Here is a 65,175-nt window from a genome sequence, read left to right on the forward strand (position 1 = left end):
TTTGAGATAGACAAGCCTTGCTTTTCCTTACCACTTGCATTCTTAATCATCTATCAATTTTCTTTGTCCTCTAGCTTCTCCTAGTTAGCTCTTCTTGCTATGGGCTATGGATTGTTTCTAAAAATGCCATCCCATGTTAATCTAGTTGAGAATGGCTTTAAAGTTTGAGACTCATTGCATTCATTTTAGGACATAGCCTACAATCATAACATGCGCTTGTAAGCTTGCTCCATATAAGCTTAAAAAGAATTGCTTTAAAGAGACTTGGAAGCAATTTTCTTGTAAATAATGCATGATTAAGTATATTAGATGCCAAGATATTACATAATCACACAACATATTTTAGTAGCTTGGAAGCTACCATGAAGGTGGGGTCCTTTGTGCTAAGCTTAGCCAGAATGGTAGTAGCCTCATTTACAATCATGCACACAACTAGCTCAATAGGACTAGACCTAATTCTAGAGCATCTGATAGGCAAAGTATAACTCCTAAACAACCAAATTCTCCTTGTCCCAACAGTTGTAACTAGGTCCCAAACCTTTTTTAATTCATTGTCATATTGCCTTCATCTCTAACAATAAACTTCTTTCCACATTACATAGTCATGAAAGCCATGAAGCTTCATAATCTTCATGATCCTTGCCCATAAGGGCTTAATCTCTTTGCAACTCCATAAAGCATATTGAATGTCCTCCTTCTCTACTTTGTGTTAAACTTATCATGTTTCTTCTAAGTTTTGGTGTGAATGCTCCCTTATCCACGAGCACTTTTAGCATCAATTTTGGGATATGATGCACACATATCGTTCACTTGTTCACTATGAGTGTGTGCATGCTAATGAACCCTAACCTTTCAATCATTGCTGCCAAGAGTCACCATTGAACCTTGCATTTGGTTGCTCTTCTCCTTACTCATCATCAACGCTTGGCTGCTTGCTTTGTTCTCTGACCTATGGATATGTGCTCATCTGTCGAGTATTGTGTGTCCATAGTTCACCTCAGTAACACCAAGTTGGGCCTGCATCGACAATCCATCTCATAATGCACAACAGGTCTACGATAGTCTTATGATGATCCCCAAGAGCCATGATAGCTCTGACTATGCCCACATACCTCGACACATCAAACACACCAGTACATAGCATGATAAGACTGTCATCACAGCATGCCTAATAATACATTGCGAGTTGTTTGATAGCTCTCGTCACCAATGCATTGCATACCACACAATCACATCTATTGCCCCAACAATTTCTTGCCAAATCACACTTGCCATTTAATGCCACGATAGCTTGCATGTTGTTAAATTTGTATCGATAGCCCTATTTTTACATTGTCGAGACTCGATAGCCTTCGCAAATCTAACACTTGACATTTGTCACCTCTAAACATTAAAAGATTGCCCCTCTAAGCCTTAATCAACATTGAGCCACTTAAAATCATTCATGTTCATGCACAATGCCCCTAACAAGCACAAATTTTGGGGATTTCACAGCAGACATCAATTTCTTTCAAATTCCTTTAAGAATTTTTGGGGCTTTTGCAAGAAAGTCACAAACCTCACCAAAACTTTAGGGATTTTGCATTTGGTCCTTAGAAATTACTCACTTTGTGTCAAAATTTGGGGCTTTTCACATTCGAGCTCAAATTTCACTAATTAATTTTGGGGCTTTTGTGGAATTTTTCCAAATTCATAGACATCGAGTCTAATTACACCATCTACATTAAGATTCGCGCACATCGAAGCCCTTTCAGCTGTAGATTCTTCATCAATGCCATCAATTTTTTAAACAATTATAAGTTTTTTGTCTTCACTTTGCTTTATCTTTGTGTTGCCTCCGCATTTGTCCTTTGGAGAGCTACTAGTCCAAATACTAGCACATGATACAATGTGATTTTGTGGATGCATACATTACACATGTCTCAAGGAAATCACAAACCAACTTGCTAATATTGATAAAATAATTCCTAGTGCCTCTCTTGTATCTATAGTCTTGGCTAGTCTATCTGACACTTATGAGAGTTTTACCACTACACTTCATTTACTTGCATAGGAGATGCTAATGCATAACATTTGATGCGTTGATATCATTATTGTTGCAAGAAGGTCAATCAAGGTTGAATCTCTCTAACATAGGTATGGACAATCTAGCATTTGTAGCCAATCATTGCAATAAAGGAAAGCCATGGTAGCCTCAAACTCAAAGGGTAAAGTTAAAGCATCTTCTTCTACAGAGTCTTTATGCATGAAGGATGATGGTACTAAGAAAAAGAGATGCAATTATGGTAGATAAAAGGGGCATGTCATTAAAGAATGCATAAAGAGGATGGCAAATGAAAAGAAGACATTAGGGGAGATTTGAGGTCAATTTTTGGCCTTGTAATAAATTGAGGAGAGATAAAGTGCTATGCAATTTATAAAATACACTATTGGAAAAACAAAATCACAATCCAGGGGAAAATTATCCCTTGGTGGGTGAAAGTATAGTTTGGTGGTACAATAAAAGGACCACTTTTGTCTGTGCTCGATTGGTGCTTCCATTAATTCTTGATTTGGATTTTGGAGGGGAATCCGTATATAAGAAAAATTACATTTGTATAGAATTTTGAGCACATTGTCGGTTCAAATGATTGCGTATGGATGGAGTTCAATTGAGTAGACTCGAGTTTGAACTACTACGAAATGTCCTATCCCCCCACAAACAAAAAATCTCACCACCATCATCTAATCGACGAGGCATAGGATAATGCTAAAGCTCGCTACCCCAAATATAGCATGAGCACCCTCTAGCCATTAAGCTTTCAAAGCAACCCCTAGGGCTCTTTGTTGTACTGCTCAAACTCTCTTCTTGGTGCTTTGCACCCAGTTTGCATGTTTATGTGTTGCCATGTGGACTCCATCAAGGAAGGGGCCCCTTAAAACCACCCCAATGAAGCCCCCAATGATGAAGTGCAATGAGGGGATGAAATCCCCTCACAACATCAACAAGATATTGTGGCCTATGCTAGAGGAGACATGGACCCCAACCCCACTAATGTACTATGCTAGAGGAGATATGGACCCCAACCCCATGGATGTAAGCAATGATAGCTGCTCCATGGAGCAATCTGAGAAAACATTAGTCCGGTTTAATGATGAAGACAAATCCTCAATGAAACCTAGAGGTGAGCTTTCATGGTATTACTTTGTTTGGGATTCACTTCGTTTGTTCTATGTTTTTCCACATTTAGCTAGGACATCATGCAGTTTGCTAGCCATATTGACACATATGGTCGATCTCACTGTTTCAATTCTTAAGAGCTTGTTGCTCGGTCATGACCCTCGCATGGTTTAAACCAATACTGGGTCACTACAAAGCAAGAAAGGCCCCTCTCAAGGGTGAAGAGTACCATATTGCTTTGGTGGTGACCCTTTTGTGCAGTGAACCTCATATGGGTTAGCACCAAGTGAGAGATCCCCATTTCAATGGGCGGAGGACCCTCATATCACATGGTTGCGATCCTCGTATGTGGTAAGAGTAAGAATTGTGTTCAAGAAGTGAGAAATGCCTATAGATTAAAGAGTGAACCAATGTTGAAAATTACAACCTTGCTTGCCCTTCCTTTGTCTATAGCCCTTCATATGCATGGCAATCAATTTGCAACTCTTCCCAATGCAGGTCAAGTTGCCCACGAGGCTTAGGAGAATAGCTTTTGATTGTATCCTTGAGATAGATAAAATTTTTGGTTTAGCCTACATTTGCATTGCAAATATTTATGTAGCAACTCGAATGTAAGAGAGATTGAAGTCATGCAAGTTGCAAATAAGGCTTGAAAGAAGCCATTATGTCGTTGGTGGATTGATGCCAAAGGAAACACGCAATTGTTTTTAGTCTCTGACAAAAAGCACTCGCAAAGCAAGTACATTTATGAGAAGCTACAAGATCTTATAGGAAAGATGTCATGGAGAGGTTATTCTTCGAGCTTGGGTCTAGTTTCGCAAAACGTATATAAAGACATGAAGGATGTGCTCTATGGGCACAACAAGAAGTTAGTGGACTTTCCAAAGCAATTTGCAACTCTCTGGTTTGCAATTGCCTGTGCCTTGATCAACACACTAGAAGGGTCAACTATAATTGTTGTTATGAATATCCTAGTCCGTAATGATTGGTGTAGGGCTACATCACTCATATCTTAGATAGAGAAGAAAAAAAATTTAAGGTCAGAGATGCTAACTGTGTTCATATATTTGAACACGGAAAACGTTAATGTAAGAACTGAGTAGTGCAAGGTCCACTTTCGGAAGATTAGGGAATTGTAGCAAGGTTGGTATAGTGCACATCAAAATTTGTTCCTTGAGATTCAAAGCAAATCAATTCATCATTAGAAAGTCTTTTAATTAAGAATATAGCAGTGCCATGTGACTGCTTGCAAAACTTCTTGCAAATGGACCAATGTTGAGTTTGCTAATTTGCATCTTGGATTTTCAAAAAGTTGTATTGATCAAATAGAAGATCCATATTTATTTTATAAATGTTTATTTGTTATTATTAACTCTTTATTTTTGTTCTGTATTTTGGTCATTTTGCTACTTTAAATTATCTTGTAGAGAGTGGGTGGTGTTATAACCAACACTACAAATAATGGTGTCATAAGCATTTGTTCACAAATTGTAGAAAAGTTTTAAGAATATAATGTTCTCTAGACACTTGATTGTAGATAGTGGAAACTAGAGTTAACTAGGCTAGTTGTCATCTTTACCAAATTTTGATAAAGAAAATGAGCTATAGTTGATAATAATGCCAGGGAGGTGTATCTAATATCATCCCAAATTTCATATACATTAAGTATTGTTTTATTTTCAAAAGAGGGCCATGGTATGTCTAACCCCGAGTATCAATTGACATCTCTCAGGAAAAAATAAAATGGAAGAGTACCCACATCTAAGCCAATTTTGCGATGTGGTAGAGGAGCTGCACCAAGAGTATGGCCTAAGTCTAGAAGGGGTGCTTCCAAAGGACTTAGGCAAAGATGCCCTCCGTGAAGACTAGTGGTTGACTATCTTCAAGCGCAAGCACAAAAAATATGCAAAGGTCTACCCAAGCCACATGCACTTGTACTTGGTAGAAGATTGCAAGTTACTTTTTCACAAGGTGTATCAAGCACCTCCACCTTGTGGTGAGATCACAGTGAGGTTTGCATAGTGCTATACATTTGAGCGATGCCATGATGGGATGGAAGACCTCGTAGGCCACAAAGTGCCATGGGCTAGGTTTGGGAAAAGTCTATTGATTCAAATGTGCAAGAGCAGGCCGAGGGTGTTGGAAAAGAAGATTGAGACACGGAGAAGGGTGAATGGTGCCTCTTAGGCCTGTGTCCCTCTCCTAGACAAGAAGCATCACTTCATAAAGTCTACAAGTGAGATTTGTACAGAGCCAAGGCCTAGGTATGCATGGTTGGTCTGTGATTGAATTGCTAACTTGGAGTCATTGTTGGAGAGGATGCTTAGCAAGACCAAGAGTACACTAAATAGGTTGTCAGAGTTGAAGGCTTTGATCCAACAAAAGAAGGAGGTGTTGCTTAGGTACAAGGGGTCGAATACTGTGGTTGAGTGCATAAAGGACAACATTAAATTGTATGAAGTGTTCCTCCAAGAGCTCCAGTAGCAAATTATGTGTAATGATGGAGAGGTAAAGGAGGTGGAGGTTGACCTACAAGCAAGCCAATGAATGTTGCAACGTCTCATGGTCAATAAGAACATAACATGACTAGGATAAGAGTTTGAGCTTAAGCAGGTATACTCAATGCACTTTGTCTTAGTTTATCCCTACTACTGCCTCTTAATCTTGTGGGACCACTTGCCAGTTTTGGATACATTTGGTACTCTTGAAATCCTTTCAGTACCATTTGGTGCTCCTTGAAAATCTTTGGTTGATCTCCTTACTCTTGTACAAACTTTGACTTTTTTGGTATATTTTGGTGTTTAGTACATTTGGTCTTGTTAGATACATTTGGTTCTCTTTGGTGCATTAGATTTAGGGGTTGTATTTGATACACATGAAAATGTAGGGTGCATTTGGTGGTTTTTGGTATTCTGAGATTATTGAACCTTTGGTGGAATTGGTGCTTTATTTCTTCTTAATCATTTTAGAGCACTTGGTTGTTTTGGATACATTTTGTACTCTTGAAACCCTTTTAGTACCATTTGGCATTTCTTATGGCATACTTTCTTTGGTTGTTCTCATCCACTAACAAGATTATTGGTATTTCCTCATGCTCTTTTTGGGATATTTTGGTGATTCTTGCACTCTTTGGTATATTTTAGGCTCTTTGGTACTTGCAGCATTGGGTAGAACTTGGTACATTCTTTTTGAACCTTTGGTGCAATTGGTGCTTTTTGGTGGCTTTTAGAACCTTTGGTGCAGTTGGTGCTTTTTGGTACTTCTCTTAATCTTTCTATAGCATTTTGTATTTTTGGATACATTTGTTACTTTTGAAACAGTTTCAATGCCATCTAGAGCTTCTAAGTACTCTCTCGCTATTTTCATTACTAAAAAACTAATTTACACTGCCTCGGTCCCTTTTAGGTATATTTTGGTGGTTTTTGTACTCAATATACTTAAAGCCAATGTATTGATAAATCTTCGATAATACCCCAATGATGACAGAAAGTTGTGCACCTATTTTGGAGTATGCGGCGGGCTCATAAAGATTATAACCTTTATTGGGTCAGTCGCAATACCAACTGAACTAACCGCATGGCCAAGTAACAACCCATAGGGCACTCCAAATACACACTTTCTAGGGTTAAGAGCAATGGAGAACTATCTACAACACTCAAAACATTTTCTTAGGATAATCAATTGTTGCTCCCTTGAGGTGGCTGCTCCCAGATCATCAATAGAGACTTTTAACTCCTCTGGGGAGATATCACCAACAAATTTGGTACCTTTTGGTTCCTGTGGTACTAAATGTTTTCTTGCACTCTTTGGTACCTTTAGTATTTATTGGTACTTCCTCGTGCTATTATTTGTATAAAGGTCCCTTTGGTGTTATTTATAGCTATTATTGGTGTCGTTTGGGGGACATTTAGTGCTTTTTGGTACATTTGATAAACTGGCAATCATTGCGATAATGGTTTGTAATGGTATAATGGTCGAAAGTTTTGGTACTTGTTGCTACTTGGTTCATGTGATGTTTTGTTTTTGTAAGTTTAATCCTCTTTATTTCTTTCACTTGGTAGTCACAATAGGACAAGCTAGAGGCCTCTTGCAAGGAAGGGAAGGTCCACATGGACTTTGTTAACCAAATGATCAATAATGTGAAGAAGGGTAAGAGGTTCACCCTCTTCCCCAAGCCACATATTACAGACAAACATAGGAACATCCATGTGTTTGGCATTTGTGTTGCGTGCAGAGAGTCGCTGGAAGCGGCACGTGTTGTGAGCAACTTCATGCTTGAGTGCCAACATCAATACCACCCCCTTTGCTTCATTGAAGTTCTACATAGCGGTGGGTTTTTGTGAAAGAAGGGTGCAGTGTGTTCATGTGTTTGAGATTGCCCATGGTTACTGTGCAGACGAGGAACATGTGGCTGAGGTCATCAAAGATGGAAAGACTATAAGACAATCTGAAATATGACCGCTAGCTAGGGTCGGCAAAATCTACTGCCAGAGGAGTTGTACAGCACAGAGAAGGTAAGAGATATCCCACTGGATCTGGACTCGAGAATTTATGCTGTTGAACCTAAGAATATGGCAGATGATGTGCCAAACGTGGAGCATAGTAGGGCTGAGAAAGATTCTTCTATTGATGAGGCGGTCCCACATACCATTGGGGTCGAGGAGGGTGATATGGATGCTATTGATATCAAAATTGGGGAGGGGGTTGTTGATGGGGGGCTGACAAGAAGGAAAAAGATGCCATAGAGGTCATGGTTCCTAATAAATATTCATAGAAAGCTGGTGGATGAGATTGTTGGGCCAGAGGTCTGTGAAGAGATTGTTAAGGGAGCAAGTACAGATATAGGGATAGTCGAGGGTGCAGTTGATAGCCTAGATGGTGATACTAAAGGAGTTGCCAAGGCTCATGCTAATCTAGAGACAGTACTGGCAAAATCTCTAGGTGATTGCACCTTTTCGGAGCTATTTTCTGAGGTAGGAAGTGTCCTCGTGGTCATTATAACAAGCCATGTGCTTACAAAATGCAACTAGTGCAGCAATGCTATCATTGATATAATGCACATGAGCTTTTTTTGTCTCCTTCCATCACCTTCTATTTTGCAACATAGACATTGTACCCTATTTTCCTTGTGTACTCTTCTTGATCCCGAAATAAACATTCCTTTTTAGAATATAATACCAAACCTATGTTGGGTTCTATAACAGATGGCTACTATCTAATACCAACATGAAATGCTGTTATAACCACACTTGACATTGTGTGGTTCTCACACTAGCCATCCACGAGGGTCACAGCCAAGTGATAGGAGAGCGAACTTCACCACTGGGATGGGGCTCTCTCACTTGGTGGTGACCTATGTGGGGTTCATACCATATGCAGGATACCACCAAGTGATAAGAGGTCACAACTCCCTTAGGAGGTGCCTTCTTCGTGTGGTGGTGATCCATTTGGAGCCCTTTGTACACGATGGTGACCTCCTCAATGTGATTTCCCAAGATACCATAGTCAACGTTGACATTTTTAAAAGCTCAAAGATCAACACCTATCGCCACCCGAAACATTGTATCACACTTGGCACTTCTGGCTCTCACCCTCGCTACACATGAGGGTCACCACCAAGCGGTAGGAGGGGACTCCACTGCTGTGATGGAGCTCCCTTGCTTGTGGTGAGCCATGGGGGTTTCATAGCACACAAAGGTCATCACCAAGTGATAGAGAGCCATATCAACATGATGGTCACCTCCTCAACATAATTCCCCAAGAAAACATAGTCATCAAAATTGACATTTTTAAAAGCCCAGAGATCACCACATATAGCCACTTGCAACATTGTATCATTCTTGGCACTCGTGGTTCTCATCCTTGCCATCCACAATGGTCACCACCAAGCGGTAGGAGGGAACTCCATTGTTGTGATGGAGCTCTCTTGCTTGATGATGACCCATAGGGGGATTCACAGCACACAAAGGTCACCACCAACAAGCGATAATGGGCCATACCAACACAATGGTCACCTCCTCAATATAATTCCCCAAGATACCATAGTCAACATTGATATTTTAGGAAGAACTTGGTGGAATGGGATTTTGCCTTACGAGTATAGGAGTTGATGTGCTGCACTCCCCTTCATCTCCCATTCTCTTTGAACCAAGTTCAATGCAAGTCTGCCTTAGTTTGAGTGATCATGTGAGAAGTAAGAACTCAAAATACTAATGCTAGCTAATTGATAGGCGAGTTGACTACTATTAGGAACTCAAATTCAGGTCAATCCTTGTGGGAATGACCGAAAACTTCCACTATAGGGTAGACTGAAGAGGACCTAGATAGTAAACTCCGAGGTTTTTCATAGAGTCCCAAACTGCATTGTGTAGGATATCTCTTGAACAATTTAGTGCATATATGGAGAGTGAGGCTTTTTGGTTCTTTGATTATCTCGTGTTGTTTGATAGGTCTTGTAGTGCATATTACAATACCATAATCAACATTGACATTTATAAGAGTTCGAAGATCACCACGTATCGCACCCACAATCACCACATAACTTGCAAGAAGTTGAGGTTATGAGAAAAAAGAACTAAACTAACCATGCCCAAATCATAGATCATATGGTTTAGCTAGATAATAAAAAGGTAAGGATACCAACTCATCACACTAAGCATAGATGAATGTAGGAGAGTGGTAATGAAACATAGGAGGTGGTATTGGTACTTGCAGGCTAGCATGAAAGAATCCACCACATAGGCAAAGTCTAAAGACTCCCCACAGGTAGTGTAAGTCCCTAAATCATGGATTGTATTGCCTTCATCCCACAACTTGGGGTCTAGGAAACAATGTGAACCTTTTGACTTCCTCCAATTCTGCAATAAGCATTTTAAGAAAATTGCTTTGGGTGTGAGTCTCAACTCCTCATGACCAGGAGTGAATCACATTCCATCTACAAGACAAACATGAAAATGTCATCAATAGAGTACCAAATAGTGCCAATATTATCAAAAAGCACCAAAAGGTAAATCACAATGTACCAAAATGCACAAAAAAATACCAAAATGTTTTAAAAGGTATCAAAATACACAAATAGTTAGGTGCAAAATGCACTATAATGTGTACAATAAAAGAGTACAAAAGTACAAAATAGTACCACATAGTATCATACAATATTTGATATTCAAAAATAAAAAGAACCAAATTGTACCAAAAATACCGAAAACTACCAAGAGATGGGGGCCTCTAGTAAAGTTCATATAAGGGTCACCACCAATCGATGGGGGGGCCTTAACAAGGGATGGGGGCTTGCCAAGTGATGGGGAGTGCCAAATAATATTTTATATTCAAAAATAAAAAGTGCCAAATAGCACAAAAAATACCGTAAAAGTACTAAGCGATAGGGGATCCTCCTCCACATGACAGGGGATCCTTTGAAAAAATTCTCATGAGGGTCATCACTAAGCGATGGAGGCCCTCCGCCAAGCGATGGGGAGTACTAAACAATATTTTATATTCAAAAATAAAAAAGTACCAAAGAGCACCAAAAATACCTTAAAGGTACCAAGGCTCAAGCTATGGGGGATCTTCCAAGCAATGGGGGATCCTTCGAAAAACTTTACATGGCAACTGGGAAGAAGGGGGCTTCACTGTAATGAGGATTCCCCCTCGCTTCAGAAGAGGTGACAAATGCCATATCGACGTGGATAAATTTCTTGGGCTCTAGTTTGTTGCTTCTGCTGGAAGATCGAAAGTTAGTTGGTTTCGAGGGGGGTGTTCATATAATTACAAATCGAAATGGAGAAGATTTGTTTTTTGTTTAATACAAATCGAAACGAAAAAATTTTCATTGATTCATGGTATACCATATTAATTGTATCATGGCATCATGTAGAGTAGGTTGTGGGTTCACTCTCTCCCTTGGAAGAGTTGCTTAATTTCATATTTAGGTTATAGTTCATATTACATTTTAATTTTTGCAAAATTTTCCCTTTAAGACAAACTAGTGATGTTGACCGGTGCCTCCTCTTTGCCTTGCGAATACGACAAGCTTTACCCTAAGGAATTTATCCTCACCCATGCCATATGAGATCATGAGGAGACCATGGAAGAAGTTTGTTAATGAGTTGAATCGAGACAAGCTGTAGAGAACGGATCACAAGTGGTGGAGAGGGGACCATAGAGATTGGAAACTCTTTGGCGTGATATGGAGAAAGCATGTCAACCCTCCCAGCTCCAACCACAACCTCCCCCCCATCCCAAACGACAATCCCAAGGACACCCCCATTGCCCTTGCAGTGGACAACCTAGTTGCACTCACGACCAAGCTTGCTCTCCAAGATTCAGCCCCTACCCTTGAGGAGACCCCGGCCTCTGCATTGTAATTTATCAATGCTCATTCACCACTTTGTAAATGGAATAGAAATGCAATAAGAAGAAAAAAGGAAAGGCTATCATAGTGTTGCTATCCTTGTTGACAGTTATTTGATGGTATGGTCTTTCTTGAGTTAAAAAGCCCTATGAAACATTTACCTTTCTTTTGAGGAAATAGATTGTGTTTATAATTGTGAAAAGGATAATTATAGTTGGGTTGATTGGGTGAACTCCATGAGGGTCACCACCAAGTGAAGGAGGCCCTTTCCCTAGGCTAAAAGGTCCCACTTCGCTTGGTGTTGACCCTCATGTGCATTGAACACCGTATGGGTCACACCGAGTAAGAGAGGCACCTCCGTGAGGTGATGTCCCTCATATTGCTTAATCATGACTCTCCTAGTGTAGGCTGTTCAAATTTGGTGCCATTCTCAATTATAGTTAGCTCTTATGTGATTTGCTTATGGTCCAAAGTATAGTAGTACTACACACTGATATGAGAGATCACTCAAATGAAAGTACCAAAAACTACCAATTTTGGTATCTTGGGACGACAAAGAAAACCACCAATAAAGATAGTCCTAGGTAGAAGTATGGAATGATTCCAAATACAAAATAAGTGTTGAGAGCTAGGGAATGTGCTATCCAAATGCAGATTCTGATGCTTAAAACTCAAGTCTATTCTATTTTATGTTTGTACAACTTTTGTTCTATTTCAATGTTCTCACTCTCTACCTCTGTCTATCTCCATCACTATCATTGCAATAGTTGTATCTCTTTATAGGAGTGAGACTAGCTTCATTATGTGATTTCTAAGTGTAGATGGGCTTTTTAGGCAATGATTGGCCTCTTTTTACTTGAAGTTAATTTTCCACCTTGCTTGAATGGATTTGATTAGTTGGCACTAAGTGCATGGGACAAAGAGGAGAAAAATGCATGTGACTCATGGAGATAGGTCTAACCATGGCAAGCCAAACCTCTCATCTCATCTCTATTCTAAGCCTTCTCCACTCCATATAAAGCCTTATTTTGCTACTCACACCACCACACACATAACCATTGCCTCGATCTCCTCTATTAGTCTTGTGCGACAATCCCTTTTCCAGTCCAAGCCTTGATTTTAGATGTATCTCCTTGAATCTTGCAAGTAGGCGCATGTTGTCCTGTAACTGTGTAGTCCTCGTAGGCACCTCTGCCGGGCTACTAATGGCAATGTAGATGCACATCATTATTTGCTATCTCTTTACATGCAAAACTCTTTTCTTTCCTTATTGGGACCTGGAAAACATTGAGAGAGTAGTTAAAGATAAAGTGATGCAAACAATTCCTTTGATAATGTGAATGCAAAGCAAGATAAACAATGCAAATAGCAATGCATCTTTTTATCATTGACATAGAAGCTAAATGAAGTAGGAAGTTGGATGTCTTCATTGTGCAAGTCCATCCTTAATTGTCACAATGTGCACATTGACCCTACCTTCATAATGATAAAAAGTTCACTATCCAGCCAAACATCAATATCTTGTAATGAATTTTCAGAAAACCCCCTCATGTCTTGGTCTAGTGGCACCAGTTTTCCACAAACACGGTGCCATATTCTATGCAAAAATGTCATGATGAAGTTTTGAGTGGGAATCATGTACTTGTAGACAATAGAATTTAGTTGCACCTTGTAGGCCATTTCATCGTATACCTTTGTATCCCAGCCTACATTGGAAAACTCTAGGATACTATTTGCATTTGGGTGCTTCACTAGAAACATGGTTCTTGAGGTTGGGACTTTAGTGCTAGAGAAGAAGTCTATAAAAAAATGGCTATAGCCATAAAAGTGGATCTTTTGCTTTGACTACTTGAAATGTTGGGCATTTATGCACCTCATGAAATATTTTGCACATGTAACTCTCACTTATTCTAGAATTTGGTAACGACCACTCCATGCTTTTGAAATCTAGAAGGGGAAGGCTGGACAAGGTTCCCCATTGCCCACTGGAGAAAGGTGGTATATAAAAATAGTCATAAAAATGTAGCCTCTCTTAGCAAGTGCCGCTTTGGTCCTCCCCTTATAAAGCTCTTCGTTGCCACTAGAGCCATGGATGACATCTAGAACATCTACCACACATTCTACTAGCTGCCACACTCCTAGATGCTTGATGGATACATGTCTTGTTAGTTACAAGGTGAAAAGAAACACAAACCTTCATTCAAACAAGAAAATAGATGTAATCAATAGTTGGATCTATGGAGAGGGAGATTAGAGGCTGTGGGCTCAAGACGAAGCTCCTTATGCATGAAAACATACTGCATGTGCACTTCTTTGATTGCCTTCTTGGAGCCACCAAGCCTAAAATCCGTTACCCTATCCTTCTAGCATGATAAAAAAGGGTTGACTGATCGAAGATGTCTTTCAAACAAGGAGAGGCTTCTATCACCTTTTTTCCTCTCGGGTAAGAGAAACAACTGAAATATGATAGCAAAATATTACTATTGGAAAATGGCAGTACTCTACTTTACTACTAGAAAGCGACAATTACTCTACTCATTTCAATAAAACTAGCAATATCAAAAATTCCAATTTTATTTTTTGAGAATACGAAAATGATTTTAAGAAAAAAAGTTCCATGATGGAAGCCATCTCCTCGTTGGTGGAGTGCACACTATCTCTAAATGCTAAAAGGCCAAAAAGTGATCTTAAACTCTTGCTAATCATAATTGGGCATGAGTGTTGCTAAAAAATCAGCAAATGTGAAGGATGCAACCCCACATTTGGCAAGCTTGGACATTGATTAGTCTTATGCTTTTGTTGTGCATTGTTCATATGGTTCCTCCTCACATGACAAGGTCTTTTACTTGTTGAAAATTGTAGCACATGGTGTTTTGACAGTCAAGCTTCCAAGCATATAACATCCTTTCATGACTTGTTTTAAATTGTATCATATGCGATTGTAGAAAAAGGGAGAATCCATTGTGTTTTTGCAAACAATGATTTGTATCAATTCAAGGCATTGGTCAGATTCCCATTATTACAATGCATGGGAAAACTATCATGCTTGAAAAGGTCTCACATGTGCTAGGCATAAATAAAAATTTACTTTTAGTTTTAGCCATTACATGTGTTGGTTTGATGGTTAAATTCCACATGGATCGATGTAGTCTATAATTGTAGTGATGGGGATGGCCTCACTGTCACATGTATATTGTACAATGGACTCTATCAACTTGATTTATATGAGAGGAGAGCATCAGAGGATGCATTATAGGTTGATGTCACGATTGTGGATGATAGTGACTCATGGCATGCTCTGTTTGGCCATCTTAATCATAGTAATTTGCTTTGCCTAAAAAGCAAAAATATGGTGCTTGATCTCCCTCCATCAAAACCACCTACTCACAATGAATGTGGAAGATGTGTACTTGGTGAAATGCATCATGCTTCATTTCCCAAAGGTGGATCTATGCATCTTGATTAGAAATTATAGCTTGTGCATAGTGATGTTTATGGGCCCATGCATGTTAAATCCATCAAAGGATAATTGTACTTTGTTACCTTCATTCTTGATAACATGACTTCTCATTGTTGGGCATGTGCTTTGAGGCACAAATAAGAAGTTTTTGGATGCTTTAAAAACTTTTTGGCCTTAGCTAAACTAGTGGATGCAAACCGATTACACTACGTACTAATTGAGGAGGAAAATATATATCACAGGAGCTCAACTTTTTTTTGCTAAAAGGGGCATTATCCATTAGCGTACTATGCCTTACACACCTCAACAAAATGGTGTGGCTAAAAGTAAAGCTAAGAGAAACCTCATGTCCAGAGTATCTTTAGTCATTAATCAAATCTCCTTCTTGAGGACTCCTTTCTTGGACCCCCCACCATTATAAGGGGTGAGTACCTTGCACCACCATTGCAAGGAGTGAGTGCCTTTGCTGTGTGGTACATTTCACCATTGTCAATCATTCTCATGAAATTTTAGTTACAGTTATAATTGACTTGATCATGGCTTAAGTCATATTTTCTTATTCATTTTAAGTGTTTCTTGGATATGAGTAATTGGCTCTTTTACATTGGTATCAGAGCATGGATTTTGATTCTATCAGAAGTACATTTTCATGTTTGCATTTAGTCACAATCAATTCAAGGTAGGGAAATATAATTGGATTTTAATTGTAAGGTGTGGTCACATCATATGTGTGGGCTAGACAAGCTTTACCACTCTTAACCAAGGTCATTTTGGAGAACACTAACATGGTTATGGAAGAAATGATGATTAGGATGCTATTTTAGTAGATCTTGACCTTTTTGAAGACCAATTTTGGAGCAACTTGGACAAAATGATACTCAGAGAGTTTGGAAAAGACTAAAACCTTGGTTACTTTTGTAGGGAACATTGACTTTCCTCTTTCTCTTTAATATCTTTCAACCTCCATGGATCCACAAGCCTCATATCTCCCAATCTTGAACATTTCTATGTTAAAGACCATCCTAAGCTTCTTCTTCACATAATTTGCAATAGATTGAGTAGTAATTAGGAGAGCTTTTATTAGTAGATTTATGCAAGGCCTGGCTTACAAGGACCAATGCCTTGGCCAGACCTTTCCTTGCTACACTTTCTCTCATTTCTGAATGTCTTTCAAAAATTGAAGGCACTAAAGCTAAAGGTTTCAACTATGGCATCAATACAACTCTTATTGCTTCTAACCTATCTATAGTTGTACATCGCTACTTCTTGGAGTCTATTGCAAATAAGTTAAAGGACGAGGACTGGTAGAGAGGATGGCACAAGGAGAGCGCATAACTACAACAAAGGTGCGAGCTAGAAGAAGAAGAATCTTTTGAGAAGTTTATAAATAGTTTTATGTTAACGAATGAAGCCTTTGCCATGTATCTTGTAGAGATGCTTGCTGATGCAATATTGCATTCTTGAGGTTCCAACACTCATTGCATCCATGCAACTCCTCTCATCATAATAGAAATGGAGGTGTGCTATGTCCACTATAGTGTGCATTAATGGAACAACTCTCTTTTCTATCGATTATGAAGACATTGGAGGGAAAGATGAAGAGTTTTCGCAAGAAGATCTTAAGCCAACAGCTTACTTATCTAGGGCTATTTCTTCATTACTTCTTGACATTCTATCATTCATCACAATCCCTAAAGAGAAGCAGGATAGTAAGGAAAAATATTTGCCTATGATCTATGCTACTCAATAAAGGTTGTAGGCATTCATATGTAAGATAGCAACAATGATAGCAACATAGCACGAATAGCATGGTTAATTGAAGTGGCATTAGAATGTGTGCAAAAGCTTGATGTGGTATACTAGCTTCAACTCTAAAATTTCATAGGACACAGAATCACTAATGGGGCTTGGAACAATTGTGCTTGTATTCACAATTTGATGTTCCCAATTACTTTGGCTACTTAGAATTAGAGGCTTTTCCTCTTGGAGAAGAGAGGGATCTAGACCTCATTTGCTGAACATTCATGACTATGTGGCTTGGATTGGTGAAGGAAACCTTCATGTAGAGGTCTTTAGGACTATAAGCTAGGAAAGCTTGCTGGAAGGACATAAGCTAGATAGGAAGCTAGCATTGTCATCCACTTGAATCAATCATACTAGCATTCATGAAGATGACTTTGTTCATGGTGATTGTCAAAAGGCTTTAGACTACATTCTTCTCACAGATAGGAATGGTGGTCTTATGCACTCATGGTTATTCCCACTCTAGCACAACAAGGCATCTATAAACTTGGTTGTTGATAAAGGTATTGAGATCATTCCGAATCCTGAACACATCACTTTCCCTTTCACTATACTTGAAAGAGATGTGAGTGCTTGCCTTTAATCTCAAGCCTCTTTAGTTTACAATCTTGCAATTAGCCATTGAGAAATTTAAGCTATTCTAAGGCTATCCTTTTTGGCCTAGCACTTTGTGTTTGTGGATGGCACATAACATGCTGAAGTTATTCATGAGGAATAATTTTATGCATTTAAGCAATCATCTCTTCCCATTCAACATTTGAGAGCTTCTAATGCTTATCAAAGAAATCGTTGTAGGAAGAGTAAGAGAGGAAATTGGTGACAATGATTTTATAAGTACTTTTGGGCATGAATAGTAAGAACTGATGCAATCAAATATTTCAGTAGCACAAGTGAAGGGAAAGTAGAGCGAATTGGAGTGAATTAAATTGATGGAAAAGGAATGATGCACAGTGATTTGGCTATTGTTTCCATTGTTGTTATGTTCTAGATATCTTGCTACATACTTAGGAGCATCAACCACATTTTCATTGGCTAGCATTTTATATCAAATCTACAATTTGACAAACTAGGTAGCTTTGGTCCTATATAATGTTATAAGAGAGATTTCTTTATTTATGCAATACAAGCTTGTATTTTATCTTTGGTTAATGCATCAATAATGATGGTTTTTATTATTGGTGATAGTCACCTTGTGTGCTAGACCCAACTACTCTTCTAGGGTATTTCAAGTTTCAAACTCATATAGAGTATCATCAAGCTCTATCTCTTTCTTTGGAGCTATGCATATCAGTGTTGTGTGCTTGGATTTAAAGTTGTGTGGGGTATAGTGATTGGAACTACATCAATATCCCTTGTGTTAATCATGTTGTTGTTACACTATTTGTACTTTTGGAAATAGCAATTATATAAGTGAGAAAGATGCATGGACTATTGAAGGGAGTTTTAGCCACATATGCAACATAATATAGCAATTGACCTAGGTGGTTTCCTGACAAAAAACCAACGGTTGGTCACCAATTACGATCCACAAACCCGGATAGACTACCATGATAGGACGTCCAAGGATATCATAGCAAACCTCGAAGAGGAGAGGAGACTAGCGCAGGAAGCTTTGTAGGGCATAGTAACCTACAATCAAGAACAGCAAGCCAGAAGCTTGCGGCAAAGCATAGAAATGCGCAAGATCCAGCGATGCTAGCCCTAGCAAGCAAAATAGGACAAGCCCTAATGCAAATAGGGAAAGAGCTCTAAAAGGTGATCTCACATTGAGCGAGCTTATTACGAAGTGACTGCTACATAACTCATTAGCAGAGCAGAGCACCACTGCAACGACAACCTCATTGCTTGTAGGATTAGGAGTTAAGCAGGGCTCTAAGAGCCAATCAAAAATCCATGTTGTGGCTAAGCAATTAGACAAGTACCAGCCAAAGGATGACCCATATAGTTTCATAGAACAGTTTGAGCAAGTCTGCAAGGCCAATGGCCTCACTAATCTTACTTAGCTCTCACAAGCTTTCGGTCTATGCTTAGGAGATAAGGGTAGGACTCGGTACACGAGTCTAGATGATGCTGAGTGGACTGACTTCAATTACCTTAAGAGTCTCTTCATTAAGATTCTTTGAGCCTGGGTACTCCGATAACCTTCTAGTGTGACTGATGAACGCCAAGTAGAAAGACAAGGAGGACATAAGAGACTACATCACCCATGTGCAGAGTCTTTTCAAGAGGATCCCAATTGGTGAGCAACCCACCGAAAGAGCGGTCTCCACAGTCTTTGTCAATGGGATACATAGTGAGAAACTCTACATGGCTTTGGCAAGCAATTCAAGCTTGCAGTGAGACATGCTAGCTAGGGTCTTTGACGAGGTGATTAGAGTGGACAACCAGCTCAAAGAGAGAAGCTCCAATAGCTCAACACGAGAGGAGACAAATGCTAGAAACACTGAGAGAGTTTCAACATCAACAAGCCCAAGCACTCTGGATAAAAGGAAGGGTACGGATGCAAGTCAGGGGCTAGCAAAGATGAAGACGAAGCTAGCCAAATTGCAAGAAATGATGAGACGACCAACACGCCCTCACGTCCAATGCATGTATTGTGGCAGAAACCACCTGCAAACAGTCGAGTGTCAGGACCCGAGGTCCCGATCTTGCGCCAATTGCGATAGGTTCGATCACGATACCTTGCATTGCAAGCTACCAACAAGGAGACTCCCGTACTGACAACCAAACAGACAACCCGACCTAGCCAATAGGCCACAACACTTTTTTGGGAGGGGAACCCCATTGGCTTTCCCAGCACCTAATGATGCCAAACTATCCATTCCTAGGATGGAGATAAACCCCATAGGCATACCTAGACCACCTGGATCCTACATGACCCATCCACTAAGCAGTCCACTATGTGGAGGAGTTGAATGATGAAAAGCCTTATGTGCACTCTTACGTGTCATATGATGAAGAGGGCAATGCAATCCTTATGGATTATTGACCGTACCAGTGATGGCATTAGGTAGGGATAGAGGCGGAGGCTTTGGAGGGCAAACCCAAGAATCAATCTCGTGTTGGACTTGCGGTCATCCAAGACATATCTCCTCACGCTGCCCCAAACGGGAGCAAGCTAATGGAAAAAAGGCCAATCTTAAATGCCTAGATGTGGAATCACTCACCTGTTTGCCAAAAGCCCTGGATGAAGGCCACCCTCAAGTGTGGCAAACAAGTCATCTATACCATTGGGGCTGTTTGGAGTCGAGACATTTATCAGAGAGGACACACCCATCTCATTGCACATCATGACCCATGCGCAGGCTGGCATATCATTGCCTAGACCCAGCAACTTAGATTCAACCTCAATCAGAAAGAAAAGTCGTAGGCAAAGGATAAAGAAAGCTGATGCAAAGATGACGCTAAAATCAGAGAGTGCTACGATGCTACCTACTGGGAAAATGTGACAAACACATAGGCAAAAATGTCAGCTCCAAAGATGGCCAAGAAGGGGAGTGCAAAGGTCAGGAACTACCCCAACACAAAGCACCAACTCGAGGCCATCAAAAAGGTCAAGGAGTGGATGAAAGAAGCCCAAGAGCACTTAAAGGATGTTGAGCCCATATTAGAAGATGAGATCGATGATCTCTCAAGCGTAAGCACACCATCTCGCCTCCATGACTAAAGTCGAGAGACGCAACTGTGACACAAGCAATGCTGCTTCAACAGAGTCTACATGCAATGGACTAACAAACCAATTGGGACTATTGGCTAAGAAACGTAGAGTTAGATGAGAGACAAGTAGTCAACCACCTCCTCACCATGCTAGTGACCACCATGGTGACTCTAAGCCTAGGAGATCTGCTTAGGTAGCATTTGATGTTATGGCAAGAGCTGAAGTAGTGGGTTGAAGGACCGATGGAGCAAGGGACAACTGATCTACATGATCATGATGCGGTAACTCAGATACCCAGTCTAACGTTGCACTCAGTGCCCAAGTCCTTGCATGTCAATGCTTTTTGAAAAGGCACCGAAAGGCATGCAATCTTACCATTCCTAGCTCTAGGCAACACCATGAGAAAGGGAATTGTAGATACGGGAGCAAGAGTTAGTGTGCTGAGCCTTGCAATACTCCGCGACTGGGGTAACCCACCTGCTATTAAGAGTGCTAGGTTCAATGTCATGCTAGCTAATGGAATGAAGATAAGGCCATTGGGAGTGCTAAAAAACTGGCCCTTGAAGATCGTAGGAGTCCAATTCTTGGGATAATGGTCTAATCTTCTTAGGCAATAGAACAAAAGTAGTGAGGGTAGAAATGGACACTTGGAAGACAACACCAATTGACCTAGATGCCATCTCACCCATGCTAAAGGGTGACACCTAGATTAGAAAATCTTACAAGGCCATTGACTAAGTATATCCCTTGTCCAGAAGATGAGCGAGATTGGATGCATGTACTTGCTACAATTGATTTGCCATTCTCAAAAGAGGAAGAGGAGTACAAGTAAGCTGCAAAGAAAGAGAGAGTGCCCAAGAAGGATCCTATAGTGCCACTATGCATGATGACCAAGAGCCCTTGCAGCCAATCCAAACCTATCACGTTCCATGTCCCTAGCAATAGGCCAAAACTCCAAGAGGTCTTGGAGTACTTGATGGGCAAGTTAGCTGACAAAACTACCACTAACTTGAAACCTCTCAACAATCTCTTAGATGAACCCAAGTGGCGGTGGACTAAGGTACACAACTTGAACTTTATTAACAATCGGGCCTTAGTCACCGATAAAAAGGAAATGCCACGTCAAGACTTAGGAGATGATGAGCAATCGAATGAGGATAGTTCTCATGACGAATACAAGGACTACTACTCCTTCAGTGATGAGAACAAATATGAGGACTACTACTCCTTCTGCACCGCAAGGACTACTACCCACTACACAAGCCTCCATTGCTAGAATCCCTTGTCAAGGTATAAGTGGCCACTATCATGGAAATTGAAGATGAAGATGAGGAAGTTGTAGCTCCGGCTTACCTGCGCATGACTGTCACTACCAAGCAAACACACATTTGATGCGTTGATCGATGAGGGTGCTGACTTTAACATCTTGACTCACGATCATTGGGTTCAAATTGGCAGACCACAGTTATAGCCCACCAATGCCAAACTCAGCCCATTTGGGGGTCAATCATATACATTTTTGGGAAAGTGCAAGGTTACAATCGCTATCGAGTCTGAAAGCATACCTAGGCTAACATTTTATGTGTTGTTGAATGTGAAGGATGCAAGTACAAAATCATTGTTAGGACGTACGTTTAAAAGGCAAACACCCTACAACGTCAACTATGACTCACAACATATTTACCTTGCTATCGACAACGTATGAATAATCACCACTTTCAACCAGGGCAACACAACTCCATCAAAGCTTGTGATGCCACCAGTAGAGAAACCCACCACCAAGGCTAAGGAGGGGGGGTCGTGACTTCTCACAACCCACCAAACTCCAAAGCCAGCAAATCATTGAAATCAAAGCCAAGGCCCATGCACCACAGTTCAAATGGATACCGAAACATCCGAGACCAGGTGGCCTAGGAGCACCCAATCACAACTTCACAAGGCTAGGAACTCGTCTTCAAAACCTAGAAGATAGAGAAGGAATTATAGGCATTGACGAACAGTCAAACAACGATGGGTCTGCAAGACCACCGCCTGGGAGCACCCAATCATGACTTCACAAGGCTAGGAACTCATATTCAAAACCTAGAAGGCAAAGAAGGAACTATGGGCATCGACGAACAGTCAAACAATGATCCCCAAGATTTTGTTGCAGGCACAAGGTTATTACAAGGGTAACACCTAGATATGGGTGCCTAAAGCCACAAAACTGTCAAGGGTACTACTTAAGTACCAGCCTCAAACCCATCCACGCGAGATCAACAATAGTTAAGGAAACAAGACCCCAAGAGACCCTTATACCCAAGCCTACAAAGCCCAAAGCTACTAAGCCCATGAGCCCAAGATCACTAAGCCGTCAGCGTTGCAGTAAGTCCACGGACCAAAATTGCAACCAACTCCCATTGACTCGACCACCCCCAAAAAACCTAGTGACCCAACTACTTCTCAAGCCGAGTGTAGCACATTCTCTGTGTCACATGCCCAACCCATGGTCCCTCAAGATGCCATTACTCCTAAGGACCCACCTGAGGATTGGCTGCTAGAAGCTCCCTTGTCTAGCCTCCATCTCAAACTACCCATTGCCAATAGGTCTTAAACCATCCTACGAATAACGATCAATTCTCATGTTGGCTAAAGACCTAGCTGAAAACACAAGAGATGACGTGGTCACATGTATCAAGCACTTAGATGCCACTTTCACTCTACTTGCTAAGAGCTATGAGCACTTAGACCTAGGTCTACTTGACCCATCCTTAACGTTGGAAATCCACGCCATGCCATGCACCTGGGAGGAATACAAATTCGTGAGAATGAAAACACCCACGGTCATAGAGAAATTGATCGACAATGCTGAGATATCTCGAGATCAAGCCCTCAAACAAAGGTTGATCACCCCCTACAACAAGAACATAGTCACTGCCACATGGGCCAAAGTTTGAACTCCGCAAGCTAGCTGATAATGACTCATCTATCTTGAGGAAGTGGTATGCTCTCAAACTCTACCATGTTGATAAAAGCATGGTTGAGCAAGAAGAGAGAGAGAGGTTATGGTGGAAAAAAGGTGAACAAAAAAGAACTCATGTTGACATAAAAGAGAGTTGATTGATTTGATGGTTGCAAGTACATTATTTTATAGCTTTCTAGCTTGGACATGCATCTCACTCTTTGCTTATGGGATTTAGTTACATATGCCTCTAGCACTTCTCTCTCTAGCACCACACATATTTTAACACATTGCAAGTAGAAAGAATAGTGGTAAAGCTTAGAATTTCTCCATGACAAGTCTAATAGATTATGCTCACAACAATTGAGCAAAATTAGCAATGATCAACCCTAGATGATTCTTATCCGGCATTGGATCGAAAACACACAATCCAATTTTGTGCACGTATTATTGGTTTGAGTATAGTAATTGATGATTGCAAATTCATGGCCCATGGAAAGTAACAAAAATGGTGACCCCTCGCTTTGTAGGAGTGTATGGCTCAATGCTTTTGCTTATGAGCCACAAAGCACCCCAGCTTTGAGAGAGCACAAAATGGCATATATGCTCTGTATCCAAGGGATTAACATCTAGCTTATATCCTCTATGTCCGAGGGAGTAAAGTCTAACTCAACATCTAGGATGAACAGCATTACTCTCTTTATGATATTGATTGTCCCTAGAAGAAGGCTCCCTACTTGGAAAAAATACATTGAGAAAGTGTGCTTGATGCATTTAGGAGGACTCTTTTACTTAATGGGCTCCCAATGAGGAAGAATCTACAAAAAAGTGGAGGAGAATTAAAAATCTAGTTTGCTTCCACATAAGACTAATATGGAGAAGAATCAAACGCTCGCTAAATGAGGCTAACCTCAAGGGCCACATGAATGCATCTAATAACATTTTTGCAAACTTAGGATATCTTGATAAAGCCACATGAAAGCCACATGAATGCGTCTAATAACATTTTTGCAAACTTAGGATATCTTGATAAAGCCACATGAAAGTTGGTTTCCACGCTATGTGCTTTCATACTTAAGTTCATTGGGGGTAAAAGAAATGATCGCATATTTGGTAGAGTACCCAAGAGACCTCTCAATGAGTGTTTAGATGTATTGTTTTCTAAAATTAGAACTATGTTAGAACAACTTAGGAGCTCTCACTAGATTTACGTGCTTTTCTTCAAAAAGCTTGGTTGGCGTAATACCACTATTCTAAAAACCTTTACTTCTTTACACAAAACTACCAAAAAAATTTTGAATAATCATTATTCTAAAGACCTTTACATCTTTACACAGCACTACCAAAAAAAAAAAGTTTTGAATAATTTTTATCGCTCAAAAGAGGACATGTTACAAAACAAAGTCCGTTTGTAGAATACTATTTCTTATAATCAAGGGTATGAGTTAACCTCGGACATTAGATCAATACCGCAGTACCAATTCCTGTATGATGTCGATTAGCTTACGGAGAGCAAAGTACCGTCAATACGATTATTAGAATCGAGGTCCGCCGCCCGGGCCCCCAGGACCGCCTCCGCCAGGCCCACCAAAGCCGCCACGAGGACCACCAAAACCGCCACCCGGACCACCGTGGGGGCCAGCTGGGCCGCCGAAACCACCTCCAGAGGGGCCAAAACCGCCACCCCAGCCGCCTCCGAACAGAGGGCCGCAAAGACAGCTAAGGAGGGCTTGCAAGCAGAAACACGGACAGCATAAGCAATCGATTAGCGAATTACCGCCTCCGGGCCCACCTCCAGGTCCAGGCATAACTACGATCACCACTGATGATTATTAATACACAACAGTCTGAGATCTGTGAAACCAGAGAGACAGTAACAGAGCGACAGAACTGACGATGGATACAACTAATCTGAGAGAGAGAGAGAGAGAGAGAGAGAGAGAGAGAGAGGGGTGTGTTTCTGATCGGTCTCTTCCTTCTCTATCTGATACGTTAGGTTTGCATATTTCAGGGTAAATCAACGCTTTGAAGCGCTCAGAATCTGTTCGGAGGGTACATTTAATATATCCCCTCACGTTGCTATCGTGTCAACCACATCCGTTAACGTGTTACAATTACGCGCGTCGCGCACGCCTCTCAGACCCCACTATCCAGTGTGCCTTCCTTTTCTTCCTGACACACGTATCACTCCTCGATAGGTATTCCTGCTTCGGCCAGCGCACCTCTCTCTGGTCTGTGTGCTGTTTGCTCTCCACGCGTTAGTGCAACGAGGCTGAGTGTTCCCCAAGCATGTTCCACGTTTACGTGCTCAACGACTCCTGAGCACCTTCACACTTCCAAAGTATTAATTATATTCGCTCATCTCAACTTTCGAGGGCTTTGGAAATTCCGTCGATTCTTGTATTTATCGATAATGGATTATGGACGGTGACGGAGTCTGGACTACATTTTGAACACGATTGTAGCTAGCTTCCAACTTCCAAGGATAAAAAGAATTTAAGATGAAACAAAACCTTGCTCGCAGTTCACAGCATTTATATCTAGATCTACACTTCTTTTTTTTAATACACTTTTTCCATTCAGATAAGCAAAGAAATATTTACATCACCCTTTTAGGCATTTCAAGCCATTGGCCATTGACCATTGACCGACAAACAGAATCAGGGCATTGAGCCTAGCTTTTTGCCAAAAAGTTTGAAAATCGAGTGTTTTGATTCTACAGTTCTAAGTATCATAACCAGTTCAGCATGAAGGGACTCAAACCAATTGGTTGGGTTGGTAACTTGGGCACTTCTGAAAAGTATACTATTTCTCCTACTCCAGATATGCTTCATGACTATTGTTGAAATAAGCAGTATCAATATCCACGTAGCTTCATCCAAGTTGGCCTTGTCGCCAAAGAAAACCGTGGCAAAGCCAAACTCGGCTTTAAGGTTTGCACCCTTTAGCCACTTCCTCACTCTATGCCAAAGGGGTTTGATTACCAGGCAATCCCATAGTAAGTGTTTTTCATCCTCTTCGTGACTCTTAGACAGCAGGCAAAGTGGAGAGATGGGGATCTTTCTAGCCAATCTTGCCCTTAAGGGAAGCTTCTTGATAAGGAGTCTCCATCTGAAGCAATTGAGCCTATGTATTGGTGTGTTCTTCCACACTCGCTTAGTCCGTCATTGTCAGGTGGCAACAGTGGCCAAAGGGGTGCATTTCTTCCATTTATCCTTCAATGTGAGAGGGATGGCCACAGAGGAAGGGCTAAAGTCCTTCAAAGACTTGCATTTTATAAGCTATTTGACCGCTTGGCTAGTTAGTGCAAGAAGGGGCGGTGAGTTCCTGGACACCAGTGAAGTGGGCCAATCATTTCTGAGCTGCGCAAGAACACTCTGTAACCAGAGCAACTCCATGTTTGTCATGCCAAAGCTAGTTCTGACAGTGTCAAAAGGAGACCAATCATTACGGGTAGGATCCCAAAGCTGTGACCAAAATCTTAAGCCTTTAGTAGCTAATGCTTTTGCAAGAGATCTATTGCAAAGTACAAGTGAGCCTGCAGGGTCAAATGGAAAGGGATTAAGCCAAATTGACGAGGATAGGGCCACGTCACCCTGCCTACTAAATTTAGGAGACTAGTCAGATTGTGAGATGACGACTTGCCAGCTTCTTACTAAACTTTGGCCTATTGTTGCTGATTGCGGGATGTGAATCATTTTCTGGTAATTACAAACCACGTCGGTCCAAACTGCCCCAGTCCATGCTCGTTCAACTTCCTTGGAGGCCGTGATCCATGTTTTGCAAAGAACTGAGATGGTGAGCATGATCCATCAGGCAAGGGCATCCCTCGGATGGTACAATCCTGTACTTTCTTGTCTATGTTGCGAAGGAGTGGGTCAATAAGTAATGCAAACAAAAGTGGGGCCACATGGCACCCTTGGCAAATCGATCTCCTGAGGGAGAAAGGCCGAGTCATTGAGTCATTAATGTTGATGGAGGCCGTAGCATTGGTGAATAGAGCAGTGATCATATCTGTGAAGATAACCCCAATTTTGAAGGCTTCCATGACCTTCCTGATAAACTGCCAGTTGATTCGATCATATGCTTTGTCTAGGTCGACATTGATCAGGACTAAATCAGACTTGTGTGTCAAGGCCAGGTCCACAGAGAATAGAAGATTTAGCACTGCATCCTGAATGATAATCCAATCAGTGTCCTTAGATGGCAAGGTTTAGTGATGACAATCTTACCCATCAGGTTTTTGAGTCTAAGGGCAAGAGCTTTAGACATTATCTTATAGTTGACATTAAGCATGGTGAGTGGGCGCTAGTTGTTTACCTTATTTCTCATCGGAGACTTAGGCACCAGCTTGATTAGGCCTTGATTAATTTCTCGGGTGACGCATCCAAACTTCCAGATGCTATTCATCATGTCCAGCAGGTCTTCCCCGCACAATGTCCAGAGGGCTTGGAAGAGCTCAAATGACAGGCCATTAGGGCCAGGAGCTTTTCCCTTCTTCATCTTGAAGACGGCTTGCTAGACTTCCTCCAGAGTGAACGGCATGTCTAAGGCAAGAGAGTCAGCTGATGTGATGGGGATCACAACTCCTTCTAGGTATCTAGCAACCTGCTGATCATAGTTAGGGGGTAGTCTCGAGATGGTGTGCTCATTAGTGTGGAGTGTTCCATGCTCATCCTCAATCCATGTGATGGTCTCTCTGGTTTGCTTTACTCTAAGTGATGCAAAAAAGAAAGCATTAGGTGCATCGCCAAACCTTTCCCATTGACCCCTGAGTAGGGTTTTGGCAGTCTGAACTGAGTAGTCCTCCTGTGTTTTCAAGAAGTGCTCTCTTTGCCTTAGGTGGCTCTGAGCGGTGAGGTCTCCAAGGACTATTGCTAGAACCCGTAGGAGGTGTTCTCTAGCATTTACAGCAGCTTGAATGTCCATCCACCTTCTCGCCGCAATCATACGACCATGCTCTTTCACAGTTCTGATGGTAGTGTTTAGGCATTTTTGCCATCTGAACTCCGGTGCTAGGGAGGAGTCTCGGGCCATCTCCCACGACTCTTGCAACCTGCCCATAAAGGCTTTATCCTTTAGAATTGATGTGTTCAAACAAAATGGCGACGGACCATTCTACATACACCTTGTCAAGAAAAGACGGCAAGAGATTAGAATCGGAAGGTGGTCAGACATTGTTATCTCGCTTAGCATGTGGTATTTAATCCTCCCACACATCCACCATGTGCCATGAGTGGCATAGAATCTATCAAGCCTGCATGCACGCCACGTGTCACCCACATGGCGATTACGCCAAGTTTAGGAAACTTTAGTTGTGCCTAAGGCGAGTGTGGCCACATCTCTCAACTCGCATGAGGTCTCATACATACACCATGCTTCCAGTTCCTCTTGGAGCATACACTGTGTGCCATGAGAGCGGTCAGTGGGGAGGGCCATCATATTCCAGTCTCCAGCTAAAAGTGCAGGCACATCCCCAATATGCTTCTTCATTAGTTGCCACTGCTTAGCACGCTGGGCAAAATTGTTGGCTGCATACACAGCGATGAGTATGAGTTCTACGCCACTGGTGTCTACTCTAGCTGCCACCACGCTTCCATCTCCGAGCTTCCATTCGTGTCGAGGTTTGAGTGAGTTGTATATTAGCATGATAGTACCACCTTTGCCTTTGCCTCTGAGGGCGTGCATGATAGTGAAATCATTGACAGACATATAGTGCTAACAGCCTCCTCATGCATTTTCACTTCCTGTAATGCTATCACATGCAGTTTGTATTTTTTGATTATTCCATAGTACACTTGTTTGCACAGGTCTAAACTAAAACCTCTTACATTCCAGGAGATCACTTTCAATCTAGGTGACCACTTGCTCTGTTCAGCACAATACATCAGAGGAGTCCATGAGTTCATGGTCATCGATGGGAGCATAGAAGTTGCGATCCACCAATGGTTTGGCTGACGAGCAAGCTGCTTAATGGAGGGTTTCACTACAAGATATAGACCTTATACCGACGTTTAAAGCGACGAAAATGCAAATAACAAAATTTGCCCCCGTCGTCACAAAAAGTGTCGTTATTGGCAATGCCATAGAACAGTCGGTATCACCGCCGCTATCATCGTCGGTATTGGCATCGGTATCAGCGTTGCATTTCCAACGCTGATACCAACGCCAATACCGACGCTGATAGCGGTGGTTGGCGACGTAAATAACGACGCGAGCAGTAAAATTTATGATGCTAATAGCGACAGTAACAGAAAAAAAAAATAGCACTGTGTGCTTTATGAGAGCCATACAAAATAGTTTCTGCACTGTGTACAATGCGCTTGCAAACAAAAACAATGTATACTGAAATCATAACACTGATGCATGAAATAAATACATGATCGCATAATAAGCAATTGGTACAATCATGATAAGATATCACTAATACATAGAAAATGTCTACATAGATCAGGCGACTCAAAAATAAAGGTGTGTGAGCTCCACGGATCCAAGGGCGAGCCACATATCCTCGTCCCTCGAAAGCTCGTCCCGCTGCAAAGGAGCATCGAACGGACTCTGCAAAAAAAGAAACAACACATCAGTCCACCATCCATTAATGCATTCAAATATCTCATGGTAACTACGGACAAGAAAGATGAGTGACTTACAAGGCCACCGCATCTATACAATCGGTCGATCAATGAAGTGAGACCATGGCTCTCTACATATCGAGTCTCAAGGCCAGTCGGATCGCGATTTGTAATGGAGTGCTGCAAAGAAAACAAAATGCTAACTACTAGAAACATGATTATCAGTACAAAGAATATTTCAAAAAAATAAACAAGCAAAACAAAAGAAAAACTTACAAAGTCCTCCAAATATGCTGATGGCTCCAAGCTTTCGACGGCCTCCACCCCTTGTAATATCGACCCCTCTATTTACATATTATCTTCATCTATGCTCGAAACATAACTTTGATCATATACTCTAGCACTTCGGGGAGTTGAAGATATAACATACTACCATCGAGGTTGGGGGTTTAGATAGAAGATTACATATTCACGAACACGTACAAGAGAGTTCAAACCATTGTGACATAAACCATGTCGTAATACAATTAGCAAGCAAATGAGTCCATGCACTTGTTCACAATGGGCCGGCAACACAAAGGTGTCGCGCAAATCCATCCTTTTTTTTCGGAATCTATTTCGAGAAATCCAGATGGACCTCGTCGAACTGTTCCTCCAGCTCCTCCAAGTACCACTTTGAACCACTGCACATCGAATAGTATCATGGAGAAGCTACGATAATCCACTGTAACAATACTTTGCAAGTTCCCAAAATACACCATATGATCCACAACCGTGTTTGGATCCGTTGGTCATCGCCAACTCTCTTGCTCAAACCTTGCCATGATACCATAGTCCATTGTGGAGCGCATTTTGTCAATACGCTCCACGCGAAAGTGCCGTCCGCGCGACCACACTGCACTATATATTTTATACTGTACATTGAAATACTCAAATTAGATGTCGCATATAAAATTTAGATACGACAGATTCTAAACCCCTCATCACCTTTGGACTACATCCCCTCGAGAATTCCCACTCCTCCATTTAGACCTCTGTCCCTTCGCAAGACGATGCGGTCAAAGCTTCATGCAACCATTGCATTGACATGAACTGCGGCATCTCCTCTATACCTTTGGGATATCGAATCAGTCGATGATGCGTACTACGTCGGAATTCAGCTCGCGCTTCCTCTCGATCTTGCCTAGCGATCTAGTACTTGGCGAGCCACATCTCCATAGAGGCATGGTGCAACATAAAAAAGCGATTCACCTTCTCTTCCATTGAGACATCCATTCTTTTTTCTACCCCATTTCCAACCACCACATCTCTAGTCAGTCTATCATCATCCTTCAGCGACCATAGCAATTCATTGTCTGGTTCCACCGTTGGTAGCCATTGTGAAATATACACTAGCGCCTCAGACACCAACCAACCTTCAGCCATGCTACCTTCTGGCCAAGCTCGTTGTCGCATAAAGCCTTTCAGGGTTTTCATGAAGCGCTCCAAGAAGAACATCCATCACGTATGGACAAGTCCAACAATCTCCACTTCATCTACAAGATGCACAAGAAGGTGGATTTGTATTGTGAGCATGCTGGTAGGCAAGTGTTTCTCAAAGAGACAAACTGTCTCCACTGCTCCCCACCTCGTGGATTCAATAGAGGACATCTTAATCTCCTTCTGTGAGATCCATTGCACCAAAATCGACAACCTGTAAATGGCCCTGCGTATTTCTGGAGTAAGATATCCTGCAATCGCGATCGATAGTACAAACTGCCACAAATGAGAAAGCATTATGAATAATTGCTACATTCCAAATAGCAAAATGCCCACGCCAATTACAATCCATTCCTAGTACAAACCTGACATATCTTATGCCAGTCATGGGATTTTAGCCCTGATAATTGGTCGTCTTTAGAAAATGCGGACCTGAGAGAACGCATCATACCTGTCGGAGTGTGGATAGACTTGATTACTTGCTTCACAATGCGCTATTCTTTAGTAGACAAAACCCAAGGAGTGCGAGGAAGCTGCACGCGACCATCAGCACTCGACTGCGGCCAAAGCGCCTCCATCTTACCTACCTCCTTCAAATCCATTCGTGCCCCTATAGTATCTCTCTTTCCTGTGATGTGATCCCATAACAAGCTGCCCACATTCTTGAAAATATGCATTGGATCCAATAAGTGGTTGACATGTAAGTGGGTCCAATATGGCAACTCGTAGAAAACTGAGAACCGCCGCATTCCATTTGGATGTGATTCCGCGTGGACCATTTTCAGCTCGTACCAGCTTGCAGCATTCATACGTGTTGGAGGTCGTCCAAGGAAACCTTTCCTGAGTTCATGATCCTCTAGCAAGAAAGCAGCATGTCCTTGATATACCATCTTCTTCATGGTTCGTGACCTTCGAGAGTCTAATTGTGGCCCGCACAATGGACATACATAATAACCTGATGTAACCATACATGTTCCAACACCACGACCTAGTGAATACTTGCTTGAACGAGATAAAATATAGATATTACCAGTGAGAACGGAGGCCTGCTCACCAGAGCACTCTCCGAATCCCAGAAAGTCGTACATCGTCCACATGAGAATGGCTCGAATATTGGCTGACCGCCGACCATCGCGCCTGCTCATATCTTGCATGGTGATCCCCTCCTTCCACAAAATTTTAAGCTCATCGACTAATGGACGAAGATACACGTCCATATTTTTGACTTTGTAGCGGCCGAGGACGAGTAAGCTAAGGATGAGATGTCATTTCTTCGTAGAAAGCTATGAAGGGATATTGTAGTTGACAAGGACTATAGGCCACACACTGTAAGAAGTTGAGCGCAAACCGAATGGGTTCACGCCATCCATTGCAAGACTGACTTGAAGATTCCTTGGCTCTTGGGTAAAGCCTGGGAAGGTAGAGTCAACGTGACTCCATGCGCGTGAATCCGCTGATATTAGTTGAACTCCATCCGTGGACCTATTCTACGCATGCCACGTTGTCAAGCTCGCCATGATGGACGTACGAAACATGTGGTTTATACGGGGGATAAGCGGAAAGTGTCTGAGAACTTTTTGAGGGATGGTTTGCCCTTGCAAGTCTTGTCGATACCTGTGAGCACCACACTTTGGACATGTCTCCATAGTCTCATATTCTCCTCGAAACAATATACAATCGTTGATACATGCATGGATGTTATTGTAGTCCATGCCAAGCTTCCGTAAAACATGTGGTGCATCATCACGAGACTCGGGCATGGTATTTGTAAGTGGTAATATATGATATTTCAATAACCTTAAAAAAAATCATAAAACACCTTGAAAAAGCACAAATGTTTGTAATAATAGTGCCGAAAAAAAAATCAATGAAGCGTATGTACAAGGTACCTGAACAACTCTAATTGGCCACAAAGGGTGCACTCCTCCTTGGGATGAGACATCACCTCCCTGGATAGAAAATTTGCCAGTGAGACCCAATCTTATTGTATATGGTATTCAATTAGCTTACGAGTACAATGCATGATTGATATTAACTTCAAATTACTATTTGCTGAAAATCTGCAATCGCCTGATCAATGATCTCAGATTGAAACTCGCCAAATCGTCGTACATGTTCTGCAGACAATCGGCATTTTCGTCTCATTGCTAGCTTGCATTGAGAGCAAGGATACGGGACACGCTGATTAAGATACGCCTCGCGATCTTGAACAACAGGACCTTCTCCATTTTCTATTTTGTCTACGTTACAACAAACAATTTGTTTTTGTTATCATTCTTTTCTTTTCTTAGATTGTTATCCTCTCCTTCCATCTCTCTCTTTTTCTATGACCTAGCATACAATATCATAAAACACTAGTATTTAGTACCTAATACTTAGTACCTAGCACATAATATCATAGGATCTTAGTATCTAGCACCTAGTACTCTAGTATCATAGTGCCAAGTACCTAGTACTATGATACTATGTAGCAGGTTCCAGGGTACCCTCTCTTTCTCTCTTTCCCTATTAGGTTTAATGATTTTTTCTCTTTTTCTCTCTCCTCTCATCTCCCTCATTGTTTCTCTGTCCTCTCTCTCTCTCATTTCCCTTTCTCTCTTTCTCCCCCTCTCTCATTTCCTCTCCCTCCCTCACCCTCTCTTTCTCTCTTTGCCTATTAGGTTTAATGATTTTTCTCTTTTTCTCTCTCCTCTCTCTCTCATTTTCTTTTCTCTCTCCTCTCCCTCTCTCATTTCCATTTCTCTCTTTCTCTCCCTCTCTCATTTCCTGTCCCTCCCTCACCATGACCCTCTCTTTCTCCCTTTCTCTATTAGATTTAATGATTTTTTTCTCTTTTTCTATCTCCTCTCCCTCTCTCATTCTCTCTCCTCTCCCTTTCTCATTTCCCTTTCTCCCTTTCTCCCCCTCTCTCATTTCCTCTCCCTCCCTCACCCTAACTCTCTCTTTCTCTCTTTTCCTATTAGGTTTAATGATTTTTTCTATTTTTCTCTCTCCTCTCTTTGTCATTCATTTTTCTCTCTCCTCTCCCTCTCTCATTTCCCTTTCTCTCTTTCTCTCCCTCTCTCATTTCCTCTCCCTCCCTCACCCTGACCCTCTCTTTCTCTCTTTTCCCCCATTAGGTTTAATGATCTTTCTCTATTTTTCTCTCTCCTCTCTCTCATTCCTTTTTCTCTCTCCTCTTCCTCTCTCATTTCGTTTTCTCTCTTCCTCTCCCTCCCTCACCCTCACCCTCTCTTTCTCTCTTTCCCTATTAGGTTTAATGATTTTTCTCTCTTTTTCTCTCTCCTCTCTCTCACATTTTTTCTCTCTCCTCTCCCTCTCATTTACCTTTCTCTCTTTCTCTCCCTCTCTCATTTCCTGTCCCTCCCTCACCCTGACCCTCTCTTTTTCTCTTTCTCTATTAGATTTAATAATTTTTTCTTTTTCTCTCTCCTCTCCATGTCTCATTTTTTCTCTCTCTCCTCTCCATGTCTCATTTCCCTTTCTTTCTTTCTCTCCCTCCCTCACCTTGACTCTCTCTTTCTCTATTTTTCCATTAGATTTAATGATCTTTCTCTCTCCTCTCTCTCATTTCCTTTTCTTTCTCCTCTCCCTCTCTCATTTCCTTTTCTCTCTTCCTCTCCCTCTCTCATTTCCTCTCCCTTCCTTGCCCTCACCCTCACCAACACCCTCTCTTTCTCTATTTGCCTATTATATTTAACATCTTATCTCTTTTTCTCTCTCCTCTCATTCTCTCTTTTTTCTCTCTCCTCTCTCTCTCTCTCATTTCCTTTTGCTCTCTTCCTCTCCTCTCATTTCTTCTCCCTCCCTCTCCCTCTCTCATTTCCCTATTATGTTTTCGTATCCCCTCCTCTCCCTCTCCCTCTCCCTTTCTCATTTTCTCTCTCTCTTCCTCCCCCTCCCTCTCCTATTTCCTCCCTCTCCCTCTCCCTCATTTCTTCTCCCTCTCTCATTATATACAAATTATACAAAAAATAAATAAAAGAGAGAGAGAATACACTCTCCCTTCCTCTCGTTCTCTCATTTCACCCCTCCCTCTTCCATTTCCTCCCTCTCCCTCTCCCTCTCCCTCTCTTTCTCTCCCATTTCCTCTCCATCTCTCAATATATATACACAAATCATATAAGCAAAAGTAAAAGAGAGAGAGAATGCACTCTCCCTCCCTCTCCCTCTCTTTAATTTCCCTCTCTTTCCTCCCCCCTCCCTCTCCCTCTCCCTCTCTTTCTCTTTCTCTTTCTCTCTCCCTCTCTCATTCCCTCTCTCTCTCCCTCTCTCATTTCCTCCCCCTGATCCCTCTCCCATTTCCTCCCTCTCCCTCTCTTTAATTTCCCTCTCTTTCTCCCTCTCCCTCTCCCTCATTTCTTCTCGCTCTCTCATTATATACAAATTATACAAAAAATAAATAAAAAAGAGAGAGAATATACTCTCCCTCCCTCTCTTTCTCTCATTTCATCCCCCTCCCTCTTCCATTTCCTCCCTCTCCCTCTCCCTCTCTTTCTCTCTCTCTCTCTCCCTCCCCCTCCCTCTCCCTCTCACTCTCTTTCTCTCTCATTTCCTCTCCCTCTCTCAATATATATACACAAATCATATAAGCAAAAGTAAAAGAGAGAGAGAATGCACTCTCCCTCCCTCTCCCTCTCTCATTTCCTCCCCATCCCTCTCCCTCTCTTTCTCTTTCTCTTTCTCTTTCTCTCCCTCTCTCATTTCCTCCCCCCTCCCTCTCCCTCTCTTTCTCTTTCTCTCCCTCCCTCTCCCTCTCCCTCTCTTTCTCTCTCATTTCCTCTCCTAAACAAGCAAAAGAAGGAGAGAATTAAACCCTAAATAAGCAAAAGAAGGAGAGAATGGACTCATCGATGAGATATGGCGAGGGTTTGCCAGCTCCTCTTCGTGATGAAGGCTCCTCCTCTCCTTCGTGAATGGCGGCGGCGGTGGCAAGTCTTCTTCCTCTCCCTCTCTCATCCTATGTAAGACGGTCGCTCTCTCTCTCTCTCTCTCTCTCTCTCTCTCTCTCTCTCTCTCTCTCTCTCTCTCTCTCTCATTTTCATGATTATTTCTTGCCCTCTTGGTGAGCACTTCTTATGCAAGACCACCAAATCTGCAACAAGGTTACCGATATAGTCCTTAAGAGCTGAATCCTTGTGTCGATCCGCATGTCAAGCTCCTCCTTGCCTTGATGCAAACTCATCTATATACAGTATGTCCTGAATGACAAAGTCAAATCAAACAATATATTTAGCAACTAACCTAGAGTTATCCAAAAGCGATGAAACTTGATGGTAGGGTGCGTCGAGTCCCCTGGAGTCAACTGGTGAGATCTTGGCCAAAAATGATGCAGCTGGCCTATTCGAAGTCTGGCATCTGGGGCCACTTTCTGGCCCAGAAAGTGGCCCCAGACAAACGCCAAGGCAGCTGCAGGCGTCATTTGGGACAAAAAGTGGCCCGAGACGCCAGACTTCGGACAGGGCAGCTGCAAGCATCATTTTTTGCCAAGATTTCACTAGTGGAATCCGGGGGACCCGACGCACCCTACCATCAAGTTTCATTGCATAAAAATATATGGTAGTTAGAAATCTCACCTTCTCCAAATCATCTTGTATCTTCATTTCCTCGTGTGTCAGGGAGGCACCTCTTTGGGCAAAGGGATCTACAAACTCCTTGGTAGGAAGCTGGGGCCTTAGTCCGAACAAATCATGCTATAGTGCTTCAAATTCAACATCGAGCACAAGGTAATCTTCTTCAACCAAGATAATATACTCCTGTACTGCTATGATCACACTCATAGTATCTAAGCTTGTGCCATCATATCTTCCAATCTCTGTCATTGTTGGATACTTGTGCCATTATATCTTCCAATCTCTGTCATTGTTGGATGCACATCCATGTAATCATAATCGATTAGGTCTTCCATTGAATCCTTGACTAGGATAGAAAACAACTCTTCTTCTTTCATTTCCAAGTATTGCAGTACATCTTATAGAAGTAAGTATTGTACAGCATCTACGTCAATGGGTGTCAAGGAGGCAAGGTTGGGTTTGTCGACTTGTGGCTGTTCTGAAGAAGATGGCACCATGAGAGCCAACCCTTGCTTTGTCACCACTCGATGTTCCTCTTCAACATTTATGAGCTCTTCAATTGGTTCTTCTCCCGTGTATGTGATAGAAATAACATGTGGAGTTGTATCTTCATTGCTCTCCTCCTCTAGGGGTGTATCCAATGCAAGGAGGTGAATTGCCGATGCACAATCACACTCCACCAAATCCAAAGGTGATGTACCTGGTGCACTTTCCATGGGAACATTGCATACTCTATGCGAAGGATCCACATGGACCAGACACCTATTCACCACTTTTTGGTGATTCTTCCCTGCCTGAAATGCCATGAGCTATTCCAGAGGCACCCAAGTCATGCCGAATCCCTCGATGGAGTATGTGCATGTAGCAATGGTGCTCACAAAGTCTTCCAAAACTTGAAGGGGGGGATCCAGCGATGAGAGCACACTTTCAAGGTTGAAGTTCTTAGAGAAAACCTGGAATATCTCGTCACCCTGGTTGGCAAAGATAGTCTCGTGGATCCACTCATCAAAGTGTGCGCGAGTATCCATCGTAGCAGGTAGGAGGGATGTGGTGGATATAAAGAGATGAAGAGAGAAAGTGTGAAATGAAACAGTGAAACAAGAACTAAACTAGTTTTACCTTAAAAACCTTAAATTTTAAACCATTAAGGGTTGTTCGCATACGATATTTAGTTATGGCTTTACTTACATCTTTGTAAAGTTTACATGCATGTGTGAATGTGTTGATGTGAAAAGTGTATAACAAGTGTATGATTTTGCGTAAATACTATAATTTTTAAATATTGCAAGATTGTAAGCGATAATATTGTATTGGCCAAAAAAATCCAAAAATTTACAAGTGTTGGATATTACAACTTTTGGTATTGGGATTTTTAGGGAGACTCTACGATTTCTAAAATATGTGGAGCCACACACTTTCCGCTAGTAATAGTATCCTCAGCTCGGCTTCGAATTTTCCTACCATCTAGTTTAAAATAGGAGCTAACAGGTGGATTCTGCATTAACATTGTAATTTCCTGGCGCATTATACTCAAGGGCCAATCATCCTCCATTTGCAACACTTGGGGCTTGCGGCCCTCACAAATGACAGTAACATCCACAACTGCACTTTCATGCATGTCTTGATCAACACACAACCATTTACCCTTGAGCATCCTCCATCTACGATACTTAAATACTAGGCATAAAGTTTGTCGTGCGACAAAGTACCTGTAATTGGAAAGGAAAGTTAGCTAATTCATCCCAAAGTAAGATAATAATCAACTAAGAGAGAAATTTTTTACCTGAAAGCCATGTCCCTTGTTGTGACTCAACACTCCACTATGTCAGGACTGTGAGTTATTTTTTATGTCCAAGATTTGCCTAGAATCCTTGTTACATAATCCTTTGATGTATTTTTTATGTCTCTTCTTTATATTTTTTCTCTTTTAATTAAAAATATTTAAAAATATCTTTAAAAATTTTCTCCTTTTAATTAATCATTTCTCTCTTTCTTCTCCCTCTCTTTTCATTAAAAATGTTTAATTTTTAATTTAATCATCATTTCTTTTTTTTCTTTTTTTCTCTTTTGATTAACTTAAAAATCTTTTTCCAATTTGATTTTTCTTTAAGAGAGAGAAGGGAAGGGGGAAAGAGAGAGAGAGAGAGAGATAAGAAGAAGAAGAAAAAGAAGAGAGAATATGATTAGAGAGAGAAAATACAAAATTTTAAAGAGAGACAAAAGAAAAAAGAGAAGAGGGAGAGAGAAGAAAAGAAGAGAGAGAATATGAATATGTAGAGAGAGAATTATAGAGAGAGAAATTTTAAAATTTAAAAGAGAGAAATTTTAAAATTTAAAGAGAGAATGAAGAGAGAGAGAGAGAAGAAAGGGAGGAAAAAAAGAAAAAAATAGGAGAGTGAGAGAGAAGGAAAAGAAAGAGAGAGAAGAAAAGAGAGAAAAAGAGAAAGAGAGGGGGCGAAAGGACGAAAGGGAAAAGTCTTTCTTAAATTTAAACATTTTTTGGCATAGTTTTTGGAGAGAGAGAGAGAGAGAGAGAGAGAGAGAGAGAGAGAGGGAAAGAGTAGAGAAAAAAGAGAGAAGAGAGAGGGAAAAAAAATGAGAGAGAGGAGGTGAAAGAAATGAGAGAGAGAGGGAGAAAAAAGATTGAGAGAGAGGGGTGAGAAAAGAAAAAAAATTAAATTAAAAAAAGAAAGAGAGATTTGGGGGGGCAAGTAATGTGTGTGTGTGTGTGTGTGTACACACACACACACACAAATAGTAAAGAGAAGAAAAAATTAGGAGAGAAAAGAAAAACAGAAAAAATATAAAGAGGGGGGGAGAAAGGGAAAAGAGAGGAGAGAAAAGCAAAGAAAAAACAGCAGAAAGAGAGAGAGCAAGGGGAGGGAAAAGAGGAGAGAGACAAAGGAGGGAAGAGAGAGGGAGAAAAAGAATGAGAGAGAGAGAGGAGGTGAAAGAGAAGTCAAAAGAAATATTATATATATATATATGGAGAGAGAGAGAGAGAGAGAGAGAGAAGAGAGAAGAATAAAGGAGAGAGAGCAAGAGAAAAAGACTTGAGAGAGTGTGTGTATGTGAGAGGAAAATATGGGAAGGGAGAGGAAAGAAAAAAATCAAGGAAGAGAGAGGAAAGTGAGAAATTTTTGAGAGACAAGGGGTGAAAAGAGAGAGGGCATGAGAAGAGAAAAAATTTAAGGAATTGGAGAGAGAAAAATATGAAAGAGAATTTCCTCCCCCTCTCTCTTCTCTTTTTTATTTGCCTTTCTCTCTTGAGAGAGAAAGGCAAAGAAAAAAGAGAAGAGAGAGGGGGAGGAAAAAGAGGAGAGAGAAAATAAAAAAGCAAGGAGAGAGAAAGATAAGAAAAGAGGAGAGAGAGAGAGAGGGGGGAGGGTGAAAAAAAAAAGAGGAAAGAGAGAGAGGGAGAAAAAATATGAGAAAGAAAGAGGAGGCAAAAGAAATGAGAGAGAGAGAGAGAGAGAGAAAGAGAGAGAGAGAGAGTGTGTGTGTGTGTGTGAAAGAAAGAGAGAGAAGAAGAAGAAGAAAAGGAAAAAGAGGAGAGAGAGAGAGGGGGGGAAAGAGGAGAGAGAAAAAAGAGGGAAAAGAGAGGAAAAATGATGAGAGGGGGAAAAGAGAAGAGAGAAAAGAGGGAAGAGAGAGAGAGGGGAAAAAGATTGAGAGAGGGGGGTGAGAAGAGAAAAAATATAAAAATTTAGAAAGAGAGATTTGGGGGAGCAAGTAAATATATATAAATATATATATATATATATATATATATAGAGAGAGAAATAACAAAGAGAGAAGGAAAAAGTAGGAAAGAGAAAAGGAAAAAAGAAAAAAGAGGGGGAAGGAAAAAGAAAAATGCGAGAAGAGAAAGGCAAAGAAAAAATAGGAGAGAGGGGGAAGGGAAAAGAGGAGAGAGAGAAAGGAGGGAAGAGAGAGCAAGAGAAAAAAGATGAGAAAGAGAGGAGGTGAAAGAGAAGTGAGGAGAAATGAAATAGAGAGAGAGAGAGGAATAAAAGAGAGAGGTGAGAATAGAGAGTAAGAGAAAAAGACGAGAGAGAGAGAGAGAGAGAGAGAGAGAGAGAGAGAGAGAGAGAGAGAGAGAGAGAGAGAGAGAGAGAGCAACAGAGAGAGTGAGAGTGAGAGGAAGGGAGAGGAAAGAAAAAAAGTCGAGAGAGAGAGAGAGAGAGAGAGAGAGAGAGAGAGAGAGAGAGTGAGAGTGAGAGGAAGGGAGAGGAAAGAAAAAAAGTCGAGAGAGAGAGAGAGAGAGAGAGAGAGAAAGGGAGAGGAAAGAAAAAGAGAGAGAGAGAGAGAGAGAGAGAGAGAGAGAGAGAGAGAGAGAGAGAAATAGAGGAAGGGAGAGGAAAGCAAAAAAACTCGACAGAGAGAGAGGAAAGTGAGAAAATTAGAGAGAGAGAGAGAGAGAGGAAAGTTTGACTTGAGCTTCAAACTTTGTGAGATTGGAATCAGTATTAACTTTGTGTATAGATGAAATTTTACAAGGTTGATTTATAAAAGAGATTGTATGTATATTTGGCACTTTATATTACAAATTTGATAAATAACTTTTAGTTTTACATTTGATGTGAGAGAGAACAAGGAGATGAGAGAAAATGAACTAATAAAAGGTGGAGAGAGAGAGAAAGAGAAAGAAATAGAGTGGAGGGGAGAGAGAGAGAGAGAGAGAGAGAGATAATAAACAAATTAGAAAAGGAAAAGAGGAGAGAGAAAGAGAAGAAATGGATTGTCGAGGCAACTTTGCTTGCCGCGAAGCAACCTAGTGTTCTGTACATGCGAAGTGCATATGAAATGCTAGTCTACATCTATATTATCCCTTATTACATGATCCATCTATACTATCTCTTATTACAAGATCCACCAAGCTTGAGGTTTGGACTTACCTATCCAGCTCGCAATCAAAGATGTTCTAATTATGCGTAATATGCATGCCAAGTATGTGCACGGCATGTCATATGCCCTTCATCTTAAAGCTCTTTTTTAGGTAAGTCTTAAAGGTATCTAGCTCAAAATGAGCACTCCCAGATATAAGCATATCATCAACATAAAGCACCAAAATAATAAGACTACCATCATGGGCCTTCTTTTTGTATAGATATGGATCCATATCACTACAAGAATACCCTTATGAGTGCATGAAAGCATCAAACTTATGATATCAGTCCCTAGGTGTCTACTTAAGTTAATAAATACTTTTCTTCAATTTGGATAATAGGTGTACCCTTCCTCTTTCCAAAAAGCCCTTATGCTATTGTATATAAATGTCCTCATGTAGATCTCCATGTAGGAAAGCTATCTTAACATCCATTTGATGAAGATCTAAATCCAACTGAGCAACCAAGCTAAGACAAAGAGTAGGGTAATCATCTTCACCACATGAGAAAAAATCTTATTGAAATCAACTCCCTTTTCCTGCTTAAAACCCTTAACAACCAATATGGCCTTATATGCTTGCTTAGGGTAACCAAGGGTACTCTTTGACTTGTACATCTACTTGCATAGCAATGCATGCTTTCCATCATAGGCAAAAAAACTAAGTTCCATGTATGGTTCTTTTGCAGTGCATCAAAGTCAAAGTGCATAGCCCACTCCTAAGAATGAGAATCACCTCTACGTATAGTGTCCTTGTAGGAAAGTGGCTCAACATAGTTTGTCACCATGACATAATCCATAAAGGGCTCATAGTGGTCAGGAAGACGTGAAGCTCAAATAGAGCATCGTAAAACTAGCTGTGGGGCTTGTATGACCTATCTTTTTTTCCCAACATCATGATCCTACACAACAAGAAGATCATGGGCCACTACATCATCAGCATTGTAACAAGTTGCTCATTGGGTTTGGTTGTACCGTTTATATTATCCTTTTAATTAAAATACAAGTCTTGTCCAAAAAGGACGAATTCCACAATCCGTGAGGTTGCGTCTTATTTCCTCCAAGATTCCGCCCTTGTACTAGTAATAGGGCTTCGAGAATCTATCCCGAGTCACATAGATCATTTGATAGGACCCGAAGGCAGGGAATTTACAACCAAAGCCCCCCTAGCATCCAAGCATCCTCCTACATTCAAACTGACCCATGGAGAAACCTCTCATGGCGGTTTGGTCCACGTTCATGTCACGGTTATTTGGAACCCCCTTGGCTAGGGTTGGCGGCCAGCTAGGGGTAGCTTGGCATGACCTCCTTGAATTCAACCTGAATAATTATTCAAATTTTCTTTTGTGAGTTTGAGTCATACATTCCTTTCGTAGACATTGAGTCTAGATTTACAGGCACAACCAATCAATGAAGGCAAGTGCTCAGACATCTGCTAAGGTTGAGTCCTCGTCTTAAATGCTCAATGTTACCCTTCTTGGGTCTTTCTTGCCCTGCCATCATTTTTCATCATCTTTCGAGGGTTAGAGAATACCTTCTTTCTGACCTCACTTCTATGTAATAGGGTTTAAAAATTACGCTATAGTTTCAAGTGACTGCTTCCCTAGGTTACTATCCTTTGGTTCCTATTCTTAAGATCTTGGTCTAGCGTTTTGCTTGGTCAGTTGGTGATCATTTTTCCATCTTAGAACTCTATCAAAGTTATAAGTTCACCCTAGGGTCTCCTCCCTTTAAGATAGAAGGAACTTGTGTTTACTCCTCTTGCAAGTCAAGCATAAACCACGTCTAATTACCATTCCGAAATAGTTGCAAGCATCGAATGTAGCTTGGCGAATAGTCATTCTCCTTGTGGGTACTACATTCGAGCTTCCTTGTGTTAGCTTCAGGATGTATCATATTTTGAAAATGATATACCTAGGAGTGTTTTGGATCCATTGCAGTTGGCTATTGGGGTAGAGACCAAAGAGCATGTTGACTCCAAGTCAAAATATGGTCGTAAGGACGACTTGATATATTTGCGACTAAAGGCCTAGCTTGGATGATTTCACTTATCGGCCAGGATTTCATTTACCAAACCGTCCCTTTCAATTAAGCTCAACATTTCACATGCACATCTTGATCTACCTTTTTAGATGCATATCCTATTATGTGGTGCAATTGAGGCTATTCATGATGCCATGCAATTTTGAATGCAAGTCTTCCCTGAGTTGTCGAGGTGATGCGAGATCCCTATTCATAAAAATCCCTTCTAGTACATTTATGCACTCAAAAGGCATGACCTAATTATTCAAATGCGAGTGTACATGCATTCATTGTAAATGCAAGTTAATTCACTACGATGGCCTACGGAGTGCAATTGATTTATACGGAATATTTATGTACCGGCAATCCATGATGCATTTGCGAAAATTCGATCCTAATACTTGACTTGTTTCCGCTATAACCGTAGATACTTAATCTATTCCCGACAACTCATGATTATTAAATCCTTTTCTACCTTTCAAAATATGCAAATTACCCGATGCGAGGTATGACTTTTTCCTAATGTTGCCCATGCTTAAATATTTGATTTCAATTTTCTAGACACGATAGTTGTACCTGGTTTTGGAGTGTCAAGTTAGCATTCACGCCTGATAACCCGTTCATGTTGATGGTGGCGTCCTTGCTCGATCCTTCTCCCCTGTAATTGCAGCTTTTCCAGTTGCTTTTGGGAGAGCTTATGCTTTGGGGCCACTCTGGAGTTGGAAAGTGACCTTCACTTCCTTCAAAGGACTCCCTGGTGTCGAAGTTCCCTGTGCTTGTCTTGACTTTTGCGGTCTCCTTGTCAATTAGAGGTAGTTGATGGAGTGACTACGGGACTTGTAGTGGGGAGAAGCGATACTCAAGCCTTTGCCCAATAAGGGAGTTATTCTTGAACCACTTCTCTCCCTCTCTTATTATTCTTTACTCTAGATTTCCCTTTCTTCTCCTCTATCTCTCATTCTCTCCTTCACTACCTCTCCCTCTCCTTCTCTTTCTCACAATTTTGGTGGCAAGGCAGAGGGGAGAAGAATAATGGGTCTCTTAAAAGTAAAGGGGGAAAAATGATTTATAAGAAGGGACGGTGATGATTAAGGGGGACGAAAGAAAGAGGATTATCTCACCTTGTTAAGGAGGGGGGGGGGGGGGGGGTTGTGACACGAGGCCCCCTTCCTCTTCCTCCATCAGGTGGCCAGAACAGCCTTTCCGCCATGCAATCAACAATTTTTGGAGGAGAGGGAGTGATAGTGGGCGTTTGGAGGTGACACATGTGTGCCCCTCCCCCCTTCGTATTCGTCGTTTTCTTCACCTATCTCGACTATATGTCCAGCTCCCTCCCCCATCTTGTAGTTTGACTCCCCCTCCATATTGTGGTTCAACTCCCCTTGCCCTCGTTGACGTGTAGCTGAACTCCCCCTCCCTCCGTCAACCAGACGGTGTCGACAGGGGGAGAGGTGATGTAAAAATAAATTCATTTATTATTATTTTTTTAAAGAAAGGTGGGGGTGACGTTATTACGGCAGCGACTATTACATATTAGGAAAATCTGACTTACATCGTTTTAGGGGGCTAGAATGGGAATTTGCCTTATGGAAAAAAGGATCGACGTGCTACACTCCTCTTCGTCTCCCATTCTCTTTGAACCAAGTATAATGCAAGTCCACTTTAGTTCGAGTAATCCTGTAATAAGTGGAAACTCGAATTATTGACACTAGTTGACGGTTAGGTGACTTCACAAATAATAGAAACCTAAAACTTAGGTCGATCCTTGTGGGAACAGCTAGAACTTCCACTATGAGGTAGACTCAAGTGAGCATAGATAGCAAACTCGGATGTATTTCACAAAATCTCAGACAGCATTGTCTAGGATATCTCTTGATGGGCAACTAAAAACATGCCAACCTTGTTACAAAAATGGTAACAATGCCAATTGAGTAAAATGCAACATTGAGACATGATGCGAAAGATGTGTTAGAGGATCCAACAATATACATGAAATTTTTTAGGTTTTATTTTTACACTAATCTCATGACACTAGATATGTAACTTAATGTTGGACTATTAAGTCAATTTATGCAAGTTCCATAAGGAGTTGAAGATGAAGTGTTGGTGTTATTATGACAAGAGATCTACTAGTGTCTATTTTTTCAGCTTTGGAAGTGGTGCCATGAGTTAGAGAAATAAGAAACAACAAATAGTGTAAGCTACTCCATGTTTTAGAGCATGATGTACCCTATGCCATCACATTGTACTTATGACAACATAGACAACGTACATTTGGTAAATAGTCCTTTGTTTCATGCAATGGCCAAGCACATTGAGTGCATTAACATTAGATATGGGAGAAAGCTCTTACATGTGATATTAACTTGGTAGGTTTTGGCATCCAAGCATAGGTATATGATATCTTCACAAAGTCAATGGGTGTAGAGAAGCTACACAAGTGGGGTGGATTTGGAGTATAAGACGTTGGATTAAGATTGAGGGGGGAGTATTGATCTAACAAGCTCAATATGTAACTAGCCAAGGTGATATGGGGCTCCTCCTAAAAGATCACCCTGCATTCCTCAATCACATGTGTTGGTCTTATATGCATCTTTTTCTCACGAACAATAATATCAGGGTTGCAAATAATCTCTTGAGCCTTTGGATCCCAAAGACGAAACCCAATCTCACCAACATCCACTTATCCAAGAAAGATGTATTTGACAAACTTCTTATCCAACTTATTGTGCTTGTCTTTAGGAATATGGCAGAAAGCCTCACATCCAAAGACTTACAAGTGTCCATACAAGGGAGGTTTACTAGAACATGCCTCCTTTGCAAATCTACTACCAAGAGCACTGCATGGGAATCTATTAATGAGATGCATGGCAGTAGTAACTACATCAATCCAAAAGTGATGTGGCAAGTCTACCTAACTAAGCATACTATGAACTCTTTCCTAGATAACCCTATTCATGCACTCTACAAAACCATTCTAGGGTGGGGTGTATGGGGTGGTCAACTCATGCTTAATACCCCTCTCATCACATGGCTACTCAAAAGACCTAGAGACATATTCACGAACATTGTCAGACTGTAGGCATTTTAGCATATACTCAGACTAGTTCTCAACCATGGCGAGAAAGTGCTAAAATATAGGTAAAACATCCAATTCCTACTAAATAGAATAAGCCCAAACCTTATGCGAGTAATCATCTATGAATGTAATAAAATATTTTGTGCCACACAAGGATTGAGAGGGCATGGAGCCACAAACGTCAAAATGCAAAGAGCCAAATGCTCACCCACATGCGTAGAACCAAACTTCTTATGTGAATTACAAGTCTGCTTGCTATGCAAACCATGATCACATGAATCAAAACAAAAATAATTGAAGGGTAAAAGATACTGCAAACGAGTAAATACCTTCATTCCTTCAAAAGACATATGCATAAGGCAATGATGCCATAAAGATACATGTGGAAGATCGGTCATAGCCAATACATAGTCAACACACCCAAAACAAGCAAAGGGTAGAGGCTACCAACCTTTCCACCTCTACAAAAAACAAGATTGCCACAGGTGATCTTCCATGAAGAATCACTAAAGAATACATGATACCTATTATCATCCAGCTGTCTAGTTGAAATAATGCTTTTCATCAAAGCCAAGACATAACGCAAGTCATGAAGCACAAATGGAGCACCAGTACTAAACTATAGTTCAACATCACCTATACCAATGCTATCCAATGTAGTGCCATCTCCTAGTCTAATTGAATACATAACAATACGGTGGTTATGAAACCAATGGCAATGTGTGATAACATGAAAGGAAGCCCCCGAATCAAGAAGCCAACGCTGAGAGTAAGTAGATAGTACATCGGTCAACTAAGTGACATCAAGAGATGAAGCTACACGAATATAGTCATCAAAACTATACTCCAATGTATTTATCTCTTCTATCTTCACACTGGACTTGGGTACAATTTCAATGGACTTTTCATTCTCTTGTACTTTTTTCCTTGCCTTTCTTATTGTGCATTTTATGGCATTGCAGCCTAATGTGACCCTGCAACCCACAATAATAACATGTCAAAGAGGAGTTACAACCATGAGACTTACTATGAGATTGTCCTTGAGACTAAGACTTTCCCCAGTTGGTGGGCTATGAGTCTCTACCATAGTTATTTGTACCATTTTCACCATTTCTACCTTTAATAGTCAATGTGTGAGAAGTGTGGGCTACATCAATATTCTTCATGTTCACTTCTTCTATCAATAGAGCACTCTCTACATCATTGCATTTAAAACCACCCTCAAGGGAATTAGCACTCATCAAAGTATGAAAAGTATTCTATAACTTGGCAATGTGATAACTAAGAACAAAGAATTTATGTTATTTTCAAACTTGATGTCCTACGAAACAAGTCGGCTAAAAATAGAGTGGAACTCATTCGAATGAGTAGACATGGGCATACCCTCCTTTGTGCGAATGTCCACAAGCTTTGTTAACCAATATAGCTGATATGGAGGACTTTGCTTGTCATAAAGATCACAAATCTTTTTTCACAATGTATAAACACGACCCTCAGTGTGAATGACATTGAAGTACACTTGTTTTGATAATGAAAAAATGATAATAAATGAAAAACCATGGAAGCAAATAGCCACTATGAGTATATATCCAATGGAGATTGAAAAACAAGGATTATAGCTCAACATAAGTATATCTAGGCATAATAATCAGTGCCAAGCATCAATATATATATAGCATCCCAAAAGTGCTCAAGCCACTTAAAGAAACTCAGTCGACCATAATAGATGACAAGTTTTAGATGGTTGCCAATCGTAAAGCCAAGAACCCTAAAACTTAGAATCCCAAAAATAACAAAAACAAAAACCTTAATAAATTGTCCCCACTCCCCTCTAACCTTACTTTGCCATAAGATTATGTCTCTCAACATGATACTAAAGACAAGGGGAAGGAGAAAATATTTGAAGAAGATCATGTGATAGCACAAAATCAAGTCGAGCAATGAGGAAGACGAAGAGTTTGTAGATAACTCTCAATTCTTCAAGGATTTAAAATTATACTCAGATATACAATATATTGAATATGATCTTCATTATCCTCCTAAAGAAGTCAACATGACCCAAGTAGAATCCCTACCACACAAAGCCTCAAATGAAGGTAAATCACCCTCTATTAATGAAAATAGCTCAAGCTCCAAATGCAAATACTCAAAGGTAGGATTAGCTTCCCCTTCATCATAAAGTAGTAGGGCCAAGGGAAAAATCAACAAAACAATTAATTAAGAATCTTAAGATCATTTCATACAATATGAAGGGCCTCTCAAATTCAACTTGCTCCAAAACAAACAAAAATTGGCTTATGCAAAATGCTTTAGCCCCTAACTATCTATGTTTATATGAAATCAAAACAAGATGCACCACGTTAGACAAAAATCTCACAAGTATGTCCTCCAATTATGTGTGGCATACTACCAGCCATAAAAATGCAAGTAAAGGTAGAGTAGTTGGCATTCACATGCATCTCACCAATCTAGTTTAGCAATTTGCATAAACCCCAAGAACCAATGGGTTGCAATTATGTTTAAAGATGGGGAGGAGTTTGCTTTTATTTTAGTATATGTTAATTATCCACTGGTAAATAGAGCAACAATCTAGGATTCTTTAAAGTTTATTAAATGCCTCACCATCCTTCAAGGGGACTTTAATATGGTTGAGCCTTTGCATGATAGATTTCAAGAGCATACAATTTTAAGAGAAAGTGCACACCATTTTTGGAAGGGAAAAAGGCTCATGGTACAACCTTAAACTAGGAACATAGCTTTGTTGAAATGGATAATGAAAAGGGGGGGTGGAGGTCACATGGTCCAACAAATAAAGGGGAGAAGCCCTTAGAAAGGCTAGACTTAATCATGCCTACATTTTTGTAAGATTTTACAACAACCTTCATAAGTGCCAGCAGGAAATTCCATAGGGGCATAGCCATGTTGCCAATTCAATTGTCCCTAACTATTAAAGATTTTATTATTAAATCTAGATGATTCCATGCTAATCCCAAACTATTCAAGATTAAGATAGTAAGGGATAATATTCAAAATATACGGGGTTGTGCCTTTCTTACATGTTGCCTACTGTAGCTTGGCAAATGCAATTAAGCAAACCCAAGAGCTACTTTAAAATATTAAGTGCAACATCTTAGAAGAGAAGGTCAATCGAGGAACATCACAACTCATAGAAGAGAACTTAGAACCCAAAAATATGCTAAGTGCAACATCTTAGAAGAGAAGGTCAACCGAGGGAACCTAGCTACCCAAGAAGACCTTAAAATCAAGTTGGAATTGAGGAAAGGAGAGGAAATTGAAGCTAAAGAAATTTTGCTTTTCACCAAGTCACGGTGGGCAATAGGAATTTTTAATAGAACTTTGAAAGAGGTGTTTGAACTTCATAAGGAAAAGAAGGAGAGAGACTTGCTACCACTTCTTATTGATGACAATGGGAATTGTGCTATGGACCAAGACCAAAACATTGTAGTGGTCTATGAGTACTACAATATCTTCAACACGCCAACCATGAATAGCACAAAAAAAAAACTAATGCTAGAGTCCAAATAGCTCTTTGTAGGCCAAAGGTTATTTCACCCTCAATAGCTACCTTGTTTGTCTACCATAGGACTAGATGACACATGAACTCAAAATAGGAAAACCCCCAGGGCTTGATGGACTTCCAAATCAATTCTTCCAAGAGTTCAAGGAATTCTTCCTCCATCCTGTTCTTTTGGTATGGAGAGAATCTCTAGAGTTTGGAGCTCTACCACACTGTCTTAGATTATCAACTCAAAACACACTAGAGGCTATACAAAAAAGGAGTTTAGCTATGGGAGGACTTCTAGGATTTTGACAATGATCAATGGCTAAATCTTAATATTCTCAAGGCTAAGTATAAACTAAAAAGGGAAGAGGTCAATGGTGTCTCATAAAGGATTAACAAGAGAAACCCCATCCAAGCAAAAGCCATTCTGATTAGAGGAAAATTCAGTGATTAGTCCATCAATTAGACAATAGTCTCCCCCTTCTCCCTCTACCCAACTTTCCTACTCCCAACACCAAACCAATCAACAAACTAAATGAGAAATGGCATACAATGGGAATACAAGTTCACTCACAAATGCTCAGCAACAATATCAGCCAAAATGTCCACTCTACTTTGGTTGATACTCCATATAGGTCTTTGGACAAGGGAAAGAGCATTGAAACTTTGGGTATGGGATGGTATTCGTCCATAATGAAAGTATAAAGCTGAATCTCTAGCTCATTTGTTTATGCATGGTAGGTACAACAAAGAAGTTATCACCTTCATTCATTGGGTCATAAAGCCATTCCATTCCTTTGAATCACCTTAGAAGGAAATCATTTTTGGAGCAGCGGGCGGCCAATGGCCTTCCCACATAAATCTGGACATTCATTCAAGCCTATTTCCTCTAGGCTATTTGGCTGTAAAGAAATGATGCAACTTTTAAAGATAAATTTGATGTTTCTTTTCATAGACTAAAAGTTGACTTTGTTTAGTAGATTTCTCATGCTAAGAACATGCTATTATCTCAAAGAAGTAGAAGATGCATTAGGATCATAGAAATAAAGAAGCTCAATCTCGAGCAACTGCCATTTTAGAAGAACATGACTTCACTTTTATCCTTAATTAAGGATGTTGGCTAGCACTACTAAGATACCTATCTATGCCTACAAGTCTTTTTGTACAAGGCAACCTCATATCTAGCTTATAAATTGGCCTCTACTATCAACTATGCTAATGCTTCTACCTTTGCCTCCTTTTCCCCTAGGCCAATGAACAAAGCCTATCTTGCCACTCCTTTGTAATAAATGCAAAAATCCCTATGCTTGCCCATAGAATTTGCATGATGGATATCTTATTTTGGTTAGTTCTCAAAGCCATTTTGTGGATTTTTTGACATATGTAATTACTTTCCTACATCTTAGTATAATACTTTACAACCTTTCTAAAAAAAGAAAAAGACTCCATAAAACTTTGATCTCTATGGAATCCCAAAAGAAATAAGGAATGTTCTCTTCACCTGTCTTGCAGAACAACCATACAAAATCGACATCCAGGGGAATAACTAAGAAGTTGGGTACAAAATAATTAGGAATCTGCAAGACAAGCTGGGTTGCACATTTTAAGTAATGTAATATCTCGCAACCACTAGTTGTTCTTTCTATTTGAAAGAAAACAATAGTTCTAAATGTAATTAGCTATGGTTAGTGGAATATTTTTTAGAAGTTAATTCCCTAGTCTCTGTTCAAGTGGGCTCCACACTTCAATCCCATTGGACCTAACTGTTTTTAAAGAAGCTCAAATTTCCATCTAAATCTTTACCTCATCTTTACCCTCTTCATTGAAATTTGGCCTCTTCTCTAAGAAAGTATTAGGGGAGACCAACTCTAAATAACATGCCTAGATGGCATCCTTGAGTACTAGTGCAATTTGATTGGAGTTAAAAATTTATTTGAATTCTTTAATATCACTTATTTTGAACATAATCCCATTTTTTAAAAACAACGTATGCATACATACACACATACAAACACATATACATACACATACACATATATACATTTATATATGAGATCTATGGAAACTAAGAAAATGAGAAGATTGACCTTCGTGGCCTAGAATGTCAGAGGGTGGCTTTTGTAGAGCAAGGCATGCCTGGCCTTAATTAAGAACATTAGGCTTGATTTCCTTGCAATGTTATAAGAGGTTAAGAGTAGCAGTGAATCAAAGGAGGAAGTCGAGTAGGAGGATATAACCAACTCATTGAAGCTTCCACGAGAGGCATGGGAGGAGTAATTCTTTATGTCAAAAAACAAGAACTGGGAGGACAGAAGGTATGGGCCGATGAGGGAGGAGTAGCCATCTCTGTCGAGGCCCACATTGAAGGGAAAACCATTACTGTAATGTCCATCTATGCACCCACTAACTCCGAAGCGACAGCACCACTGCGGGGGCAGATTGTTGAGTGACTTGCGAGGGAAAACGGGATCATAGTAGGAGACTGGAATTTGACGATCAATAAGGTAGATAGATCCCGTGGATGCGACTGCACAATAGAAGAAGAAACATCCGAGTGGCATAAACTGTCAGCCATGCATGGCGTCACATTCGTAGCACTAATGCAACAAATAGGTCAAAGACTCTTCATTGGCGCAACTTGCAAGAAACACCAAGGTCAAACATGGCAAGCTGCCCGAGTTGATAGAATATATTCAAGTGACTGTGGATGGTGGTTAGGCCCCCAAACTAAGTATCAGACATTCACGGGCATAACAGGGTCTGATCATAGTCCTATTCATCTCATCTCAATAAAGACATCAAAAAGAGCTCTAATAGGAGAGGCTGATCCCTCCCCCTTCAAGCTAAGTACTTCCTTTTTGCAGAAGCGCTCTAGATGCAAGCACTCTGCCATCCTGTCTCTTGATGACACCCCCTGAAAAGAATTGGGACAAATGCATACGAGAAGCTATTGCCCTCTCAAAGGGATACGGCCGCCGCAACAAAAAGCTAGATCATGCAGAAGAGCAACTAGAGAGCTTGTAATGTAGTTTACGAATGCTACAGACCCTGGCATGCATCAGTTGCTCCAAGGAGTTGACTGTGGAAGACTTCTTAAAAGCCAGGCTGCGAATAAAGTGGGAGATTTAGGGGGAAATTGGAAGAGCAGTATCTTTTAGGAATGATAGGGACAACCCCGGAGGATATCCCATGCACGAGGGACTCGGGAGGCAACATCAAATTCCCACCTCGAGCCTCGCATGCCGATAACCGATCGCTTGGAAATGTGGATAAAAGAAACGACTGAAAAAGGAACCCCTATCTTAAGCCGACGAGTCTGAGCGCGAGCTGCCTGGCCTACATCCACACCTCTGACCTAGCCGTGGAAGCACTCCTATCTACACCATCACGTCCGCGTCCGTTTCCTTGTGTGTGTGGTAGCTCTACTAAACGCTTGCTAAGAGCTCTCTATGGCAGCAAAGCAAAAGAAGAGGGCTATCAGGGGATTGGGTTTGTCAAACAGAGTTCACTTATTATAATTCTGACTTGTTGGAAGATGATGATAAATCAGTTAAAAAGCTAATAAAAGACCGTGGCGGATTCTCTATTGCTTCAGGCTCCAAAATCAACCCATTGCATGAAAATTTGACCTACTTTTCCTAGGATAATAGGAGACCCCCCCAAAACAATGGATAAAAGGCCTAGGATTCAAAAGAACATAGCCTAACAAAGTCATTAAGTATCTTGGATGCTCGATAGCCATAGGCATCGCACTAGCCAAGAGATTTCAAAGCTTGAAGGATAAATATCAAAAGAAGTTGTCGGTCTAGGAGGGGTATACTTAAGGCCTACCAAAAAGTATAATAGTATTCCAAAGCATTCTCTCGTCATATACTCTATATGTGAGATTGGTCTTTGCCTTCTCCCAAACAAGAAAGAATAGGATAGAGACACTATTCTGAGAATACAAATGGAGTTACAAAAAGAAGAAGAAGATGGTTGTTACCAATCTCAAGACCAAGTAACCACTATGTAAAGTGTAGGAGGTTTGGGGCTAGAGGTGCTAGAGGCCAAGTCAAGGAGAATCATATTCTTACTACTATTGAAAAGGATGGAAAGCAATCAACCATGGACGATAATCTTTAAACAAGTGATCAAGAGGAGCCCCATCACCCCCAAGATGAATTCACATGTGAATTGGAAAGACAAGTTGTTTGTGATGAGATGAAGCTCAAAGTCAAAGGCCCAAATGTCACTAGACCAATCATTGATAGTGGGAGGGAGGTTTAAAACCAAATGAGATGGAATTGGAAATCAAAGAGGGGATCCTTCACTTCTCTAGTCTATATGGCTTATGCATGTGGCATATGACGGTGAGTATGTCTCGCTACCAGACAAACAAGCATAACTACAAGCAAATTTGCTATTAAGGGTATCAAGGTGTGGGTGGATGTCTAAAATCCCAGCACAACTAACTCAAAATCAAAGGAGTAGATTAAAAACAAATTCAATTTCACATAAAGAGAGAGTGAATGGCTACAAACTATAATGAATAGGAAAAAAGAGGGGTGGGCCACCTCACACATTCCAAAAGAAGGAAGGTTTTTTAATGTAGTGGGAGAACAATAACAAGGTTAGATTCCACAAGATAAAAAATAGGGCCAAATTTGAGACCAAATATACAAAGCATCTACTCAAGCGAAAAGAGAGTTGAGACTAGTGTTTCCCAAATGACTCTTAAAAAGTATGGGCAAGGGGGTGTAGAAATGTTTCCTCATTTAGAATTGCCTAAGAATTTGTTTTGTTTGGCATGTTAGGTTAACAAGAACCAAACATACTTAATAATCTAAATAATGAACTAAGTCATCAATTTGAATTTCTATTTTGTTGTAGATGGAAGTAAACTTGACATCCTTGGATAAGCAACAAAAGAGAGACTCTAAGCTTTAAAAAACACCAAATACTGGATCAATAACACTTCAACTCCTATGGAACTTCTAACTAGGATAGATGTTGCCTCAATCATAATGGACATATAGTCTAGAATGGATTAAGTCTATGTATGGTGTGTTACTCACAATCACTTTTGCATATCAAGCATATGTGAAATATTAAGATATTGAACTTGAAAATACCTTCATGAAAAAGGATTAGGCTTCCCTATTTCAAAAAGCCCATGTGACTACTTCTTTGTGTATTTTCTTTATACATATATAACTCACATGTTTTTCAAAAACAAAAGAGTCATATGATGAGTCCAAGCTTTCCTCATTCTATATTTCTTAAGTTCTCCAACTCCCATGAGAAAACCTGAGCATAGTTTTGGAGGAATCCATTAGGGTGGATGACTTACATAGGGGAAGAGAGAGGGATAAGTCATCCTCCTCGAGTGGACAATGAGAGTAGTGCAACAAAAGAACTAAGGGTAAGGAAGTAAAAAGTGTCCCAAAAAGTGGCTATCATCAAGCAACAATGGCAAGAATTGATGAAGTTTGTAGAGACATTTAAGCTAATGCCAATGGATAGATCCAATGTGTAGTACATATGATACAGAGAGGCCCACTTGCCAAAAGATCGTGTGATTCTAGAGACCAAGAATGACTTCCTTATTATGAAAATCGACATGGTGACAACCAATATCCAATCAATAGAGGGATGTGACATCTAGGAAGAGAGCATCCTTATCCTTACCAATTCCACCAAGTAGTTACCAAGTTGTACCTTAATCCGTCAGGAATATTTGGACCTCCTAGCCTAATAATTACTTATTATCCTAGTGGCCTACCCTCCCACTATTAGAAGAACTTTAAAAGGAGGAACTTCATATAAGATCTTACATGACTTCCAATAAAGAAGAGAATCCAAATATCATGGATTAGTGATTGGAACCTATGATAAGAAAAAAAGCAAGAGATTAATATGAGGACAAGGCCAATCAACGATGTAGTAATGCAAAAAAACTCTATGTACCTTAATTGCCAATGCATAATGCCTCTATAAGAAAACCAATAGCTTCAATCCCTTTAATCTTGTTTGGACCACGGAGATGATCAAAGAGGACCTTATACTATTAAATGCTAGAATTTGAGCTTAGTATAAGTTAAAGGAGGTGAGACTTCCTAGACCTTCCTTAGTGGCAAGATCATCTAAATGGAAGAAGAAGGCCAAGAAGAGCTCTATACAAAGGAAAAGTCTGGAATTTTAAAATCCTTCTCAAGGGTGCAAAGAGACAAAAATCCCACTTAAATCCAAAGCATCAAGTGTTAAGAGTGCCACCAAGGTTCCACCAATAGAGGTAAAGTGACTTGCTAAGATAAGAGATTATTCCAAGCCTAAGCATGAATCTAAATAGGACAAAAATTATAGGGATCATTGAATGAGGCTCAAAATGAGTTTGAGCCTAGAAAAAAGGGGACAAGTGATAATGCTCAAGATATGCTAAGAACTAGACCACCAATTAACTTTAGGGCGGTTGAACCTTCAAGGAGGAAATTTAATCACTCAATAACACAAAGACCTCGTAAAAATAATTCACCCTTATACCAATAGGCCTAGGAGACACATGCAAACAGGCACAACAAGTTCAAGGAACTTGACCCAATTTAACAACTTGAACACATTCCATTCCATTAATGATATCCTTAAAAGGTTTACTAAAAGGGAATTTGACCAAATAGAAGGCCTTCAAGCCATGTAAGGAATGAGATACAAGATCTATAGGAAGAAAGTGAGGGGCAATTCTTGCCCTCAATCACTCTAGCTCCGAACAAAGCCATAGGAGTGAGTAACTGCTAGGAAGGGGATAAGGCCCTTATGATTCAGCCAATCTTAGCCTTAGGAGATACAATCAAGGGAGGAGATCTTGAAGGAGAAGCACTATAGAAGATTTAGAGGCAATATCTTAGCCTTCTTCAAAAAAGGTAGAATAAAGTGGCAAGGTCTAGAATGGAAACATTGAAAACCTCACCCAAAGATCTTGATGAATTTCCAAACTCCCATTAGAAGGGATGGAACCAACCATTAAAGCCAAGGTGTTGAACAAGAATATACCCTCCCCTAAAGATGAGAAGGATTGAATGCATATCCTAGCAATCCTAGACCTACCCTCAAAGTTCTCAACATCAATGATGACAAGACAAAGACATCCCTAGGCTTAGGGAATTTCAAGAGAAATTTAGCAATACACTTGATAAGAGCTAGAGAAAAAGACAAAGGGAAAATGGTAAGATGGAGGAGGAGAACATCCATTGAAAGCCACAATAATTTCCCAAGAGCTTCATCAAATGCAAGAAGGAGATCAACTAGTAGTGATGTTGTGAGCCAATAGGGAATCTTGAACAAGCGAACCCATTGAAGGCCTTAGCTATATAGGATGAAAAGGCAAGGTTCAAGTGTGTAACTCAAGATCTCACCGTTGAAGAGGAGGCTAATATGTTCACCTTACTCATGGATGTTTTTAATGTTTTTAATGGGAATACTTTGAGGTTAAAGATGTGTTGCCTAGTGTCGTAATTCATACAATCCCTATTATGCCCAAGGTGAGACCAATCAAATAAAGACCTTACACTGTGAATCCTACTTTTTCCTAAGCTATCGAAGGAGGAAATCAATAAGCTTCTAGCCACCATAGGGTTCATAAAAGGGATTGAACAAATAATCATGAAGAAAATTGAGAAGATTAGAGTTATGTCAATTTTAAAAGGTGAATGTAGCCACCAATAACAACAATTAACCCTTGCCTTATATTCATTGCATGCTAGAAAGAGTGACATGAAAGGGTTTCTTTGATTGATTCTTAGGGTTCCAATTCCGTAGAATTCAAGGTGAAATGCATGAAACTTAAGTGGAATGGTGGAAGAGGATAAGGGATAAAGTTGGTGATGAGGTTTAGGGTGGAGCTCAATATGGTGCTTCACAACATCATGGTATGTATCTTCAAGGATGACTTGGTGCTTCTATGGGGGTGGTGCCTAATTATGAGGTTGGGTGAATATGTGTGATTGTGAATTGGGTTTAATGCTAGGCAAACCAAGGCTTCCTATGTATGTTCCTCAATTAAGTATCCAATTACTGTGAAGTTATTTGTGCAATGCTATGCAATGGCATCCAGGGTGATAGATCTACAAATTTCCTCGATCATCTTGCCTTTGAGAATCCTAAATGATATGTGGGGAAAGGAGGTAGAGGATTGGAGATAGGGCTAGCCAATTGAAATCACTCAAGACATCCTAGACTATGGTTGGATCTTTTGCTTGTGCATGCTCCTAGACTATATGGTTGGAGATTTTGCTCTCTTTTTCTTTTTTATTTTTCACTTCACTAGTTATTTATTGTTTTAATCATATAATATGTTTTTCTAGTCCCCCTCTTTGTCTTATAGGTACATGATGACAGGTCTCAAAGGTTGTTCCATGTAGGCCCTGGTCATGAGGTATAACTCTTCATGGCCAACTTAGTTGTCAGTGGAGTAGTGGTAAGAATGAGTGGTTACAACTTGTGAACCAACTCTCATTCATTCTCTCTAGCAAATTAAGGAAGTAAGCCACTAGTGGGGTGAACAATCAATCTAAGTATCACAGACATATCAATGCATGTATTCACATCAAAGAATAAGGAGTGAATACTATTACTAAATTGATCGCTTATTACACATTCTCTATTTAGTAAATTTATGTCACTAAATTAATGACTCACTTTTCTTTAAGTGTTGATGATGATCTAGCATGGCCATGATACCATTTAGAGATCTATATTCCTAGTGCATCACTTAATGGGGTGATCTGAGCACTGCGACGAGGATATCTGGTACACTCAATACAAGTTATGAAGGGGGAAGGAAGTGTCTACCAAGTGTAAGAGTGTATACAAGAACCAAGGAGTTACACATAAATGAAGATGGATTGAGTTCTAAGAGGAGGAAATGCATTAGCATTGTGTATATGCATTTATGTGTCCATCCAAGGATGCCTAGGAATGTTTACTTGTGTGTAATGAGCATTGCATTCATTTAGGGTCATCCTCTCCCTTACAAGTCAAGGTGTAAGGTCTTTTCTCTCTTAATGAATTAAGGAGAGAATTAATTATTTCACTAAGAAAAACGAGAGAGGTAATTCTCTCACTAAGAAAGACAAGAGATGTGATCCTCTGGAAGTGAGGAGAGAAGTGATATTCTCTTTCTAAGGTCTAAGATGACACAAGCTTTTGTGTGGAAGTCAATCTTAAGGTTGAGGCCCAAGGAAATCTAACGAACTCTCCTTATCTATGGCTCAAGGTGGTTGCATGGACCATAAGTTAAGAATAGAGTTTAAAAAGTTGCTTTTCTTAAAATAGACATGGTAAATCCATTTTTAAAATATCTCGCGATAGAAAGCCAATCTCTAAAAACGGTCAGCGTGGCTTATCAAAAAAGGTGATATCTACAACTTTTGTATTAGACGTTTTTCATCCGAGCAACTCACAAAGAGATATTCCAAAATTTGTGTTGCAGAGTAGGTCCTGGAATAGCCACATCTTGCATGAAGATCAACCTTTCCAATCTTGGCACTCAAGTCTCTTTCCAAGAAGAGAAGCTCTTGGAGCCTATAAAAGGGATCCTCTCCTTGGGTGTGGAGGAGGTGAAGGAAGCATCACTTTGCATGCATGCAAGAGGAGGAGAGAAGGCGGTTCAAGTCTCATAAAGTGCTGCGGAATCTCTGCTAAAATCAAGCACCAAGAAGAGAACCCTACACATATTGTGTAGGAGAGAAGAAGAGAAATCAAGAAGATCAAAGGATCTAACTTCCGAGTTGTGCAAGTGCTCGCCAGTTGTATACCATGCAAGGATCTGTGTAAGTTCAAGCTCGCCAACCCTTGAGTTGTGCAAGTGTTGTGGAAGCTCTGCTGAAATCAAGCTCTAAGAGAAGATCCCTACACATATTGTGTAGGAGAGAAGGAGAGACTCAAGAAGGATCAAAAGGTGGTAACTTCTAAGTTATGCAAGTGCTAGCCGATTGTATACCGTGCAAGGAACTGTGATCTTGTTCCCACGATATACAAGTTAAGAATCGGTTTATGTGTAATGGAGAAGCTTGCTCCTTGTCAATAATATAACTCCACAAGGGAGGGGACTGGCCCATCTTCCAATCCCTAGTGTGTTATCAATCTCTCTATCTCTCTCTCTCTTTCTCTCTACATCTTTCTTTTCTCTAATCTATTCTCTCTTTGCGCCAAAATAATATTCACCTTATATCTTTTAAGTATATAAGAAGTCGAGCGTGTATCTTGGATCTTATAACAGAGACCTTCCTCCTCTAGTGCTACTAACTTTAAGTTGTATCTAGTAGGACAAGTTGGTACTCCTTACAAAGGTCAATCCAAATATGAGAGATGTCTTAAAGGCCTTTTAATTAAGTGCCTTATTGTTGTCTATTTAGGGAAGCATCATAGTTCATCTTACATTTTCCTCAAAACATTCACAATATTAAGGTACTCAATTGGAAGGTGTTCAAGAAGAAGGGACTTGTATTTTGATTCACCTTTGTAAAGATCCCCAATTTGGTTTGGCCATATATAATTCAAAACTAGTGAGAATACCATAAGAAAATGGTTGCATGCATGTAACTTGTGAGTATTCAAGGTCATTTGGACAAACTTGTCCATTGGAAAGTTGTTGTTTGAATTGTTTGAATCATCATCATTAACTTCTAGTCCTTGAGGATGGATTGACCAAGCTCTCCAGTCAAGAGGTTGCCTTTCAAGACATTGGGGTACCTGTGAGAATAACTTATCATGGTGCTCACTATAGTGTGCATCCCTGGGCTACTTTTTTTCTTCTAAATCCTTCCCTTAAGAGTGTCTATCAAGTTTGAAAGGTGAGAAGGATCGAAGCTTGCTTGGAAGTGAGCTATGGTAGAGAGCAAGAGCAATAAGAGAGAGAGACACAAATGGGAACTCCAACAGTCACAATGTGTGACTGGGCCTTTCTTTATTCAAACTACCACTAAAAGAATAAAGAATAAAGAATAAAGTGATGGTGATGGGTGCCTGCCACTTGCAGTGTGTAGTGGCAGGTACTGTCAATGTAATAATACACGGGTGACTAGGCAGAGGTGCCTTTACCCCCAAGAACCTCCCACTTAAAGGCAAATTCGCCCCAGTGAGAAGGGAAAAGAAAAAGAAAAAGAAAACAGTACAATGTACACACGTACAATAGGATGAGGAAAAACTTCATCTCATCCAATGCCCATCAATTTCCTGAGGAAGGCGAATTGCTCAGTAGTGAGGCTTTTCGTGAGCAGATCTGCAGGATTGTCGTTAGTGGAGATCTTGAAAAGGTCAACAGACTTGTCCTCCACAATCCCACGTATGAAGTGATACCTAACCTCAATGTGTTTCGTCTTTGCATGGAAGACCGAATTCTTGGCTAGCTGAATAGCACTCATAGAATCCAAATGTAGTGTAGGTATAGTATCAATCCCAAGGTCATGAACCAAACGGCCCAACCGTATGGCCTCCTTGCAAGCCTCAGTGGCCGCAACATGCTCGACCTCAGTGGTGGTAGAGAGAGCCATACACTTCTGAACCCTGAACATCCAAGAAACAGCACCTCCAGCATAGGTAAAGACATAGCCGGGAAGTGGACTTCCTACTATCTACATGTCCTGCATAATCAGAGTTTGTGTAGCCCACAACTCCTATATCCTAGCTGCCATAGCAAATACACATATTTGTACCTTCAAGTATCTCATGATACCCTTTATGGCATCCCAATGCTTTTTGCCAGGTGTAGCCATATAGTGTGCCACAACACCAATTGCAAAGGTAATATTTGGACAAGTGGCTATCATGGCATACATCAAACTGCCCATGGCTGATGCATAAGGGATCTTGGCTATCTCAGCCCTGTGCTCATCTGTATGTGGACAATCGGCCTATGAAACCTTCACATAACAAGGTAATGGATGCCAATAGGCTTTATGTCCTGCATGTAGAAATGCTCAAGGACTTTATGAATGCACTCCTTCTGTGAGAGGTAGAATAGTCCGCGATACCTGACGCGCTTAATGTGCATACCAAGAATGTGAGAGGCCCGTCCCAAATCCTTCATCTCAAAGCTCGTCTTCAGCTGAGATTTAAGAGCATCTAGCTCATCATGAGCTTTCCCTGCTATCAGCATATCATCCACATAAAGTACCAAAATAAGCAAGGAGCCATCACAAACTTTCTTCCTGTAAAGACACGGATCCATAGCACTCTTGCTGTAGCCCTAAGATTGCATAAAGGCATCAAACTTATGATACCACTCCCTAGGTGCCTGTTTCAAGCCATAAAGACTTCTTCAACTTGCACACTAGGTGCTCCCTGCCAGGTTCTGCAAAGCCCTTAGGCTACTCCATGTATATCTCATCATGCAAATCCCCATGCAAGAATGCAGTCTTGACATCCATCCGATACATGCCCAAGTCAAGCTGCGCAACTAAAGCCAAAACCAAGCGTAGGGTGGTCATCTTAACCACAAGAGAAAATACTTCATCAAAGTCAACTCCATGCTCTTGTTTAAAACCCTTTGCGACAAATCTTACCTTATAAGCCGGCTTGGGGTTTCCAGGGGTACTTTTCAACTTGTACACCCATTTGCATGGCAAAGTCTTCTTGTCCCGAGGCAAGGCAACCAAATTCCAAGTCATATTCTTGTGCAAGGAGTCTATCTTAGACTACATAGCCCTCTCTCAGGAGTGACTGTCACTCCTGCGCATAGCCTCATCATAGGTGAGAGATTCTCCTACATCTGTAGCCAAGACATGATGCATCGAGGGCTCAAATCTATCAGGTGGACGTCTATCTCTAGTAGACAGTCTCACGGCAACAGGCTCTACTGCCTATCGAACACCATGGCCATGTGTACCGATTGCTGTGGTAGGCTGACCATCTGGCTGTGCAGGCTATATTGGAGCATGAGGCTCCTCCTGGAATATAACCCTATGTATCTCTATCACCTTCTCAGGCTGCCTATGCATCTTGTCTTCATGGAAGACTACATCATGGTTGCGGATGACTTTCCGTGCTTGCGGATCACAGAGGCGGTAACCCATCTCGCCTGCATCCCCATAGCCAAGGAAAATGCATTTGACACTCTTAGGATCCAACTTAGTACCCTTGTCTTTGGGCACATGGCAGAATGCGTCACATCCAAAGACACATAGATGCACATAAGATAGAGGTTTCCCAATCCATACCTCCTCTGCACCCTGGAAATCCAAACCACTAGAAGGTGATCTATTTATGACATGCACAATTGTACTGATTGCCTCAGTCCAAAAGCTCTATGTGGTAAACCTCCATGGCTAAGCATACTGCGTACACGCTTGTGGATGGTTCTATTCATCCGCTCAACCAAACCATTCTGGGGTGGGGTATAGGGAGCGGTCAACTAACGCTTAATACCCCTCTCGTCACATAATTTCTCAAAAGCACATGACACATATTCTCCTCCATTCTCAATCCTAAGGCATTTCAGCCTATGCCTAGTCTGGTTTCTCAACCAATACAAGCCATCTCTGAAACACAGCTAAGACTTCGGACTTAATCTTAATGGGGTAAGCCCAAACTTTACGCAAAAAATCGTCAATGAACATCACAAAATACTTTGCACCATCCATAGACTGACAGGGCATGGGTCCACAGGCATCCAAATGTACCAATGCTAGGGGCTCACTCATGCGTGTCCTACCAAACTTCTTATGCGTATTCCTAGTCTGTTTGCCATAAAGACAATGCTCACGTGAATCAAAACATGCGTAGTCAAGGGGCGGTAAGTACTGCAAGCCAGAAAGCATTTTCATTCCCTTCAAGGACATATGACCCAAATGGGTATGCCAAAGAGATACATGTGGGATGGAACCCACTGATAAAACATGGTCAACAAAGGACCCATCAACTACAAGAGGATAGAGGCTGCCAGCTTTGGCACCTCTAGCAAGCACAAGTCTGCCACACAGGTGATCTTCCAGGCAGAATCCCCAAATGAAACATGAAACCCAACATCATCAAGCTGCTCTACAGACATAAGACTGTGTGTAAGCGCATGTACATGACGTATATCCTGTAACAGAAAAGTACTGCCAATAGAGAACTACAGCCGTACATCCCCAATGCCAACAATAGCAAGTGGCATGTCATCACCCAAGCGAATTGAACCAGAGATAGTGCGGTAGGAGTGGAACCACTCACGGCATGGTGTAACATGAAATGAAGCACCAGAATCCAAAAGCTAGCACTGCGTATACATAGAGTGAACATCAGACAACGATGTAGCATCACAAGAACTAGGTGCAAGTATGTACTCCCCATCGGAGTCATCAGTCTACATGACATTTATCTCCTCGATTTTCACACTGATTTCGCAGGCATAATGCTGCGATCAGATGACTTTTCCTGTACTTTGTCTTTCCCCTTCTCATTGCGCAACTCATGACACTATGGGCGTATATGACCCTTCTTGCTGCAATGATGACATGCCACATTAGCATTTCTCCCATGACACATGCTCCATGACTTAGACCTAGACTTCCACGAGTCTCTGCCACAGCCATTCCTGTGGTCATTCTTGCCATTACCATCTCTGTCTCTAACAGTCAAAGCATGCAACACACGAGAGGCATCCAAGTTCTTACAGTTGATCTCTTCCTACAAAAGAGCACTCTCTACA

The 65,175-nt window shown here is 40.8% G+C and overlaps 1 protein-coding gene across 2 annotated transcripts; it reads right to left on the reverse strand.

The window, feature by feature from the left end:
- Positions 1-9,705: 9,705 nt before the first annotated feature.
- LOC148035062 (uncharacterized) lies at positions 9,706-25,436 on the reverse strand. 2 transcript variants are annotated; one of them, XM_087679970.1, is made up of 2 exons: positions 24,897-25,436; positions 9,706-10,094 (listed from the first exon to the last, which is right to left on the reverse strand). In XM_087679970.1, the coding sequence occupies exon 1, from the start codon at positions 25,181-25,183 to the stop codon at positions 24,911-24,913; it is 273 nt and encodes a 90-aa protein (XP_087536096.1). In that variant the 5' UTR covers positions 25,184-25,436; the 3' UTR covers positions 9,706-10,094; positions 24,897-24,910. The 2 variants fall into 2 exon arrangements, with proteins under 2 accessions (XP_087536096.1, XP_087536095.1); XM_087679969.1 differs by lacking the exon at positions 9,706-10,094 and adding an exon at positions 11,990-12,790.
- Between the last annotated feature and the right edge of the window lie 39,739 nt (positions 25,437-65,175).

This window comes from Lygodium microphyllum, chromosome 6, assembly GCF_053477565.2.
Source record: "Lygodium microphyllum isolate KBCC chromosome 6, Lygodium_microphyllum_v1.1.10, whole genome shotgun sequence".
NCBI lineage: Eukaryota > Viridiplantae > Streptophyta > Polypodiopsida > Schizaeales > Lygodiaceae > Lygodium > Lygodium microphyllum.

Coding starts and splice junctions, on each gene's coding strand:
- LOC148035062 (XM_087679970.1), bottom strand. CDS start 25,183: ATGCCTGGACCTGGAGGTGGGCCCGGAGGCGGTAATTCGCTAATCGAT.